Source organism: Papaver somniferum, chromosome 4 (genome assembly GCF_003573695.1).
Source record: "Papaver somniferum cultivar HN1 chromosome 4, ASM357369v1, whole genome shotgun sequence".
Lineage (NCBI taxonomy): Eukaryota > Viridiplantae > Streptophyta > Magnoliopsida > Ranunculales > Papaveraceae > Papaver > Papaver somniferum.
Genome location: NC_039361.1, coordinates 29241563 through 29307314, shown reverse-complemented (window position 1 = coordinate 29307314; position 65752 = coordinate 29241563). Strand labels below are relative to the sequence as shown.

Sequence of the window (65752 nt, the reverse complement as noted above, 5' to 3'; positions counted from 1 at the left end):
TGCAATGGAGAACAAATACAAGATTTCTGAGGCCAGTAACAAGAAGTTCCTGATTTGCAACTTTATGGATTGGAAAATGGTTGACAGTAAGTCTATCATTGCCCAGGTTAGTGATCTTTTGCTTATTGTAAAATCATCTTAAAGATGTTGGTATTGACCTTGTAAGTTCATTCGTTGTTGGGGTTATCATTTCTCGTCTTCCCCCTTCATGGAATAGTTACAAGAACAAACTTAAGCATGCTGAAACTGACTATGACTTAGAAGGCTTGCAGCGTCATCTTCGTATTGAAGAAGATGTTTGTAAGCGAGAGATTAAGGATAGTCAGCAAACTGAAAATCATTCTAAGATCAATAATGTGCAAGAACCGAAAACCTCGAATTCTTTGAAAGTTCAAAATAATTCTCAGTTTAAGAAGCAACATCCCAACAAGAATGAAAATAAGAAATGCCCTTGCTTCTTCTGTAAGAAAATCCGGCCATTTTGCTCGTGATTGTCGTCTAAAGAAGAAAAAATGAAAAACGAAGCAAATACGGTTGATGATAGCAAACTTGTCATTGTTGTGCAAGAGGCCAATACTGTTGCAGATCATGGAAGTGGATGGTGGTACGACACTAGTGCAACCATTCATGTCTGTAAAGAACGAAACCTTTACAAGACATATGAATCTGTTAGTGGAGAAGAAGTCACTTCCGCAAATCGCCTCCCTAGTAAAGTACATAACAAAGGCACTGTTGAACTCAAGTTTACTTCCGGAAAGATTGTTACTCTTACCAATGTATTACATGTCCCATACATTTGTAAGAATCTTGTTTATGGAGTCCTTGTTGGCAAGGCCGGTTTCAAGGTTATGTATGAGTCTGATAAGTTTGTACTCCAAAAACGGAATGTTTGTTGGACAAGGATATGCTTGTAACGGGATGATTAATCTTAATTTAATAAATAATGGTTCTGCTTATATTGTTGACTCTATTGATTTATGGCACGCTAGATTAGGATATGTGAATTATGGTTCTCTTAGAAACATGAACAAATTAGAACTGATTTCTGATTGCAATTTTGATAATGTTTATAAATGTGAAATATGTGTGCAAGCAAAGATAACTAGGATATCTTTTAAATCTGTAGTAAGAAATTCTTCCTTACTTGAATTAGTGCATAGTGATGTTGGTGATTTGAAAAGTCATGTGACTCGTGGTGGAAACAAATATTATGTCACTTTTATGGAAGATAACACTATATATGCCTATACTTACTTGATGAAATCTAAGGATGAAGTCTTTGATAAATTTGGGATTTACAAAGCAGAAGTAGAAACACAATTAGAACATAAAATTAAAATATTACGTTCTGATCATGGTGGTGAATATTATCCTTCTGAATTTATTGCATTTTGTCAAGATCATGGTTTAATACATGAATTTACTGCACCATATACACCTCAACAAAATGGTATTGCTTAAAGAAAGAAAGAAAGAATAGGACTTTGATTGACATGGTTAATGCTATGCTTATTAGTTCTGGTTTGCCTAATTCTTTGTGGGGTGAAGCCATGTTGCCTGCATGCTATATTTTGAATAGAGTACCTTCGAAAAAGAATAATGTTTCCCCTTATGAATTGTGGTTTAAGAGAAAACCTAATTTGAAAAGACTCAAAGCATGGGGTTGTCTAGCGTATGTTAGAAAGCCTGATCCTAAAATACCAAAGCTATGAAATAGGGCTTATAAATGTGTTTTTGTAGGATACTCTCTTAATAGTATTACCTACAGATGTTTAATCCTTGTCACTTTTGAGATTATAGAATCTGTAGATGTGTAATTTTTTGAAAGCATGACAAGGACTAGTTCTCAGACACTACTCATTGAAAACCCATTGTTACCAAGTCTAGAACCAATGGAGGCTGATAACAAGAACCTTCCTCCTCTACAAAAAACAATGATATTTCAGTTCCCACTGAAGATATTGAAACTAGAAGAAGTAAGAGAGGAAGAATATAGAAAAATCCTGACCCAGAATTAAAATATTACTTGTAGAGGGTGATAAGAATGAAATTCTTAACATCATCATGTATAATATGCATGACGCAGGTGATCCTAAAACCTATGCTAAGGCAATGAGTTCCAGAGATGCTAATTTATGGAAAGAGGCTATAAATGATGAAAAGCATTCACACTTGACAAATGGAACTTGGGTATACTGTGATTTACCTCCTGGTGCTAAGGCAATAGGATGTAAATGGATATTCAAGAGAAAGTTGAATGTAGATGGTACCATTGATAAGTTTAAAGCCAGATTGGTTGCTAAGGGTTATAAACAAATACATGGTATTGATTACTTTGATACATATGCTCCTGTTGCACGAATCACATCTATTCGTTGCTTAATCGCACTTGCTTCTATTCATAAGCTAGTTGTGCATCAAATGGATGTCAAAACCGCTTTTCTAAATGGTGATTTAGAATAAGAGATATATATAGAACAACCCGAAGGTTTCATAGTACCAGGCCAAGAGAAGAAAGTGTGTAAGTTAGTGAAATCCCTCTATGGCTTGAAGCAAGCTCCCATGCAATGGCATTAGAAGTTTGACAAAGTGGCTTTGTCATATGGTTTTGTTGTGAATGATGCTAATAAATGTATCTATAGTAAACAAGATAAATCTGGATGTGTAATTCTCTGTTTGTATGTTGATGACATGTTTATTTTTGGGTCTGACTTGTCTATTGTGGAAGATACTAAGAAGTTTCTTAGTTATAATTTTGACATGAGAGATCTGGGGGAGGCTGATGTGATATTAGTAATTAAAATCCTAAGAAAGGGAGATAAGTTGGTTTTAACCCAATCTCATTACATTGAGAAATTTCTCAAGAAATATGGTCATTTTGATGACAAACCATCCTCTAGCCCTCTATATCCTAGTGTAAAATTAATGAAGAACACTAAAAGAGCTCATAAACAACTTGAGTATTCTAGTGTTGTTGGTAGTCTTATGTATGCCTGTTGATGGTGGTTTTAGGACAAGGGGTAAAACCATAAAACCTCACGTATAGCATGACGTCACCGGTGACACTAGCACATTTATTAGAGCATTTAACGCGCTAATGTAAAAATCACCAGGGTACCCTTTTTCAAATACTAAATTAGGGTTTCGATGCGCGAAACCATAAATTCACACATACCGCGCAACCATTACGCAAAAATCATGGCAAACATGCCAAATGCACCCAACGTGCAATCATCCCGCGGAACATAGCAGTTGCACGTACCGTGCAATCACTGCGCAAAAGCATGGCAATCATGCGACTCACACATGTCATGCAACATGCCAAATGCACGTATCGTGCAAACATCGCGCAAAACATAGCAATTGCACGTACCGTGCAATCATTACGCAAAAGCATGGCAAACATGCCAAATGCACGCACCGTGCACTCATCACACAAAACATAGCAATTGCATGTACCATGCAATCATTGTCCAAAATATGGAAACCATGCCAAAACTACAAATAACGCGCAACCGTCGCGCTAAATATGGCAACCATGCCAAACCGCGAATAAATACGCAATCATTGCACTAGATGTAGCAACTGTTCCAAACCTCAAAGAAACGCGCAATCATCACGTTAACCATGCCAAAAATCCAAAACGCACCACCATTGCACAAAATGGCAACCATGCCAAAAGCGCGCGCCATTGGCACATGCCATGCAACCCTTGCAACCTGGCATGCCAAGCCGTGCAACCTAGGGCCAAATCCGCCACACGCTCCATTGGCACATGTCGTGCAACCCTTACAACCTGGCATGCCAAGCCGTGCAACCTAGGTCCAAAGCCACCACACGCGCCATTGGCACATGTCGTGCAACCCTTGCAGCCTGGCATGCCAAGCCGTGCAACCTAGGGCCAAAGCCGCCACACGCGCCATTGGCACATGTCGTGCAACCCTTGCAACCTGGCATGCCAAGCCGTGCAACCTAGGGCCAAAGCCGCCACACGCCATTGGCACATGCCGTGCAACCTGGCATACCAAGCCGTGCAACCTAGGGCCAAAGCCGCCACACGCGCTATTGGCACATGTCGTGCAACCCTTGCAACCTGGCATGCCAAGCCGTGCAACTTAGGGCCAAAGCCGCCACACGCGTCATTGGAACATGCCATGCAACCCTTGCAACCTGGCATGCCAAGTCGTGCAACCTAGGGCCAAAGACGCCACACGCGCCATTGGCACATGCCGTACAACACTTGCACTTTTGGATTTCCACTTGCACCCGACGTGCAACCTAGAGGCAAGGCATACCACACATGTCGTGCAACACTTGCACTTTAGCACTTCCACTTGCACCCGACGTTCAATCCAGGGCCGAGCATGCCACACATGCCATTGGCATATGCCGTGCAACCCTTGCACTTTGGCATGCCGTGCCTATATCAAAGGCCACGATTCCTCTTATACAAAACCTCGACCGTCGAAGGTCGCCACTGAGCCGACAAGTCTCTCAATCTCAACTTATCAAACACCAGCGACATGATACATGTTTTACACGAAAACACTCGAGAGATCAAAATGTATGTCACAAACTGGGGGATGCTCATTAGGGTTTTGGTTTGGCGGTCTACAGCGTGCGGCATACATAAATGCCCGTTTCAAGAAGGTGTAATAAGAATGAAACGGTTAGTAAATGCAGGAAGTAATGGTGAAACGCTCTTTCATTATGGAACATCAATTCTATCAAATTCCGTCAATACCAGGCGTTACCACCTCTTTCCATTTAAATCTTCTGTTTCTTTTCTTACGAGGCCAGAGTACGTTTCACTTGGACTTGTATAAATAGGTTTTACCTATTTCCACCGAAACACAAGTTTTTGGTCAGGGAGAAATACAACACTCAGAAAGGAAACTCTTGCTAGCTTTCTCAAAGATTTCATCTTCTGATACAATTCAAGTACTACTCTTTCAGAACTGCTCTGGTCTCAACACTCTCTTCGCTTCCCTCCCTAAACCAGCCCTTCTCCTCCTCTTTGTGACCGAAGCAAATCCGGAACGGCCATTTCTTGGTTTATGCCAGATTTGTATAGATTGATCTCTCGAATCTAAAATACTCTCGTGCAGTACATTTGTTTAGGGTTTAGATTTGTCATTCACTCACCGAAATTACTAAAATCAGCAGAAACGGTTTTCGCCTATAAACAATTGGCGACCACAGTGGGAGATTGATCTTTAGGTTAAAATGTATGTTTTCATACTCGATCTCATACTTCGATCCAGAAATCAGGACGGCAGAAGCGAGCGATCTGTTCAGGGATCCACAACTCGACTGCCAGACAACCTGGTTATCAGTCGCAAACCACAAGAGACGGCTGGGGACTTCACAGAAACCGAAAGCAAACGATTCATTCATCAAGTGACTCAAAACGACTAGGGACTTTCCACAATCGCGGCGGTGATTCCCACAAAACTCGATCTTACACACGGAGGATCCATTTTTCATCAGGAGATCCTGGATACCGAGTAAGTCTTGCCTAGACAGAATATATGGTTTACAATTTTAAGTTTTCACAATAATGATAAAACCAATAGCCATGTTATGTTTCATCCCATTTCATCTACCAACACGCAACGTTCACGGTTCCATATCTTCCCTGGGATGTCCGTATCACTTACAATCATAACCAAAAAACGGCATCATCCTAAAACGGTTCATCCCGAATAATAACCCAAAAACCTAATAGGTAACACTTGTCTATCAACCCATAAATCCAGAAAATCAAAACCATAAGCCAGGTGTTTCATTTGCCTTTCGGAAAAAAAAAACCCGAAGAATTTCAGAAGACATAAGTGCATCCAAAGGAAGCCATTCAACAGTGGTTTGCTCTTCTCGAAGAAGACGTCCTTCGTCATTTGGAGGACCGCCTGTTTCAGCTCCAACTCTTTGGACAACCTTCCAACCTCCGCCTCTTGTTGTTTGCCCACGTCCGCAGAAGGACCTTCGGTCACCTTGGCCTGCAACCTTGGATCTCAGAGAAACCCTGACGCCCAGTCTTCGTGGAATCAGTTGCATGCCCATGTGTACCTACTTTGCATCATAACGATTACCAGTCACTATTCAAGAGGTAGCTGACGCTACTACGGTAATATTCGAAAAGAAGGATAATATTTCTAAAGATTTATGGGAGGAATACCTACGGCTAGGGTTTGCACCAACACAAGAAACGCTGGAGTACATACCTGGAATATGTTGGCCCACTTTATTGCTAGCGCTCCACGCCAAGAAATCTCCCACGCCAGAACCAGCGCCGACGCCAAGCCAGCGCCGTACCAAGCCAGCGCCTTGCCAAGCTAACGTCCATGCCAAGCCGGCGCTCGTTTCAACAAGATCCAGCGCTAACAACTTGCGTCTTTCCAGGGCCAGCAGCTTGCATCTTTTCCAGCACACTGACAGCCTGCGTCCTTCCGATACCGGCATCTTACATCTTTCCAGCACCGGCAGCTTGCATCTTTTCCAAAACTTATGTCTTTCCAGCGTCACACTTGCACTTCCAGCTTGCATCTTTACAGCAGCTTGCATCTCTATAGCAGCTTGCATCTTCCCAGCGCTAGCAGCTTGGATCCTTCTAGCGTTGCACTTGAACGCCCCGTAGGGAATCAGCAATCCGATTTCATCACACGTAAATATCAGGAACGACTTCTCTAAAATCGAATAAAAGAAAATTAGCAAACCCCCTGAGTTCACGAAGACTCTCTTCCTGTAAAGAGACGCATGATTTATGGGGACTTCTCCCACAAAACTGTGCAGTCCATGATGAAACATTTATGTGAGTGTTTCCCCAAGGCACAACGTCAAGATATATTTGCATCCCTCAACCGCACCGCATCAGGGAAACAGCCTTTTCCAACCAGAGAAATCATTCCCAAATCCCAACCTCTCTTGGAGAGCACGATTGATAGATGGAACTGGGGACTCCTAACCACTGTCCGCTTGAAGGGAGCCCAGCCTTACAACACACTGATTGATGCAGCCTCTCCAGCGGCTCCGCTTGTTCGCTTCAGCAGCCGCTCCGCTTTAAACATTCGCTCCAACATCCGCTCTGCTTCAGCATTCTCTCCATAAGCTGATCTAGGATCCGAAGACGAAACTTCAGCGTCTTTACTCCATAAGTTTCAATGTCCTCTCCGAGAACCGAAGCCACTTCAACGCCCCTTTCCTGCAAAGGATCATGTCGTGGCCTCCACTCCTTCTTTCTAAGGATCTTGTCGTAGCCGCCGCTCATCCTTGCTGAGGATTGTGCTTTAAGCGCCACTCCTTCCTTCCAAGTCTCTTATGATCACATCTGCTGCCAAGAACTGTCGCCCCCCGTTTGTTGATACCGGCCAGAGCTTCACCATGGCAACAATCACTGTAAAGCCCAACGACCACACAAGATAGGAACACACAACCACAATCTCCAATATTAGCTCCAACTTGGTCGTTGCCGAGCGCATATTTCATCCATCTGTCGCATTCTGACGAAGTTCGGTAAATTTTGGAATCCATTGGAGAGACATTACAGATGAAGGCGCGGATTCGGACGAGCAATAGAAAATATTAGAAGGTCAATATCTCTTTTCATGCGGACGGAGTTTCTAGAGTTTGGACAAGATAAATGTCCCTTCTTGCTCCATGAAACGTATGACTGGGCGCGATTATGCCACCTCAGGCCCACAACATCCCTCTCGAATTCTTCTTGAATTTTATTGTCAGGCTGTTTTCGCCTCCCGGACGAGCTCGAAACCTAAATAGAGGGGCGGACCGTCGAAATCCGAGTTCGTACAAGAATTATACATCGATTCTACTAAAGGGCGTTAATTAAGGTTTCGGCATGCCAAACCCTAATTCAGACAAAGTTGCCATCATCCCACGGAACCGAAGCCAGTCGACATCCTTCCAAGGAACTCAAGCTATCTCCACTCCAAGCCGAGCAACGCAAGCAGCTCCGTTTCAAGACGACCAAGTGATAACGGCTCCAGGTCCAATCCCACCGATGCTGACGGCTAATCCCAAGCCGACTGAATGCAAGCGGCTTCCCTTCACGCCAAGTCTATACTAGCAGCTCCGCTCCACGTTCCAAATCCTATCCCAGAAGACGCGCGACCATTCCAGGTCGAGGCCTACAACTTTCATCTCAACCGACCTCTACCACTCCGCATCCTGACCTGCGGTACCACGAGAAAAATCCACGCAAGGCTGCCAAACACAAGGATCACAGATTCTCCTTGCTTCCCGAAAAAGACAAGATGGGCCTACATTACAGTCAGGGACTCAGCCTCAGCAAGATCTCCCGTCAAAATCTCTAATCAGGAGTAAGGAAGGTGAAGATATGTACCAGGAACGCGCTTACTAATGTTTCACCACCTGCATCGAGGGAGGAAAGCAAAACCGGCAACACGACGTGGAGGGAGGAGTGACGCCCCCTTTTCATAGACATGGCACTTTTAAGATTTTGGATAAGGAAAGGATTCCCTGTTGAAGTCGTGAATGAAGAAAGAGAACTGGACCCGCAAGGAAAAGCCTTACCACGCCCAAGCAGTACGCGCCTTTCCCGCGCCAGCATCATCCCAACGCTATGCTCAACCTGCACGTTTCCAACAGTCCGCGCTTTCCTTGCCAACGCCATGCTTTGCCAAGCGATCCCCACCTCTGCACTGGGAAGAGGAAGACGGTACAATTTCACCAACAATATATGTCGCACCAACCCTAAAAGAAAAAGGGTAAAAGAGAGAAGCAGATTTTAAGCAGACAAGACGGGCTTACGTTACAGTCAGAAGTTTAGCCTCGGTGAAAGTTTCTCTCGGATTCTAAACAGGAAATAAAGAAAAGAAACGTAAATCCTGGGAATGTACCTACTGGCGTTACTATTTCCTGTCCCTACCAGCATCAAGACCCGGACACAAATCCGTTGGCGCATCATGAAAAAAGAAGTAATCCCCTTTTTGGGTGTAACGCTTCCTGATTTTTGAATAAGGAAAGGAAATCGGGCACACAAGAGCAAGCTTTGCTGCGACCCCAGCAATCCACGCTTTCCTTTTGCGTCGGCGCCAAAGCAACCCGTACTTTCCTTCCTATGCCACGTCGTGCCTTGCCAAAGCGATCCGCGCTTTCCTTTCTGCGTCAACGTCATGCCTTGTCGAGCAGTCTGCCGACACCATGCTTTGCCAACGTCATGCTCTGCCAAACGGCCCACGCCCATTCTAAGCCCATTTGTGCTGACAAGCCCCATTCATGACCAGTCTATGCTAGCAGCTCCGCCTCGCGTTCCAAAGCCTGGCCCAAAGACACCTAGTCATACGGGGATTTGTGCAAAGCTACCGGATGCAAGGATTGCAGATTCCACTTACATCTCGAAAAAGGTCAGACAAATCTCTTTGGCCCTCTTTCACGACTTACTGTCTCAGTTCTATCCTCGTCTGTCACCATCTTATGCTTACCTCGCAACAAGTCCCATGTTCCAAGCTAAGCAGGGGACTTAATGTTGATGGTGGTTTTAGGACAAGGGGTAAAACCGTAAAACCTCACGTATAGCATGACGTCACCGGTGACACTAGCACATTTATTAGAGCATTTAACGCGTTTATGTAAAAATCACCAGGGTATCCTTTTTCAAATACTAAATTAGGGTTTCGATGCGCGAAACCCTAAATTCACACATACCGCGCAACTATTACGCAAAAAGCATGGCAAACATGCCAAATGCACCCACCGTGCAATCATCGCGCAGAACATAGCAATTGCACATACCGTGCAATCTCTGCGCAAAAGCATGGCAATCATGCCACTCACACATGTCATGCAACATGCCAAATGCATGTACCGTGCAAACATCGCGCAAAACATAGCAATTGCACGTACCGTGCAATCATTGCGCAAAAGCATGGCAAACATGCCAAATGCACGCACCGTGCACTCATCACACAAAACATAGCAATTGCATGTACCATGCAATCATTGTGCAAAATACGGCAACCACGAAACTACAAATAACGCGCAACCGTCGCGCTAAATATGGCAACATGCCAAAACGCAAATAAATACGCAATCATTGCACTAGATGTAGCAACCGTGCAAAACCGCAAAGCAATGCGCAATCATCACGTTAACCATGCCAAAAATCCAAAACCCACCACCATTGCACAAAATGGCAACCATGCCAAAAGCGCGCACCATTGGCACATGCCATGCAACCCTTGCAACCTGGCATGCCAAGTCGTGCAACCTAGGGGGAAAGCCGCCACACGCGCCATTGGCACATGTCGTGCAACCCTTGCAACCTGGCATGCCAAGCTGTGCAACCTAGGGCCAAAGCCGCCATACGCGCCATTGGCACATGCCGTGCAACCCTTGCAACCTGGAATGCCAAGCCGTGCAACCTAGGGACAAAGCCGCCACACGCGCCATTGGCAGATGCCGTGCAACCTGGCATGCCAACCTAGGGCCAAAGCCGCCACACGCGCCATTGGAACATCCCGTGCAACCCTTGCAACCTGGCATGCCAAGCCGTGCAACCTAGAGCCAAAGCCTCCATACGCGCCATTGGCACATGTCGTGCAACCCTTTCAACCTGGCATGCCAAGCCATACAACTTAGGGCCAAAGCCGTCACACGCGCCATTGGCACATGTCATGCAACCCATGCAACCTGGCATGCCAATCCGTGCAACCTAGGGCCAAAGCCGTCACATGCGCCATTGGCACATGCCGTGCAACCCTTGCAACCTGGCATGCAAAGCCGTGCAACCTAGGTCCAAAGCAGCCACACGCGCCATTGGAACATACCGTGCAACCCTTGCAACCTGGCATGACAAGTCGTGCAACCTAGGGCCAAAGCTGTCACACGCGTCATTGGCACATGTCGTGCAACCCTTGCAACCTAGCATGCCAAGCCGTGCAACTTAGGGCCAAAGCCGTCATACGCGCCATTGGCACATGCCATGCAACCCTTGCAACCTAGCATGCCAAGTCGTGCAACTTAGGGCCAAATCCGCCACACGCGCCATTCGCACATGTCGTACAACACTTGCACTTTGGCATTTCCACTTGCACCCGACGTGCAACCTAGGGCCAAGGCATACCAAACATGCCACTGGCACATGCCGTGCAACTCTTGCACTTTGGCACTTCCACTTGCACCCGACGTGTAACCCAGGGCCGAGGCATGCCACACATGCCGTGCAACCCTTGCACTTTGGCATGCCGCGCCTACATCAAAGGCCACGATTCCTCTTATACAAAACTTCGACCGTCGAAGGTCGCCACTGAGCCGGCAATTCTCTCAAGCTCAACTTATCAAACACCAGCGACATGCTACATGTTTTCCACGAAAACACTCGAGACATCAAAACGTATGTCACAAAATGGGGGATGCTCATTAGGGTTTTGGTTTGGAGGTCTACAGCGTGCGGCATACACAAATGCCCGTTTCAAGAAGGGTGTAATAGGAATAAAACGGTTAGTAAATGCAGGAAGTAATGGTGAAACGCTCTTTCATTATTGAACATCAATTCCATCAAATTCCATCAATACCATGTGTTACCACCTCTTCCCATTTAACTCATCTGTTTCTTTTCTTACGAGGCCAGAGTACGTTTCACTTGGACTTGTATAAATAGTTTTTACCTATTTCCACCAAAACACAAGTTTTTGGTCAGGGAGAAATACAACACTCAGAAAGGAAACTCTTGCTAGCCTTCTCAAAGATTTCATCTTCTGATACAAGTCAAGTACTACTCTTCCATTTGCTCTGGTCTCAACACTCTCTTCGCTTCCCTCCCTAAACCAGCCCTTCTCCTCCTCTTTGTGACCGAAGCAAATCCGGAACGGCCATTTCTTGGTTTAGGCCAGATTTGTATAGATTGATCTCTCGAATCTAAAGTACTCCCTGCAGTACATTTGTTTAGGGTTTAGATTTGTTTCTCATTCACTCACCGAAATTACCAAAATCAGCAGAAACGGTTTTTGCCTATAAACAATGCCATGCATTGCACAAGACCGGACATAGCCCAAGCAGTGGGAGTGTTATGTCGTTTCTCAAGTAACCCGAGAATTGAACATTGGAAAGCAGTTTCAAGAGTGTTGGCTTACTTGAATGGAACCATAGATTATGGTTTACATTTCCAGAGTTATCCCGCTGTATTAGAAGGACACGGTGATGCAAACTGGAACGATGTAGAATCCAAATCCAAGTCTACAAGTGGATGGATATTTACACTGGGAGGTGTTGTTGTGTCTTGGAGTTCCAAGAAGCAGACCTGCATTTCTGATTCAACAATGTTATTAGAATTAATTGCACTTACAGATGCATGTAAAGAGGCAGAGTGGCTTAGAAACTTACTAGTAGAAATCCCATTATGGAAGAAGCCAACACCATCGGTCATGATTAACTATGATAATCGGGCAACGATCTATAAGGTCTCAAATAAGACTTATAATGGAAAGTAAAGACATGCTAGTCTTAGACATCAGATTGTAAGACAATTACTCAAAAGGGGAGTAGTTGCAGTGAACTATATTGAATCGAAAAAGAACTTGGCAGATCCTGTGATAGCCCAGATTTTCGGACTTCCAGCGGACACGGATTCGACCTTGTGGGTCGGGTCTGATCCAGCTAGCAAGTCCAAATATCCAGACCGCCACTCGTATAAGACCAGATTTTTCATTCCAGAAGATTTTGATAAAATACAAAAGTCAACTCAAATGAAATTTATTAAATGAAATGTAATATTACTTTCAAAATCACAAAACTGTAAATAATAATTACAAAATCAAAAGTACCAAATTAAAACAAAACCAACATTCTGGATTAACTCAAAATACGCGAAGCCCAAATCCCCATAATATGTAGTAATTTCTTTTACGGCTAGTCTTTCTTCATTCTCTGTGGAAATGGAGTAAAAATGGGTGAGCAAACCACGGCCCAGTAAGAAGTCTCCAAAAATAATAGAGTGCATCGATAATCAAAAATATGCAGACGATACGATAATTAACATCATGCATACAAATTCAAAACAATACTTTTGCCATTCTCAATCAAAAATAATTAACCTTTTTCTTATTCATAAACTTCAACATTTAATTCTAGCTTCTTAATTTAAAATTTCCAAAGTTATTCCGGTAAAAAAAACAATTTTCTTATTCACAATCTTGAGACTTCAATTCTAGATCCTTAATCTAGTTGTCAGAGTTATTCCGGTAAACAAACCACTACTGTTTCCCGTACAGTCTTCCGGGATAGCCACCAATGGTGGGATGCCATAAAGGCCTGACATATTTTCTTACTCAAAATCTTCGATCTAAAATTCTAGGTTCTTAATCTAATTGTCAGAGTTATTCCGGTAAACAAACCATTATTGTTCCCCGAACAGTCTCCCCGGGGTAGCCACCAGTGGTGGGATGCCATAAAGGCCTGACATTTCAGCAGCAGACAGATACATATTTTCCTATAACTCATTTCAAATCAATGCATTTAATTCTACGCGCACCAAACCGAATCCCAAAAAACTAATCAAAGTAAACCCCATTCGCTAATGCATTAAACTCACTTTTGCAAATATAAATTCAATTTCATTCACTAATGTAATGCATCAAAGTGATTTTCACAAACCAAAACTCAATTTCATTCACTAGTAGTATAATGCATCAATTCAATTTTCAAAAACCAAAAACTCAATAAATATGCATTAATATATTTCCTATTTTGAGAAAAACATTACTACCTACATTAAATGTTAAAATAAAAATCTAGAAAATTTAAAAATAATGGTTAATAATCAATATATATAACTCACAAATAAATCAACTTATACAAAGATAATAACGTAATAAATTTAAAACAAACATCATGATTATTAGCTTTTAAATCAAAAAAAACCAATATAATTTTAATGCTAAAATAAGTTTTGATTTTGATATTAGGTAGAAACCCCTACCTCAAATAGTCTTCCAAAAATCTTTATGAAAGTAGAACACATTTTTCCAAAAATAGTAAATCATATGTCTTTATTTTGAAGGTACTGAAAGTGATGGGAAAAAGGGTTTGATTTTCTTTTTGTTATTTGAAAAGAAAAAAAAATAGAGAGAGAAAGATGAAAATGATGGGTAACTTTTGTTTTCTTTTGTTTTATGTAAGAGATAAAGAGAAAAAGTAGAAGGAGAGAGAGATGAAAGTGATGGCTAGAATTTTTGGGTTTCTGTGCTAGGAGGCAAAAGAGAAGAAGAAAAGTTGGAGAAGAAGAAAATGACATCTTTTTTTTTCTTTACTTCACAGGGTTTTGGGTAAATAAAACCCTAGCTAATTATTTGTCACTCAAGTTTTGATAAGGAACACACTATTTTATAAACACACCCCATTATCAAAATACATGCACCCCAAGCACATGATATATAATAGTGACACCAAATTTTGCAAAGACATATATATACACACCACACAATGTACATATTCACCACAACTAAAAATCATCTTTATAATTTTATATTATTTTGGCAACCATAAATATTTTTAAATCTAAATATTATTTTTTTATAAATTAGCTTTTATATCAAAAACCAAACAAAATAGTACGGACGTTGTTTTTATTTATTTATTTATTTTAGGCGTAAAAATCATATCAAAAAAATACAGGGTTTTACAATATTAATCTCTTAAAAAGAATTTTTCCCCGAAATTCAAAGACCAAAAATACCGGGTGTTACAGATCCTTTTACAAAGTGTCTACCAAAGGAAGTGTTTTCAATAAAGCATAAGGAGATGGGACTCAGGTCTGTGAAAGAAGTTCGATCACCAATAACGAAAACCCAACTTATGTCTTGAAAAGATAGACTAAGTTCAATGCGGTACTAACAAGTTATTGAAGTGGTTATGGTATACTAAACTAAAACTTCCCATTGTCCTTCTAGTGTAGTGATTCTGCATGATCTTAGGGATGGATGAAAATCCTTAATAACTTTTACCACAAGGTGTCTCGCAGAAACACCTTCGAGGCTTACCTATATGAGTATATGGAGTTTCCTATGAGAATAAGATCGTTCTCATAAAAGGACTCATGAATCCAGGAGAAAGCACAGGGCCATTAATGTGCGAGCTATAGAACACACTACTATCGGAAATCAATATGTGTGGAGGTTATGGTTTTATCACAAGCGGTACTTGGTTCAAGATTAAATTCACCATGGGACCTCGATAAAGCTTTGAATATCTTACACCAAGTGAAGGTTCAAACCCAAAAGGTACCTATCATTTATGTATTGGTTCCAACAATGATGCTTTGTCTCTACTTAGCTTGAACTACGTTGGCTTGATCCCACTCGGGTACGTAGGCAGTCACTTGAGTGATGCAGCCACTCCAATTTCAAAAACAATTTATGCTTTGTTTTGGTTTTTGAAAATAAGGGGAGAATGTTGGATATTTTCAACAAACCCTTAATTTCTAGACGCTATATAGAGTTTTCGGCAGCGCCCCCTAGCAGAGTGCGAGACAGCGTCTCGTAGGAATTTTTCTGTTTTAGGTTTCTAATGACAGTTAGAAAAACTGAACATATATATCGTTTTTCCAAAAACACACCATTGTTGGAAGATATGTCTATTCGCACTGAAAGGATGCTTGTTGGAGATGAAGAGTCATCTTCAACAGATGCTAAACTCTCTATAAATTGCGTATTTGTTTTCCATTCAAAATACATCAAAAACTCTCTTTGTTTTCTCTCTAACAAGCATCATCAGAATCAAAACCTGTGTTGTTCTTGGTTAGGTCAAGGTTGTACAAGCTTTGAATCTAACATTGTTGTAGGGCTTCAAGTATCCTGACGGCAATATTCATTGACCTATTTGTACTCGTCAATTCAGTTGGGAAGGGTCGAATAATTGTCGAAAAGAATCTAATTTTAGAGCCTTGAACCTAGAAGACAACATTCTTTTCTTCGTCCTGTTTTAGTGTCAATTTTCCAACAAATAATAACTCCTTTTCGGTTGTTGATTGGAAATAGGTTTCGGCCGCCGTATAACTGCTTAGGCCAAGCTAGCCAATGAAATTAGAGTTCTCGTCTAAGTAAGTTTTTATGAGGCGGCATAGTTTCCTCTATAAATATTGTGTCAGGGTTCCGTATAGAGAATAACACTAGCTACTCGTAAGGGTTCCGTGTAGAGTATTAATAACATTAGCTACTCATAAGTTTCCAGAGAGATCTTTCAAGAAAACAGAAGAGAAGAACTCTGAGAAAAACTCAAGAAAGTAAGATGGAAAAGCAGCAGAAATACCCTTTAGGAGCTGAGCATTATAATCTGTTTGAAGAAATAGGTAGCGGAGCTACTGCAACAATTTATTGTGCTGTTTGTATTCCGACACAAGAAACTGTTGCAATCAAAGTGTTGGATTTCGAAAAGGAGAACACTGAATTGTGTAAAATCGCTCATGAAGCACAGACCATGACTCTGATGGATCAGCCAAATCTCTTGAAGGCGCACTGTTCTTTCGTTACAGATCACTATCTGTGGGTTGTGATGCCATTCATGTCTGCTGGTTCATGTCTGCATATCATGAAGTCAGCTTTTCCAGATGGATTCGAAGAGGCTGTGATCGCTACGATTTTACGTGAAGTTTTGAAAGGATTAGTGAACATACACCAACATGGGGACATACATAGAGATGTGAAAGCAGGGAAATTTTAATGGATTCACGTGGTGCGATAAAGCTTTGCGATTTTGGTGCTTCTGCAAGCCTTTTTGATGAGGGGAAGAGGCTACATGGAAGAAAGACTTTTACGGGAACACCATGCTGGATAGCACCTGAGGTTCTGGAGGGAAAGGAATACGACTTTAAGGCTGACATCTGGTCTCTTGGTATAACAGCATTGGAACTTGCTCATGGGCATGCCCCTTTGTCTGAATTTCCTCCGATGAAGGTTCTTATGGAGATTTTAAGATGTAAACCGCCTGGTCTTGATTATGGAAGGGACAATAAATTCTCAAAGTCTTTCCGAAAAATGATCGAGAAGTGCTTGGTGAAAGACCTTCATAAGCGTCTATCAGCACAAGAGTTATTAAAGCATCCCTTCTTCAAGAAAGCTCGTTCCAGTGAGTACCTTACACGTACGCTGCTGAAGGAGCTACCTAGTCTGGCGAATTCCGCTAAAGAATCGAAGATAAAAGAATTCGTGGTTATACAAAAGAAACTGGCAGAAGTGGAAAGGGGAGAAACAGGACGATACAAAAAAGGGTTCAGCGGTTGGAATTTCGACGTTGAAGCAATAAAGACACAGGCTTCACAGCTTCCGGATGGTGAAGAAGAAGTTGAACACTTACTTCCTAGTTTGATTAGAAGTTCCTGTTGAATTATTTAAACACATACCACAAGTAATAAAAAAAAAAATTGTTGTTTGTTTACATGCTTTGAGTTGAGTGGTCTTTTGTTATTTACTCTCATGATTCGATGCATCTTAGTATAAATCAATCAATCTTTTGTTGTTTTCTTTTGATTCTGAAATTCGTTCACCTGTTAGGGTGCAATGAGTCATTAGCCGGTCCGGTCCTGTGGGAACAAACAGTCTTGGGCATTGGTGTGTGCTTTTGGTTGTGGTTCTTGGTCCGTATTTTTTTTTTTTTTTTTTTTTTTTTTAAGTTTCCTTTTTGTTTCCAGAAGAAGTTTATATATAGATTTTCTTACATGACAAAGAAATCAAGTTTCTGAGTATGACCAGTTATATGTTTCTTGGTTGAATATCAGGAGGGCTTTACAGTTGCAAATTCTTATCGCGCATTTAGAAAACAAAATTACGGTGCATGTAGATTTTACCATGGATCGTGCCAAAATCGAATTTTGCAGGCTCCAAAAAATGCACTCTGTATTAATTACCCTTATAGTTTTGGTTATTGTTAGCGTTTTTATTACTGCATGGGGATCAGAAAGACCATTTAGTTTTTTTATCAAAACACTTGGAGAGAAAAAGTGGAGAATTCGCTTTTAATCATGCAATGAAAACTTTTAAAGGGAAAATTCTTCCGGAAACACATCCAGAAAGTGTCAGGGTTAGATTAATAGCCAAAGATATAATTGAAGCTTCACAAAGGGAACTAAAATATGAGCATCACCACAGCGAAGTTCATGATGACGACAAAGGGGTTCAAGAAAGACGTAGTAGTAGTAAAGTTGCTACTTATCATTTGGAAGGATTAAATTGGGAGATTTTGGTTGTTGATGATCCAATTGTTGATGCATTTTTTTCGTCTGGTGGAAAAATAGTTGTTTTCACTGGTTTGCTTAATGTTCTTAGAACGGATGCTGAGATAGCTACAATAATTGGACATGAGGTATTGATTTTCTTCTTCTTAGAATTCTTAATATAGTTTGTATTTCAGCAAACTAGCTTCTTAGGGGAAAAAAAAAAGAACAGTATACGACATAGCATGCCGTTTTCGGTTGTGCAGCTTTTTTTCTTTTTCCATGATGTTTGCTAATATACGGGTGATATGATATTTGATATCAGGTTGGACATGTTGTGGCAAGACATGGAGTAGAAATCTACTCGATCAATATGTGTTTCAAATTCTGAAAATGACTCTTCGCATTCTGTTGGCTGACCTGATGACTAATCTAAATGAACTAGATAATTATCTCCTCGATCTGCCTTTCTCTCAAAGGTATTCCCTTTATGTTTACAAAAATAAGTTATCAATAGAGGTTTACATGCTGCTAGCTAGTTAGCGTTTCATTTACTTAAAGTCGGACACTGATCTTTTGCGAGTGCTTATGTTTCTTGCCGGTGGAGGTATTTAACTCATCGTGTGTTCTTTTTTAATTAGGATGGAAAAGGAGGCAGATTATATTGGACTACTCTTACTTGCCTCCGCTGGATACGATCTTCGGGGTGCACCCAAAGGGTATGAGAAGCTTTGGGAGCTTGGGAATAGTGGGGGATCATTGTTAGAAGATTATCTCTACACACATCCATCTGGAAAGAAGAGAGCACAATTGTGATCCCAAGACAAAGTTATGGAAGAAGCCCTTTGCATATACAAAGAATTAAATTCATGCAGGGGTATCGAAAGACAAGTTTGGTTTTACCGTGGCTTTTGGGATAGTGTTTCCTTGTGCATTACTATTGTATGTTGTGTTATGCTTTGTTGCGGAGAACGGGATTTGGAGGAAACATAAAGTGCCAACATTCACGTTTGATGCGCAAGTGATAATCATATGCATGGTTAACTGATTTCAGCTCCCATGTACAAAGAATTGCAATCTCTCGAGAGATCAAAAGACTGAGATTGGAATGGTAATGAAGACTCTTGTCTGTAGGACTTCACACAAAACAGGAGAATTTAGGCCTGATAGGCATGTGCTTCAACTCTCTAGCCCTTTGGGATTAAGGACATGCATTAGGCTGGAAGGAGAGAGGTTTAGTTTGGAAGTTATCAAGAAGAACTTCACACACGGTTATGGCATTTTCACTGTAACCATCGTCATGATTAGCTGATTATTACATGAGTAATCAGTTATGGCATTTTCACTTGGGGCCCATTAAATAAGGCCCAATATAGAATACTGCAAGAGTGCCAGTGCCAGCTATGAGCTATCTTGCAAGTAGCTGCATATTAACTTGTATGAGTAGTGCCTAAGAAAATATGATTAATCGGTATTACATATTTCAGATAAAAATCAAAATGGAAGTTCTAATGAATGACACCCTGAATGGCAGCTTTATTCTTCATCTGAATCATCATCAACTACAAGTCATGGATATGAAGTTCATTACAAGCTTTGCATCTGGAAGTGTATCAATGAGTTCAAAAATCACATAATCGACAATTTTCGGGTTGTTGTCTGGTGGCAAACTTTTTCAGGCCTTCACTGAAAATGTATTGACTTACATTTCCTAAGACACGAAGCTCCCAACTGCAGCCTTCCTCATTTTGTAGCAAGACAATGATTTTTTTCTTCCCCACTTTTTGGATATGTTACCTTAGCTGGAAGATGTTCTCTTGCAAATTTAATTGGTATAGTCTGTAAAGGAAAACGTAATGATTTGTTTACCAATAGTAGTTATTTTTATGTTCATAAATATATGGTCACAAAGCATTTATCGGCAAACAAATATTATCAACTCACCAGACGAATATCATTGAAGTGCTTCACACAGGTCCAAAAAAAAGGAAACGGAGAACTAAACGACATGACTTCCCTCGGAGATGCTCCTGCTGAAGAAAGCATCGATGGAAAATTTAACACAAATATAATCAATATGATATTAATATGAGGTGAATGCAACCAATCTTTCTTACCGTGATTATCAGAACCTCCCTTTTTTATCGTCGAATTTTCACATGGCCTTCCACGTCTCTTTCTTTCTTGTGCAAGCGGAGAAGACGGTACACGAGTGAAACATTCTTCTGGTGGTCCATTACTTTCTTTTGCAGGAACTGGCGAAGGAACAGAAACTGGAATTTGGTAGATATGAAAGTTCATTACAAATGTTGCCTCTGGAAGTCTATCAATGAGTTAAAATATCACATAGTCACCAATTTTCAGCTTGTTGTCGATGGCAAAGTCTTTCCAGCCTGCACCGAACACGTATGGATAAATATAATAGTTGCTTCCTAACCAGTCTGCGAAGACAGCATCATCTAATTTTTGTGGCTTATTGGTTGCACCTGCAAAAACATAAAGACACCTTAGATGGATTTTTGTTAAATCTGATTAACAGAATGTGAAATGATGAAATTGAGCACAAAAGAAGATCAGACAATGCATCTCTGGCTATGAACCAAAGTGAGACATGGAAGCATGTGAATGGTGTTTCTTTTACATCCTGGAAAAGAATATATGCTCCCAACCTTAATGGTGTAGTCAAACTCAAAGCCTAAGAATATTTGAAGTCCTAACCCAGTATATGTCATTATAAGAGGATTCTGAAAAACTTCTTGGTTGGGAGAGACGCTCAAGGAGACCGATATGTTGAAATTGACTGTAGTGTCAAAATCATGGAAAACAGAGCATTATCTATTTTGAACCATCACTTTTAAGTTTTGAGTATTAATTCAATGTTCCTCCAGATAAAATGAGGTTAAGGCCCCGTTTCTGAGCCCTCAACTAAGCATGGCTTCAAGGAGAGTTAAGCTGTAAACAGCAGTATGAGTACTACACTAGTAATGAAAAGTATCATATAGGCTAGCTTACCAATTACGATCACAAGATCATCAGAATTAGAGGTCACTCCATCAAACTGGATTAAGAATTCCAACTTTAACTTCTATTTGCATCATTCTCATTAGCCAATCTTGTTGACATAAAGCTATCAATCTGTAGCACAACATAATAAGAGAAGATCAATGATGTATTTGTGGAATCTGATTAGCCAATCTTGTTGAACAAAACCAAAAAAGATCATTGATGTATCTGTGGAAATAAAACGTATAGATGCAAGAGATGTTAAAAGTTCTCAGGAATGTAGATTTTCATCACTGCTGAATAGATGATTATGCTTTAGCGAATAAGCAAATAATACGAGCCTATGGAGTATATCTAAGGACAAAGACGCGGGACTTCAAAATATTTTACAGATTCAGCAACATGCCTCATCCATGAAGATACAGAAGGCTGCCTTGAAATCGCAACCTCGAAAAGAGTGCGAACAAGCTTTTCAGCTTCTCCAACCTGTTCCAGCAAAAGTGGACTTTTAAGATCACTTGCTGATTTACGTACTAAAGGAAATAAGATGACACCAGTTCTCACTGTTAAAGCTTAACAGAGAAGAGTTTGAAGTAAACACACACCCACTTCGATATTAGAGAGGATGCAGAAACATTAAAAAACGTAGCTGCGGACCCCGATGCAACAGCTTTATCAAGCATGGTCTTCCCATTACCAGGTGGACCAAAGAGAAGAAGACCTGGAAACCAAATATAGAAACATGAATAAAAATTAAACAAGATGAGGGTCACTAGACAAACTTACAGGAGATAGCAGGTAACAACCAATGGTGATAAACATGAGGCAATATATTCCATTAAAAAGTTACAATGCAGTAAACATAAATTGGGGATTAGGTTCTAAGTTGAGTCCAAGAAGCAATCATAGAGTCTTATAGATGTGAAATTTCTGGGTAAACGTGGAGGTGTTTGCCTCATGATCCATAACGGTAACTATCAGTTCTCACAAGTCTATTGGAATGTGTTTGACACTAATGCTTGCCTTAAACTGGGGTTAATATGTCTCAAGATTTAGAAAATAATCTGATTTATCCAACTTCTCACAGTAAATGTGCTCTAGCTCTTTTCAGGCCCAAAAATGGTTTGTTAAGCAGATTTTGCTAAGTGAAGCAAGCTAAGATTTTTATATCCATAAACCACAAATAAATTTTGACCACCAGAAAGACCTCTAGGCAATCACATGACCTTGAATAGTCGAAAATTTTTGCCATTGACAATGGTTAGTTTCTGGACCAAGCCCTTTACATAAAACAAATCCACATCCCCCCATTCTGTAAGCTGCAATCTGTCTAAAAAAAGCTATCAGTTTCCTCTCAAATGGTTTAAAAATCTTGTCATTGACAATGGTTAGTTTCTGGACCAAGCCCTTGATGAACAACAAATCCATATCCGCCCCTCTCTTAAGCTGCACTCTCTGTAAAACTGGTATCACTAACCCTCTCAAATCTCTCTAGTCTCCTACTCTCATAGTTCAATATTTATTTGATGCAATAGAAAATTAAAAACTTCGTGCACAACAAATCATAGTCTTTAAATTATTGGATGAAGAAATCAAACAAGATATGTTATACAGTCAACTAACAAACTGATCTTTATGTTCGCTAACAACCATCCAAGAAGCAATGGTACTAATATAATCAGTGTAAACATCAAGAGCAGAACACTAGCAACAAACTAACGAAAGTATCATTAGCTTTACTAACCACATATCTTACAGTTTATAAAGTTAAAAAATGCATCACTATGTGGGTCTCAAAAGGGTGTTGGTAACATATCTTCTAAGCAAGGATGAAGCAACACAAGATGATTAATGAAGCATGGAAAATCATCATCACAGAGAGAAATACATCATCCAACTTCATAGAACTAAGAACATATCAAACATTTAAGCTACATAAAAAGAAACTTAATAGAACATTTTTAGCCCCAGAAACAAAATGTGTCAAAGAAATCATACAAATCTACTATGAAATTCAAAAACCAGAAAATAAATGAAGGAAATGAGAATAGGATGATTATACTATACCAATCTTCTGTTTTCTTCTTCTTCATGTAGATCTTGAAGAAATGATGCTTTTCCTTTCAACTGCTGGTTCAACAAGTTTGTTCTCCATCTCATCAAACAAACAAAATCCCTAAACTTTCACTTCAAAAACCCTAGATAATTTTACCCTCCTCTTTCTCTCTGTGGTTGTCTCTCTGATAGATAGATAGCTAAAAAGAAACCCTGGTTTTTGAATTTAATCATGTTTTTCCTACCACCCTCAAAGACTTGAATGAACATTGTACAATTTATCCCAAACTCTTCACGCAATAATAAGCGGTTTGCCAAAATGGGCCGCCAGAGTTTGACTAAAGTCAAGGTTCAAAATTCGCACATCACTCATACAGTTTGTTCTTGAGGAACAGCAATGTGATATAGGAATTAATGTTCATCACACCAAGTTGATGCTACTAAATCATTCTGTGTTCTAATTTTACAAGCAAATTATTGAGCTCGAGTTTTTGGGATTTTGTCCTCCAACCTTTGGTTCTCATCGATTCCCCCTCCTTCCTGTTTTTTCTCCTTTGTTTATTTGTGTCCAATTGAGAAACACCAACCGCAACAACTACCCAACCAGAGACAGCCACCACATCCTCCTCCGCCATCATCACCTCTGCCACCCATGCAATCCACGCCTGAAAAGAAACACGGCTTCCTAGTTATTTCTCTTCTTACGAGAAAAGGTAATCATCACTCCTTTTATCACTCCTCTTCCCCATGCTTCCCCCATAAAAAACACCACCACTTCTTCGATCTCATAGACATCTTCTTTCCTAGCAGATACTTTACTCCCATCAACACCATTTTTACAGAAAGATATTAATCATCAACACCTTCTAGAACAGAATCTCCAAAAAGGGATTGATTCATCCACCCAGCATCAACATCAACCCATTCAACCATCATCATCTACTTTACAACGTCCACATCAATCCCAACACAAAGATACAGTCCTTTACCAGCTCATTGCGAGGATGCAAGACCTAATGCAAAACCACCAAAGTCGTTATCTGGCAGCTTTGGTACTATCTGGAAAGTTCAGCAAATCGGGATTGTGTCATGCCCTGAAACAGCAATGGCATTCCATCACCATCACCCAAGTGGATACGATTCCTAACTCGGAGGCGCTCAAGGTTATCATGACCCGTGAAAGTGACAAGAAAACCATCTTGGCCCATGAACCATGGATTATCACTGACCAGGTGGTATTATTTGAAGAATACAGAACTGTACTAGATGTTGATGTAAACTCTACACCCCCACGAGCTAAGATTAAGATGGACTTGAAGAAACCTTTTCTACCTGGAGTGTTACTGGATGCTAATGGTGCAACCTGGGTACAATATGCTTATGAGTTTCTACCAATGATCTGTTACAGATGCGGCTTTATTGGACATATTGCTAAAGAATGCACCAAGTTCTTGAGCATGGACCACGCTCTCCAAGACGAGGAGTTCCCAGAGTTTCCATATCAACGCCTAAACAGTAGAATGAAAGCCCAAAACCCTCATCCAAAAAACCCTAATACCCCCACCACTTCCTCCACCTCCCCTCAACCTATGGCTTCCTCCTCAACCAAACAATCCTGCTCAACAAACCAAGGGGTAAAGCAAAACCTCTCTCAACTTCCACCATCTCAGCTACCAATGCAACCACCACCACCTCATCCAAAAACACCAGTACAACCAATGGCACAACCGATACCGAGACGCCTAGCACATGAAATGACTCAGCAAGGACTCACCTGGACCCAGTTCTACAAAACCCGACGGCTAAGGGTACTGCATCTCTGACACCAAGCACAGGGGAAAATCTGACAAAGGAAAAGTTGTTGAGACTCTGGTACATGAACCTTTTATCCATGCAGCTCGCTCAGAGGAACCTGCAGGACGAAAGAATGTTCCTACTGACATTCTCATCACCAAATCCCAGAAAGGACAAACGACCCAGCACCCACCAACCCAAATCCATTTTAGAGGCCTGGTCAAGTTTGGAATACCTGTTTTCGACGCTGTTACTGAGGCGGCAAAAATGGGTCAGGAGACTTCGGATATGGGTCCAAGACCATACTACCACCTGAAGCCGAATTACCACTTCAGGAATGTGGGCCCAGTGACTACTCCACCGCCTAGTGGGCCAGAACCAGTTCAAGTCCCTCTCAGATCTAAGGAATGAATCTCACAAGCCACCAACACCACAGTTCGAGATACCTACACAGTGGAACAGGAAACCAAGATCCACCATGTATGTCGGCAGAGCTGCACACCAGAACCCCGTTGCAACAATCGTACCACAACATGAGTTTCAACAAGAAACTGCACCACCATCCATACCAAATTCCTCTACCACCCCGGCATGACATCTATATCATGATGACGAGACTGAAATCATAGCAAATGTACCCCTCTGCGAGTTGTTGGCCCGGACCAACACTCACCATCATTATGAATTACTTAGCATGGAATTGTCAAGGTTCTAGTAACACCTTGACAATTCAAAGATTGCGGGAGTATATTCGCAAGTTTAGTCCGAGTCTCATATTTATGTCAGAAACCTTATCTTCTGCATCTCATATTTATTTTTTGCAAACCTTGTTAGGATATGATAAGAGTTTCACTATTTCTTGTAATGGTAGTAATGGTGGATTATGTTTGTTCTGGAACTCCACCCTTACTGTGACGATCCTAGTGTCTAAACAAAGTTTAATTCATAGTTAAATTGTGCCAACAAGCTCATCACAACATTGTATGTTCACGGGTATCTACGGCCCACCTCAACCGCAAGCAAGATGGGATTTGTGGAAAGACTTTAACTCGATCATCCCTCAACATACCCTGCCATGGCTACTGATGGGAGACTTTAACGAAGTCCTTAACCAAATGGACAAAAAATGAGGGAGACCTATAGGAAACAACCAGGCACACCTATTCAAAGAGATCATTGACACAAATGGGCTTATCAACTTGGGATTTCAGGGAGATTCGTATACTTGGATCAACAACCAATTGGCTTAAAATAACATCATGGAGAGGCTAGACCGTGGACTAAGTAATCAGGTGTGTCTCGACCTATACCCTCGGATGACTATCCAACATCTTCCAAGAATTGCGTTAGACCAGGCACATATACTACTGAGAGAGAAACACTTCAAACAACCGCGGGCAAAGAATTTCAGGATAGAGCATCTTTGGTTCCTACACCCACAGATGAAAGAAGTGGTTCTTCAGGCTTGGAATCGGTCTTACTTTGCGTATCCACCTACCAATCTCCTCCAAAAGATGGATGATACGGCAAATGCCTTGATAGGATGGAGCAAAACTACTTTTGGGCATCTACCATCTCTCATCAAACAAGTAGAACATGGAATCCAGCAGGCCCAAGAAAATTGTGTCGCCTTAACCGGCCCAGAACAACATTTTTTGTTGCAACATCAACAAGATCTCCGACATACACACTTTATGCTATCCAACTGCTATGAGGTTTGTTGGAAGAAAAGATCAAGAATTTTGTGGCTACGGGAGGGTGACCTCAATACTACCTTTTTTCACACTAAGGCGACAATCCACCGACGTATCAACCATATCTCGCAGCTACGCAATGAACAAGGAGTGTGGATAACGGAGCCAACGGCAATTAGGAGGATGATTCTAGCTTCCTACACCAAACAATATGTTGGTCCTCCAATAACAATTGATCATACTTTGTTTCATTGTATCTCTAACAGATTATCCCCAACACAATGCCAAAGTCTGACTCAACCCGTTACGACAATGGAAATTGAAAAAGCACTCAAATCAATTGGATCGGAAAAAGTGTCGGGTCCAGATGGGTTTACAAGTAAGTTTTACACTGTCTATTGGCCATCAATCAAAACCCAAGTTATTACCATGATTCACCATTTCTTTACCCATAGCACCCTTGAACACCCCATTAATCATACACACATTACCTTGATCCCAAAAAACCAAAACCCTATTAAACCAAATGACTTTAGACCCATTGGACTTTGTGGTGTGACTTATAAGATCATAGCCAAAATTCTAGTCGATAGAATTAGACCTTTATTGCAATTCATGATTAGACCATACCAAGTGTATTTGTACCAAACCGGGTCATCCATGATAATATTGTGATTGCCACTGAGTTATTCCATCATATCAGAATAACACCACCATCGAAAAAACCAAAAATTGCACTGAAGTTGGATATTAGGAAAGCTTTTGTACATTTATATCAATAATTCGAGCTTGGCCCAGTGGTTAAGTATTTTGGGCCCGGAGGGTTAGGTCTCAGGATCGAATCCCTCACCCTACTTATTGTATATATATATTTATATATATTATATTATTCCGGGAGCGGGGTCTTGAGAGGTCTCTTGAATTTGGAAAGTATTTTTTGCTGTTTTTAAAAGATTTTTTCAAACTGTTTTTACTGCACTTAATTATGTTTTAATTGCATGAATTATGGCATGATTTATTTGCCCGTTTTTTGACTGTTTCGAATGGAATTTTAACTGTAGCAATTAATCCAATCTATTCTCCATTAATTTGCATTGACTGCCTGGTTATAAAAACAGTTTTGAGAACAGAAAGAAAACATAAGTTTTACACGATTGTTTTCTAAGAATCAAGAGACCAAAAATACTGAGCAAGAATAGAGAGAGTAGAAGTGATCGATATCTCATTGTGTGCATGAGAGATCGAAAGAGAGTTTTTCTCGGTTGTTTTATCCTGGGGGCGTTGTGACGGAGAAAGAACTGCTTGCACAAAATTCAAGGCAGAGCCACGAAACGTCCTAAAGAGAGCGACCTGGTCGTGACTCAGCCGTCACTTTGTTTTGTGTTCTAATCTTTGTTTTGCAGGTGTGAAATCAGCAACTGTTCCAACAATTTTAGGACGAATCCTGCTGCCATGGAATCTGAAAGAAAACCGTTGCTGATATCAACAAGTTGTTCAAGTTTGAAGGACTTCATTTCAGAAGATGGAAGCTAAAGTTGTTTTTCTACCTCAAACTGATGAAGTTACACATGATGGTGACCTCCATCAAACCAGCTAATCCACAAGATGAAGAAGCTGCGAAGAAAACAACTCCAGCCGCAACAAGTGCAACTCCTCAACCAACCGAAGAACCTGTTGTGACCCAAACTGCTGAAGAAAAACAAAAAGCCTATGAAAAATGGATTGATAATGATTTTGGTTGCAAAAACTATATTTTGAATGCTTTGTCTGGCGATCTATATGAATACAACTGCACATTTGATACTGCTAAAGATGTGTGGGATTCCTTACAGAAAAAATACGACACCGAAGAAGCCGGATCGAAGAAATATGTTGTAAGTCGCTACCTGAGATATCAAATGGTGGATGAAAAACCACTCGTTGCTCAGGCTCATGAACTTCAGAAAATAGCTCATGAAATTATGACTGAAGGTATGAAAACTGATGAACAATTTCAAGTATCTGTACTGATTGATAAATTACCCCCATCTTGGAAAGATTTTCGTAATGCTTTGCGTCATAAAACTAAGGAATTTTCTCTTGAAAGTTTGATTGTTAATCTCAGGGTTGAAGAGGAAGCACGGAAACAAGACAAAAAGGAAGAGATTCTTATCATTTCCAACAATAAGAATCAGACTCAACCGAGTTTGAAACCTAAGAAAAAACCGATGAAACCTGACCAGAACCAAAGGAAAGGAAAACCTAATCAAAACAAGAACCCACGCCCATCAAGGAAATTTCAGAATTCTGATTCTGAGTTCCTTTGTTATGCCTGCGGTAAACCAAACCACATGGCTAGTGATTGCAGGAATAACAATGGAAAGAATAACGCTCAAGATAATGCTGATGAAAGCGTTATAATTGCCATGGTTTCTGATCCAGAGATTCACATGGTTGGTGGAACCGATGGGTGGTGGATAGACAGTGGTGCTTCGCGCCATTGTTGTTTTGATAGGTCCCTATTTAAGAGCTATGCAGAAATCAAGGATAAGAAAGTGATGTTGGGAGACTCTCATACCACTATTGTGAAAGGTTCTGGTACGGTAGAACTGAAGTTTACTTCTGGGAAGACAATTATGCTAAAAGATGTCCTCCACACTCCAGAAATGAGAAAGAATCTTGTTTCCGGCTATCTTCTCAACAAGGTTGGGTTGTATCAAACTATTGGATCTGATGTTTACACAATTACTAAAAATAGAGTGTTTGTAGAAAAAGGTTATGCTGCTGATGGAATGTTTAAGCTTAATGTTGAAATGAATAAAATTGCATCTTCTTCTTATATGGTGTGTACTTTTAATGTTTGGCATGCTAGACTTTGTCATGTGAACAGTAGATTAGTAGATACCATGAGCAAGCAAGGTCTTATTCCAAAAATATCCATGCATGATTTTGGAAAGTGTGAATCTTGTAGTCAAGCAAAAATAACCAAGAGTTCCCATAAATCTGTTGTTATAGAATCCGAGCCTTTAGAGTTGGTGCATTCTGATTTGTGTGAATATGAAGGCATACTAACTAGAAATGGAAAAAGATATGTCATGACTTTTATTGATGATTATTCTAATTATACCTATGTTTACTTGCTAAGTCATAAGAATGAAGTTATTGAAAAATTTAAGGTTTTTATTGCTGAAGTTGAAAATCAATTTGGTAGGAAAATTAAGAGATTTCGTAGTGATAGAGGAACTGAATATGATTCTAAACCATTCACTGAAATATATGAATCTTCTGGAATTATACATGAAAAAACTGCTCCTTATAATCCTGAAATGAATGGAAAAGCTGAAAGAAAGAATCGTACTTTTACTACTCTTGTGACTGCATGTTACTGAGTTCTGGTGCTGCCCCTCATTGGTGGGGAGAAATTTTGTTGACTGTTTGTTATGTTTTGAATCGTGTTACAAATTCAAAAACTAAAATTTCACCGTATGAACTTTGGAAAAACAGAAACCCAAATATATCTTATTTTAAAGTATGGGGTTGTTTGGCTTATGCTCGTATTCCTGATCCTAAAAGATCAAAGCTATCTAATAAAGCTTATGAATGTGTTTTTGTTGGGTATGCTCAAAACAGTAAAGCTTATAGATTTTTTGATCTGAATAATAAAATTATTATTGAATCTATTGATGCTGATTTCTTTGAAGATAGATTTCCTTTTAAATCTAGAAATGGTGGGGGTTCTCTACCTAGTACAAGTTATGAACTTAGAATAGAAGAACCTAGAACTGCAGAAACTAGAGACGCGGAAATTGAACCTAGGTGTAGCAAAAGGTCTAGGATTGCGAAAGACTAGGGTTCTGACTTTGAAGTCTATACCCTAGAGGAAGACCTTTATAGTCATCAAGAGGCACTTAACTCTCCTGAATCCGGTTTTTGGCAAGAATCCATAGATAATGAAATGGACTCCCATAATCTAAATGGAACTTGGCACCTAGCAGATTTACCCCCTGGTTGCAAAGGAATAGGTTGTAAATGGGTACTTAAAAGGAAGTTGAACCCTGATGGTTCAGTAGACAAACACAAAGATAGGTTGGTAGCTAAAGGATTTAGACAAAGAGAAGATGTAGATTTCTTTGATGCTTATTCTCCTGTTACAAGATTGACTTCTATTCGTGCTTTGATTGTTGTTGATGATGTGCATAATCTTTTTGTTCATCAAATGGATGTTAAAACAGCTTTTTTGAATGGTGAATTAGAAGAAGAAATTTACATGGAACAACCTGAAGGTTTTGTTGTTCCTGGTCAAGAACATAAAGTGTGTAAGTTAGATAAGTCACTGTATGGTCTGAAACAAGCTCTTAAGCAATGGCATGAAAAATTTAATAACTTGATGATTTCACATGGTTTCAGAATTAATAAAATTGACAAACGCATATACTATAAGTTTGAAAACAATGCATGCATCATGATTTGTTTGTATGTGGATGATTTGCTGATTTTTGGTTCAAACTTGTCTGTGGTTGAAGAAACTAAGAATATGCTTAAGTCTAATTTTGAAATGAAAGATTTGGGTGAAGCTAGTGTAATTCTGGGAATTAAGATTACTAGAACTAATGATGGCATTTCTTTGGATCAGTCTCATTATATTGAAAAGATTTTAAAGAAGTACAACTATTTTTATTGTAAACTTGTGAGCACTCCTTTTGATGCTAGTGTTAAACTGTTTAAGAATACAGGTGATAGCGTTGGTATAATTGGTAGTCTTCGTTATGCAACTGATTGTACCAGACCAGGCATTGCGTATGCAGTGGGGGTTTTATGCAGGTTTACCAGTTGTCCTGGTTTGGAACACTGGAATGCAGTTGAGAGGGTAATGCGACCGTTAACCTAGGATTACACTATAAGAGGTTTCCTGCAGTCCTTGAAGGATATTGCGATGCTGATTGGAACTCTCTTTCAGATGACTCCAAAGCCACTGGTGGATATTTGTTTAATATTGCTGGTAGCGTTGTGTCTTGGAAGTCAAAGAAACAGACAATTATGGCTCAATCTATGATGGAGTCTGAATTGATAGAACTAGCAGCAGCTAGTGAAGAAGCGGGATGGTTGAGAAACTTACTTTCTCAAATTCTTGTATGGGATAGACCGATACCAGCTATTATGGTCCATTGTGATAGTAACGTGGCTATCGCAAAAGTACAGAACTGTTCTTATAACGGTAAGAATCGACAAATGCGTCGAAAGCACAGCACAGTCAGAGAGTTTCTCACAACTAGTGTTGTACGGGTGGGTCATGTTAGGTCGAAAGAGAACCTAGATGATTCTTTGACGAAAGGATTAGCTAGAGAAAAGGTATTATATACCTCTAAAGGCATGGGACTTTTCCCACTAGAAGTTGAGTCATTTTGTGATGGATACCCACCTAGAAATAGGTTCAAAGGGAATAACGATTCACAAATGATATGGAGATAGAATCATGCACCTTTCCCATGGCATGATATCCTGAAGCGGGTTAAGGTTGAGTTTTTTAACTCTTAATGAAGTCTATAGCTCTGTATAGAGTGGGGTACCAAGCTACAGGAGTACCTTTGATAGACTCACCTATGTGAATGAGAAAGTGTGGCCGCTTTCTATGAGAACATGGGCAGTTCTCTAGAACATTCATTGAAACTGGGATAAGCACAGGGCCGTAATGTGCTGGCATTTAAGACTTTACTCTTAGTATAGTTGTGTGTGTGTTAAGTAATGTTCTCTCCATAGAGTTCAAAGACTGTGTTCACTCTGTGACAGAGTTCAGAGAATTTAATACTATGTAAAGGTTCAAAATCGAAAGATACCTTTGCTTATGCACATAACTATACGATCTTGCTCAATGATTTTAAAAATATAAGTGGGGGATTGTTGGGATATATGTTTTAAAATAATTCTTTTGTACATTTATATCAACAATTCGAGCTTGGCCCAGTGGTTAAGCATTTTGGGCCTGGAGGGTTAGGTCTCAGGATCGAATCCCTCCCCTACTGATTGTGTATATATTTATATATTTATTATCCGGGAGCGGGGCCTTGGGGTCTTGGGAGGTCTCTTGAATTTGGAAAGTATTTTTGCTGTTTTTAAAAGATTTTTTCAAACCGTTTTTACTGCACTTAATTATGTTTTAATTGCGCTAATTATGGCATGATTTATTTGCCCTTTTTTTACTGTTTCGAATGGAATTTTAATTGCAGCAATTAATCCAATTTATTCTCCATTAATTGCATTGACTGCCTGGTTATAAAAACAGTTTTGAGAACAGAAAGAAAACATAAGTTTTACACGATTGTTTTCTAAGAATCAAGAGACCAAAAATACTGAGCAAGAATAGAGAGAGTAGAAGTGATCGATTTCTCATTGTGTGCATGAGAGATCGAAAGAGAGTTTTTCTCGGTTGTTTTATCCTGGGGGCGTTGTGACGGAGAAAGAACTTGCAAAAAATTCAAGGCAGAGCCACGAAACGTCCTAAAGAGAACGACCTGGTCGTGACTCAGCCGTCACTTTGTTTTGTGTTCTAATCTTTGTTTTGCAGGTGTGAAATCAGCAACTGTTCCAACAGGTTCTCATCAAGACGGCTCTAACTCCAATGACAAACCACGTCATGCAAGTTAAATAACTACCAGTGGAAATACATGACAAAATTGACAAAATCACAAGGAATGTTTTTGGGGGCCATGATAACCAGTCAAGGAAAATGCACCCTATTGGATGGGAAAGAATCACAACACCAATATCGTTGGGAGGTTTAGGAATAAGGAAAAGTAGAGTACATAATCAAGCACTCCTAACTAAAAGATTGTGGCATCTACAACAACAACCAAATTCAATCTGGACCTCTATTTGTACCCCAAAATACCTTGAAGATTCAATACCCTGTACACATATCCCAAAGCCTCAATCATCAGCCAGTCCCCTTTGGAAAAGTTTAGCTAACTTGTCTGTTGTTTTGCAGGAACATTGTTTCTCATAAATCGGAGATGGAAATGATACTACAATCAACCAAAAATGGATTCCACACCTCTCATCCACCAACATCTAAACCATAAACCATCAATTACCACCATCAACCAAGGTTGCTCATCTCATTGACCAACATACCCACAACTGGAATCACAACCTCATCTTCAATACCTTCACACCACATGTGGCTCAACACATCGTCAGTATCTACCTACCAAGATTCCACCAAAAAGACAAGATTATTTGGCCTTTCTCCAAAGACGGCAACTACACAACCAAGTCTGGCTATATCCAATTCAATACCCAAACAACAACCCCTCAACAAAACCAAAATCATACCCAGCATCTTGCGGATTACAAATCAATATGGAAGCTACAATGTCCACTAAAAATCAGACTTTTCTTGTGGAAAGTCACCAACCAAGGTTTATCAACCTTCAAAAAACTACACCGTTTTCAAATCACAACCATGAGCACTTGTCATGTTTGCAACACACAGGACAAAACAGAGGAACACTTAATCTTCGACTGCATCAACTCAAGAGCAATCTGGCAACTAATCATCACACATCTTGCTAGAAGCCCGAATCACAATCTACAAAATCAACAAAGCGGAAATGGTGGAAGACAAAATCAGAACAGGAAACAACAACAACAACAACAACCAACAAATTAGGTTATGCGTCCCACTAACTTTCAGGAGGTCATGTCATCTACAAACATACCTTTTACTAAGGAGCTGTTTGGTTTCACAATATGGCACATCTGGTTGGAAAGAATTGCAAAGGTCTACAAAAGCAACAACAAACACCTTGGCTTACGTACCAGATCATTATGGTCATGTTTGAGGAATATTAATGGGCACAGCAGCACCTCGTCACCGATTATGGCAAACGGACTAATGACACCTCGTCAGCAACGACCAAGTTCTACAACAACGACTATCTACATAGGATGGAAGGCACCGTCTATGCACTGGATAAAAATAAACACATATGGAGCTTCAAAAGGGAATCCAGGACCAGTAGCAGCCGGAATCATATGTAGAGACAGTGATGGAAATGTACTTAGAGCTATGGCGGCACCTTTAGAAATCACAACATCAATGTTAGCGGAAACTTGGGGATTACTGGTAGCAGTACAGATGGTGAATCAACACCAATGGCCACGAATCTGGTTTGGAGTAGACTCAAGAACTATTGCCTCTCCTTAAATTGCAGCAACCGCAACCATGGTATCTTACTCAACTGATACGGGAAATATAACAACTCCTATCTACTATTCCGAACTACAAGATCACACACACCTTAAGGGAAGCGAATCAAGCTGCAGATGCATTGGCCAACAAGGCAATTGAAGACCAACTACACCTTCAACAACAACTAGTTGGGAACACACTTGCCCAAACTTTCTACAGCAAATTGTATTCCTTGACAAAATAGGAGCTACGTTTCCTAGAATTGTAACCAATGCTTATACAAAATAAATAAATAAAACGTTGGTTACCCTTTAAAAAAAAATCTTCCCGCAATAACTCATACTAGGATTTGATTCAACGTTTCCCAGAGACATTCATGCAATACAAACTGACCAGCAGGGAGAGATTTTTCCATGAATTTATTGATGAGTTTGTATTGGATGAGACTTGAGAGCTCTCTAAAACCCCGTTCTGAGTTGGGTACTACTCTTCTCAGCGGTTCTTTGTGTGGTCTCAAAACTTCATTTTTACCCTTATCTTTTTTCAGTAAATAACTACTCGTATTTTAATACAGTTGAAAAGATGTACACGTGTTGCAGATCATGTAACCTAACACCTTGTGTGTTTTGAATCCGACTAGCGATCTAAATTTGACTCGAGCCGAGTTTTTTTTCTTTTCTGTTATCTGACTCGAGATCTGATTCAGCTCACACGTCTGACTCGAAGATATTTAAGTCAGGTATCATTTTATCGTTGGTTGAGCACAGATCCGATGAGATTCAAAATCTTATCATAATTTTATTATTTAATACTTTTTGAGTCAGATATAATGAATCAGATTCACATGTAAGAAATACGGTAATTTCTCTGTCAAAAGTACCTACAAATTGTTAACCTTCAATAACAGTGAGGTGCAAGTTAATGGGGTCACTGTTGAATTTAAAATCTGGAAAGTTTTATGGAACAGTCAAGATGCTCACAGAATCAAGCTTTTTACATGGAAGTGCATAAGAGGCATTAACTATACTAAAAGTAAAAGAGCTTTTTACAATTCAGAAGTTGAGACTCATTGCGCTATATGTGGTCATAATGTAGAAGATATGGAACATATTATTTTTGAATGCCGGCATGCTAGAGCAGTTTGGAGAGGTATCAACGTCAATATAGATGCAGTCGGAGAAAGTTACAACTCGGTGTCAGATTGGGTCATAAGCTGGTTTTCAACTTATGAAGATAATCAAAAATCTAGATGGTTACTCTCTCTTATGATAGGAATCTGGATATTATGGAAGGACAGATGCAATGCTGTCTTTCAGGGAGTATCTTTAAACCCTCACTCCACTGTGCATAAAATTCATTACCATCTAGCCTCTCATATGCACTGCATTGATCCATCACAGTTTGATTCAATTATTTCTAGCAATGTTATCTCTAAGTGGAAACCTCATGTTGATGGTGTTCTTAAATTTAATATAGATGGATCTTTTAATCTTGACACTAATCAGTTTGGTACTGGTATTGTGTTGCGTGATCATACAGGTATGTGTCTTGGAATCAAAGGGAGCAGTGGAGATGGAGAATTGAATGTAGAGTCTGTGGAGTGCATGGAAGTCAGAGAAGCCCTATCTTGGGCTAAGGAATTGAAGCAATCAAGTATTCAGATAGAAGTTGATGCTAAGACACCATTAATGGGAACATCTTACCCGTTCAGTGGGAGAATAAAAATTTAATAAAAGCGATAAAATACTTGATCTCCAGTTTTTTGTTTTGTGAGTTTATTCATGTAAGGCGAGATGAAAATCAAGTGGCAGATGTTATATCTAAGAATGTCAGGAAAATAGCTATGCCCCTTGAATTTTTTGGAAACTTTGAGCCAGGTATTTGTGGCCTTCTGGCAAAAGACCACAACTTCTCCTGATACTTAATAAAAAATTCTTTTATCAAAAAAAAAAAAAATCACATGTAAGAAGTTAGATTTAAGACGAGTCAATAAAGTCATAAAAAACAAACAATCTGTAACAGGTGAATTCAAAAGTCAAAACTCCAACATGTAACCGCAGCCTCCCGTAAAATCTCAAACTATAAAAACGTGTGCATGCAGAAAAATTCTCATTAATAAGAGAGTGTGTGGGATACTAGTTAAAAATAAACAATTTGGTGTTTCCCAAATCAAAAGTCTCCTTTGGAAGTCAGAAGCCAATAATTTTGTTTCCAGAAAGATTTTATTTTGTTGTTTCTGGAAATCATTTTAAAATTCTGTTCTTAACGTTATTTCTGATTTTTTTTATTTATAACAGTTAAACAATTACTTCTTTAGGTATAACCAAACACCTTAAGTTATTGTAGTTGCAGGAAATCCTACACTACACCCCTCATATGATTTCATTAATACTCAACTCATTTTTAGATTTACAATCTTAATTTTATTGATGAATCTTTGAATATTCTTACAAGAAAAGATAAAGGAATCAAGAATGACCTCTGCTCTAGACTTTCTCTCTCCTATTTACTTGTTTCTTTCTCAAAAAAGATCTCTCTCCTTTCTTCCCAGTTGAATGACTATTTACAGGGAAATACATAGTGGATGACATCTACTCTGTCCTTTATTTTCGGATATGGCTTGCGACATTCTCGCAACCTTACAAATGTTAATCTCGCAAACTCTCTAATTTTCGCAGGATCATCACATCTTTCTCATTATTTTAGCTGATGTCGTTTATTATATCATTTCTGAAATTGTTCCGCGACGCTGTTGTGTTATGTTGTTGATAATTTCGCTGAAATATCATTGCTGCGAGATTCTGATCCTACATCTTGCCTCTTCTTATATCTTCTCTGCAAAGTAGAGAATGATGTGAGAAATGCTGCAGCTGTTCCTCTCTTCATATTCTGCATTTATCACACGTATTCTTTCTTCCATCTGTTTCTTGACATGTCTTCTGTAACCGCTCATGTCTTTTCGTCTTAATGGTGTTTATTTCTTCGAGTAAAAAATCTTCCTTATATATTCTTCTTACTATTTTTTTCACTTTCTTTTTACTTTCTCTTCTCTTTTAATTCTCTCATCTCTGCAACTTTATTGTTCTTCCGTAAATTCCTCTACTGTAGTTCTTCCTTCTTCAATCTTCTTAATTTTTATTCATTCCCATACTCTATATTAAAATATGCCTCCAAGTGGCCGTAAACATGAGAAAAACTTAAAAGACATCCAAAAAGATTTTGCAGAGAAAGGTTTCACACTTTCTACCATTCCTGCTGAAAGTGCCAAATCAATTCTTTCTATCAAACTTTTTTCTGATCAATATTGTGATGATCAATCAATCATAATGTTGCTAGGTCAAATTCTCGCAGGTCTCCCCATTCCTCTTTACGACCCAGATATCCCTCTGTTCTATGAAATTCTCGCTCATTCGGGATTTTCGCGAGCTATTTTCCAGTTGAGTGGGGATTGCATCCGTCTGATGCTAGAGTTCGCTAATCGTGGTGCTGGTAAAGGATCTCTATACTCCAAAGAACTTAGGGATCCTAAATTCACAGACTTAGAAATAATTGCTGAGAAATATACAGTAGCGAGCTTCTTTGAAAATTATGAACTGATCTCCATGAAGAAAGAGAATACTCGCTGGGGTATTCGTTTGAAAAGGAAAGATAATATTGATGAAGCGATAAATACTTATACAAGATATTGATTGACATTCTGGTAAGAACACAACTCCACGCCAATCCAAAGATGATAAATGGTGTGTTTTTCCCTTGATGCTAAGAGGGCCTTATATTGCTGGATCAAATATTCTTCCTGAGAATCTCGCTACCTATCAACCTTGGGTATTCTCTTGGACCGAGAAGGAGAAAGAGGTATGTTTCTTCCAATTTCTCTCACTTTACATTTCTTTATTTGTCTTTATTCTTTTGTTCGCTGACACTTGCGATATTCTACAGATCCAAAAATTGAAAGATAGTTATAACAGAACTGGGAGGACTAGTACCTTGTTAGCTCTTCGCTCATACACAGATGAGGTAAGAAATTTTCTATTATGATTCTAAACAGTATACTGTTGCTTCCATTTCTTATTTCTATCTGTGTGTGAAGATTATTGCTGAAATAGAAGAACCTGCGGATGTTGCGAAGACTTGTGATAAAGGCAAAGGTGCTCTTCGCAGGGAAAAATCAACTGCCCCTCCTTCAAAGAAAAGAAAAGTACGTTCTTCTTTTCCTTCAAACATTCCTTCTCATGAAAATTCCGAAAGTGACAAGGATGATGAGGATAATGATAACCTTGCCGCAAGTGAAGATTCTCCACCTGAATCTTCTATGGCTAAACTCTCTGGAGTCTTTTCTGATTCTTTGCAAGAAATGGGAGATATCCAATTCGCTAATACCTGCAAAGCTCTCGCTACAATTTGCGATGTCCCTTTACTGGATGGTGATAGTTCTCTTCGCGGAGTTTCTAGATCAGTGACTCCCGACTTCTTGCATTCTCTTAATAATCTGGTATTCTTTCATCCTTTTACTTCTTCATTGTTGTAACTCAAAATCTTTTTTTGTATTAATATTTTTTATATTTTATCGCAGGCTGGAAAAGCTTCGTTCGTTGTTGCCGCAGATCTAGAGAGGAGACGCGAAAATCTTGAAAAGAAGAATCTTCAATTTCGCACAAAGAATGAAGAATTGGAAGCTGAAGTCAAATGTCTTCGCGAGAAAAACAGACAACTAGAAATTGATTATTCTTCATACAAGAACAAAATCTCTAGTCTTCAACAAGCTAATAATCAGCTCTATGGTATGTTACTTTTCTCCTTTCCCTTCATTCATTCATCCTGTTATTTTATCTTATTTAAATGATCCTTTTTGCAGACATTTATGGTCTTTCTGATGAAGCTACCCTTCTTCGTTCATTTCCTAATGCCTTGGATAATGATACCCTTCTTGAGCGTCTTAATAATTCTTTAAATAGTTTCTCAAATGATAGAATTTCATATCTTTCTCTAGATGAACTTAGATCCAAATTTTGCCTCTTAGAAATTGACCATAGATCTAGTTTAGGCTTGGCCAACCGATTTAAGCGTCTCCTTCTTCATTCTAAAGAGAAAATCAATGAGTTGAGAACCAAAATTAGTGGTCTTATAGATGATAAGGATCGTATCTTTGATCAAGGTGCTAAGGCTTTGGCGAAATTCCAAGAGGCTCTTTTTGAAGTTCAACTTGAACGAGATGAGGCTAACCGTAAGAACATCGAGCTCTGCGAAAGGGAAAACCAAATTTGTTCTCGTCTTCTTATAAGTAATGAGGATGAATTTTTTTGGGCTGCGAAAATCTTAGATGATGCCAGAAAAGATTTAGGTGTAAATGTTAGTCTCCAAGTTGAGCATACAACCTTGATTAGAGATATGATTTCTGACAGAGAAGGTTATTAACTGCTCTTCTTTACTAATCTTTTGCTTCTTATGAATTTTCATCAAGTTAATAATTGATTGTCTTTTGCTCGCAGATTCTGAAAGTAGATATCGTGAAAAGATTGAGGAACTCGAAGCTGAAAAGGAGGAACTCGCAAAGAATCTTTCTTCTCGCAACGACAAGTATTCTAGATTAAAGAATCAAATCAAGATCACTGTTGCGAATTTTAAGAATGATGCTATGCATTTTCGCAATCAAACTATCCAAATGGTTTGTGACGACCATAGTATCCCTCATTCTGATTATCCTTGTCTCTTGGAAGAGATCCCACAGAATACTCCCAGTCTGATTATTTCTGATAGCGAAGCTGATGATGAAGAATCTGATGGTGATGAAGGTTCTGATGGTGATGAAGATTCTGACGCAGACGAAGAAGGGAACAAGTCTGATGAAGATGATGAAGGATCAACTAAGAAGTAGTCTTTGTTTCTTTCTTTGATCTTGTAATACTTGTACATTTATTCCTTCTTTTGTATATTTGTTTTCTTTCATTTTGACCTGCATTCATTAAAACAATTCTTCCTTGCAATACAGTTAATCAATATAATCATTAATTTTTGAATTTTTGTAAATCTATCATATGGAGACAAATAACATTTTCTAATTTCATTCATTCCCATACTTGCCTCTGTTATTTGTATCCAAATGAGAGATTTTAAATTTTTCTTATTTTATGCCTCAATTTCGCAGTTAATTATGTATAATTTCGCAATCTTATGCGAAGTGAATTTTGATTCTTTTCAAAATCTCATTCCTGTGTCTTATTTTCCTTCCTAATTAAAGGTCTTATTATGCCACCTCTTGTCATTGCGACAAAATCGCAGGACGTCCTTGCACTTTCATGCAAAAACCCATTGATCTTGCCTTAACTTTTTCTTTTGTATTGTGGCCTCTTCAGGAATGTTGCGACAATATGACAGGCCTAAATATTCTTGCGAAAATAAAGCCCCATGACATTGCCGTTGCGACGAAATCGCAGGACGTCTTCGCACTTTCATGCGAAAACCCATTGATCTCGTCTTATCTTTTGTATTATTGCCTCTTCAGGATTGTTGCACAAATATGACAAGCCTTAATACCCTTGCGAATAAAAAGCCTCATGACATTTGCGTCTTAAGACACTTATCAGCTCCCTAATGGGGGTGCCGCCCTTATCTCCCCCTGGTTGCCCCTTCAAGGAGGCGTACTTCTACCATACAAGGTTAGCTCCTCCCATCCAGTCTTAACAACAACCAGTTGTTTTCGCAGCCTCTTATCCCTTTTACCTATAGGGCTTATGGTTACGAGACTGCACCCTAAGTGGGGTTTTCTTCAGGCCGAGTGCAGTATAAGCCAAGACTTGTCAAGAATGGCAAGTACGCTTCAAACGTCCCTGGCACTCTTGACTCAACCGTGTACCTCGGCGCCTTGATCAGATCTGCACTCCTTGGGAGAGTCCTTATTACCTTAGTCGCCCAACCTAAGTCATATGCTTAAGCTGAGAATCCAAGGTGCCTCTCCCGGATGGGCTTTATTGACCCCAAATCTCCATGACTCAGGTTCCGGTGGCGTGTGTAGCCTTTCCCTGAGCCATGCAACAGGTACCCCCTTATATGACGTACTTTAGGTCTTACATTTGCCTCTTGCGAAATTGTATTCGCGAACTAGGGTGTACGCCATAAAGGTTCGCCCCTTTCTCTTTTGTCATTTTCTCTGATTGTCTTCTGTAAAATTCATTATCTCTGCGAGAGTCTCGCAATCATCATATTGTATTTGCATTTCGCAATCTCAATTTTGTCATTCAATAAAATGTGTCGCAACAACTTAATCATTCATACATTTCTTGTTTTTATTACCTTTGCCATCCTCTGCTTCTTTATTATTTTCTGCTACTGCTTCCTTGGTAGTGGTATGTTCATCATTTTTATTCTGAGCTAGCATTAGTTTCGCAACATTCTTCTTCTTTTCTTTCGATTGCATCCACCATCAACCTCTCACTTCTTTGTGTCTCTTTGATTTTGTGTCGCCAATTTTCCTTCTTGTTTGCTCTTCCTTCGCAAGATTCTATCTCAGTTTCGTAACACCTCTTTCCTTCAACCCAATCTCCCTTTATGATTCCTACACCGCTGGGGTGAGGGAATTTGATGCACTGGTGGAAAGTTGAAGCTACACCTAGAATCCCATGTAGCCAAGGTCGACCAATTAATGCATTGTAGGGTGATTCTACATCAACGACACAGAATAAGATTTCAGAAGATATTCCCTTCAATGGAATTCGCATAGTAACCTCCCCTTTAGGCTTGTTAGCAGTACCATTAAAACCATATATCTTATATGTTGATGGTATAAGATCATCATCTCTTCCTCCCATATTTATAAGTATGATAAAATAAGATGTTCACAGAGCTTCCAGTATCGATTAGAATTCTATTAATTGCCCATGAATCTTCAGCTTCATCATCCTCATCTTCTTTCGGTTTTGGATTAATTTCTAATTTTACTACCAATGGATTATCATGACCTCTTCACCTTCGGGAATTTCTTCTGCGGGTAAAAGAAATGATTGTTTCTGCCATTCCTCTAGTGGCGAGATTTTCGCAATATTCATAATTCTCTTCCATCATTATCTCTTGCGAACACTCTACTAAAACATTGTCATGAAAATCTTCAATTGTCTTGTATGAATGTACGATAGAGTGACAGAATAGATTCTTTGCTTTTGCACCAACTTCTATGAAGAATGTTTCCTTTTTTTCATCGTGTTTACTTTGTGATGCTCTGGTGGTGGTGGCAATGGTTGAGATTGTGGGTGCCCTACCAAAAAGTGGTTTAGTTTTCCTTGATCATTCTCAAAATAATTCTTTTTGCATTTCTGCAATCATTTATTGTATGTCCATGAAAATGATGATAAGAACAAAACTCATGGCTTCTGTGGTTTGGAGGTGGTTCCGTTCCCATGTTCCATGGTGTTGGTATATTCTCCATCAAAATTATATCTTCCCATATTTTCTCCACACTTGCGTTTAGAGGTGGCATCTTGATTTCTTCCCATACTACCTTGTGACCTCCTTGTCCTCTCTTATAGTTTTGTCTTTGACCTCCATAAGTTTCTTGTGGTTGATCGAGTCTTTGAATCTTGTTATTTCCACCACGATTGTAGAAATTAATTTCTCTTTCATACTCCTCTTGATCTCGGTTTCCCATAGCCACCAGTTTATGTTGATTGTTACCCGTCACCTTCTCTTGTTGTACTTGCGAAGTATTCGCTACTGTGTTTATTAGCTTGGGTAATAAGCTTGCATTCGTTGTTTGTGAGCTGGTGTTCGCAATTGGATATGATTCCATTTCATTTTGCCTTTCCTATAGAGAGATGTATTCTTCTTGAAGTTCTCGCAATTCAGTCATTGTGATCGTATTCTTGACTCTGAAAATTTGGACATACAATAGGTTTGTTGCAAGCATAGCATTGATAAATGATAATATAAGATATCTCTCATCTACACGGCCAGCCATTTCGCTACACATAGTTCTCCATCTTTTAGTCAGGTGCTTCAAACTTTCTCCAATCCTTTGTTTTAATCCAAACACGTCTTCTATACCAGGTCGCGAAGAATTATTACTTATATATGCCCCTAGGAATGTAGTCTGCAAATGATTGAAGGATGTTATTGTATTCTTTGGTAGACCTTCGAACCATTTTAACGCCTCCCTGTTAAGCTGGATGCGAAATACTTGCATAACAACATCATGATTTTCCCATTGCAACATGCACCTCACGTAGGCTTTAATGTGTTGAATTGCACAAGTTGTTCCATCAAAAATGCTGGTTAATGCGGGAAATTGCATTTCGGTGGTATTCCTCCTAATTGTACTTCCCTTGTAAATGGAGTTTTCGCAGCTTCTTCTATAGCTTCATCCAATTGTCTTCTGCCTACTTCTCCTCTATTATTTAGCATTCCTCTCATTTCTTCTAACTCTTTCAAGATTTGTTTATTTACACCTGAATTTTGATCCATTGGTCTTTTTAATTTCGCCTCTCTTCTTCTGCGTTCATGTCTTTCTTCTCTCGCGAAATTTTGCATTTCTTCATTATCCTCATCTCGTCTTCTTCTGCGAGTTTCTTCTTCATCTCTATCTTGAATTCGCAATGATTATGTCTCTCATTTTCCCCTTCATGATTTTGTTCATTTCTTATTAATTCCATTCGCTGTCTTTCAGCCATCCTCTTATTCTATCATACTCTTCATTGATATTACCGTTATTCCGGTTTTGTGTACGCCTTCTTTCTCGATTGTCGTGATTGTTCTGGCGAATTGTCTCCTGAAGCTCTTGTTCTTCCATTTCCGCTCTCAATCTTTCACGTTCGCAAATTAAACGTGCTTGTTCAGCATAATGTCTTTCAATTTCTTCTTCAATCGTCTGTTGATTTCTTTGAGTTTCTCTTTCATGTAAAATTCTTCTTCCTTCCTATCGATTTCCTTCGCCATCTTGGTCATTTCGTCCCTGACGTTGTCCGTTCTCTTGATTTCTACCATTTTGCCCATCATCAAAAGTTTCATTTTGTGGAACGTAACGATCATCAGTTCTTTCTCTATTTTCGCGATATTCTTCATTAGGATTTGATATTTCTTCTTCAATATTGTTTCCAGCATTAATTGTGGGCGAGTTTCGCCTCATTTCTCTTCTAGTCGATCTTGAATATGATTTTGTAATACTTCTCGATCTTCTATTCTGTAGTCTCATATTTTCCATCCTCAATTCGTGATTTTGCCTTGTTAGATTTGCACGTTATTCTGCCTCAGCTCTTCTTTCTTCATGTATTCTTCGTCTCAACGTTTCTAACGCTCCAATTTTCTCATCTCCATGAATTATTCTTTCATTTGATTGTTGATTTCTCTCTACCTGTCCATGGTTTCTAGTTTGCTGCTCTTCTTCTACTTCTTTTGCGGAATTTGACTGCCAAGTGTGTATACTCGCCCTATCATAATCTATATCCCTTCCTTGTACTAGTGTTTGTTGAACTGGTGGTTGAATTTGATTTTCTCCATTATTTCTCATTCTAGTAGATTCTCCCATCTCACTTCTTTCTCTTCCAGCAATTCTCTTGCTTCTTCTCACAGTAGTTGGTTGTTCTGATGTATTTCTTCTCCTAGCCATTTCTTCAATGTAACAAATTGCAAGAAATTATGTAAAATTCTTAATCAATCACTCCAAATTTTCACAAATCTCAATATTAATCTTCAATTTTTCTAGAATAATCTTCGATGTGTCCCTGTTTCTAGCGCCATTATGTAGTTGCAGGAAATCCTACACTACACCCCTCATATGATTTCATTAATACTCAACTCATTTTTAGATTTACAATCTTAATTTTATTGATGAATCTTTGAATATTCTTACAAGAAAAGATAAAGGAATCAAGAATGACCTCTGCTCTAGACTTTCTCTCTCCTATTTACTTGTTTCTTTCTCAAAAAAGATCTCTCTCCTTTCTTCCCAGTTGAACGACTATTTATAGGGAAATACATAGTGGATGACAACTAATCTGTCCTTTATTTTCGGATATGGCTTGCGACATTCTCGCAACCTTACAAATGTTAATCTCGCAAACTCTCTAATTTTCGCAGGATCATCACATCTTTCTCATTATTTTAGCTGATGTCGTTTATTATATCATTTCTGAAATTGTTCTGCGACGCTGTTGTGTTATGTTGTTGATAATTTTGCTGAAATATTATTGTTGCGAGATTCTGATCCTACAGTGATAACTCTACGTTTACCGCGCTTAATTTAAGTTCAGAAACTACTAATCTGCGGACTATAACTATAGTCCAGTTCTTGTAGGTAGATGGATTTTGTGTGACACTTAATATTTTATACGGATTTTTAGATTGTGTACACCTGATGGTCTAATTTTGCCTTTATGTCCTAATAAGTTTACCCGCTATTTATGCCATCCAAGTTGATGTAATGTACAAATAAACCTAGTAATAAATTATAGCTTTCAACATCCAGAATTCTAATTTATTCCTATCAATTTTGACCCCTCTTGCAACAACAAAACTCTATGGAAATTATGGCCAGATCCAGAAATATATTATTGGACGGACCAGAGAAAGACCCCATCTGCTTCTCTACAGGTGTGGGTGGCTAATGGGTGTGCATTTATTTTGTGAGGGTAGTGTGAAATTTTATCTTAGTTTTATCTTTAATCAAAATCTATATCCGTGGGTGTGGGTGACTAATGGATATGCTTTCATTTTATGAGGGTCCTCTGGAGAAAAGTTATTTTTAATTAAAATCTATATACTAGTAGTAAATAATCAAAATTGCTAATAATCAAAAGTTAGTTCAGGTACCAGCCCTTTTGAATAATCGGGTATCATTATCAAAGTCTACCTGGGGACATGATCTGAGTACAAAACGACACATCGCCTTTAAAACTTCTCAAATATGTGGTGTTAGCATTTGCAGTTACATGTTTAAATTCGAATTGGGTACAAATGCACTCTTTTCGTAGCATTGACTACAGTATTAAGTAGGACTTTAACTCTATTAATGGGTCTGGATCGTCTGTGCCCGTAATTCAGTGTGCCCCTTGTGCTGCACCAATAGAATCCCGACACGTAAACCCTCTCAGTAAAATAACTAGTTAAAGATAATAACAGTGATAACATAATACATTACGCAGGTTATTGGCCTAAGGACAATATTGCAGCACAGTAGTGCATCAAGCTAGAACAGGTTAGCTGAGCCAATGCACATCCATCATGGATGGATATTGAAGTTGGCCTATGGGCCAAAGCTGGAAATACAACAATTATGACACTTCACGAGACTTGGACTAGACAGTGTACATCCATCACGGCGCTTCATTGCACCATAAACAAAAGTACAACCATCATGGCGTTTTATTGGAGTTGGCCGAGGAAGTGTACATCCATCATAGGCTCACGTGGTGATTTCATTTTTCACCCCGACTTTCAGTTGTAAAAATGTCCATAAGACATATATAGGGAGGGGTAGTTGGTTGAAGGTGCATATGCGGAATATGCATAAGTAAGCTTCATATCTTAGCCTGAAGAACATAAATGATGCTCAAGCCTCATTTATAACTGCGTAGACTTTCCAATGGGGCATATGATGCGAACGCATCATTATGCCATGCTACGGATCAAATAAATATACATTACTTTGATGCATTTTGACGGAACGACCTATACGGACTAGGCCATTATTATTATTGCTTGGCCACAGATTTGCAACATGAGTTGGCTTAAGTTGATGTCCCTTCGTGGATGAAGTACAGTCTGTGCTTGATCCTTTTAGAGTAGTGAAGGGTACGTAGGCAGCCGCAATGAGTTGCACCATTGCCGGTCCAGCACATTGTCGCTCATATCATCTAATTGAGAGATGATTGCGTCATATTAGCCTTCTCATATCATCTGGCTCGGTATTGCGATGCAAGAGAAGATTATGGATAAACTTAATGAGGCAAGTTGCACTCCATTTCATGGATGCTCATACTTCCTATCAAGGAGTTCGACGTATGCATGCACCAATGACACATTGGGCATGGCCAGAAGCAATATCGGTATGCAACTTAGTGGAGCTTGCATAAGCCTAAGGAAACTACAACATTAACCTGATTGATGCACCCTTCACACAATCAAGATAAGTTCATGCTTTCAGCAATGCCTAAGCTAAGTAAGAAAGCTAGAAATAGGCTCTAATGGCGTATGCGCAAGTCCAAGGCATGTCTTATTCCTGTACAAGGTTCGGTAGCTAGTGATGCATGCTCTGTATAGGTCGTAGACGTCAAGTATTTATACCCTTGTTTTGTGGTAAGTTGAGACGGCGTGGAAGCTAAGTTTAAGACATCATGCTTACCGAGTACGATTGCAAGGGCAAATGAACATTCATTTTCCTAGTTTTAAGGCCCGGGTTGTAGCATCAGAGTGTGGCATCAGGGAAGTTATGGCCAGCGCGCCCTGGCGCGCTCGCTAGGCGTAATTTTCCGGTCCGTCACACAATAAGTACGGAGAGTTTACATCATTTTTTTAGCACAAGAAAGAGAACGTTTTAGAGAAATGAGTTGGATAGAGAGAAGATCCTTTACTTGTCCTTGAAATTGAATCTTTATACTAATTACAAGGCGGTTATCTATAAAATTACACTTTTCTCCTTATCTTCCGCGTCTTGACTCGTGTTGATGACGTCATGGAGACTCTTACTTGCCGCCAAGCAACCTTTACCATATGGATTTGATCTTTGGCTTCTATCTCAATATAAATTCCAGGTCGAGTTTACGGGTAGAGGTCGAGCTCACAAATGGAGATTGAGATCAAGCGGAGCTTGAGCTTTCAGTTGTTGTTAGATGCTATATTTTTTTATCTAAATATTTTCCCCCAGTTTTATATAAACTAGTGGTTATGTGATACTTATTCGAGTTTAACCTTTTCAAGTCTTTGATATCCTAAGATGCATATTTTTGTCATCTACATATTTCCCCCAAGTTTTATATAAACTAGTAGTGTTAGGCTTTGTTTATATAGCATCTTATGCTTTTTTGAGCTTTAATAGCTCAGATGCACCATTTTGTTGAGGTATTGGTGCCTCTTCACACCTAAGGAAAATAATATTTTGTTTAAAATATTTTACTTTTTATGTTTAAGGTGGGCCCTCAGGTTCGCTACCCGAAACAAAAAAAAAATTATGAGTTATGACTGCGTAATCTAGGTGACTCCCTATAAATCTTTTTAGGGATCAAGCCACTATAGTTCTTTATTTTTTGGGTTTTTGGGTTTTGGTACTAAGGTTTTGACCAAAATCTGAGTTTGGTCTAAAGACCAACGTTGGCCCGCATTGACCTTTTATGACCAGAATTTAATTAATTTTTATAAAATGAAAATATTGTAAAATACTGAATTTACTTATGTACCCCTGAAGTCCATCTCCCATACCTCCATTAAAACGACATCACCATCAATTCCAACACATGATAATCATCATCTCCCAAATCTTTGAACATCGACATCACCTCCTCCTTGATTTCTTGATTCAACAGAAAGACAAACCCTAATTTCTTCTTTCCAAACCCATCTGACCTTCTTCAAATCAACAACATCATTCATATGCAGAATCATCCTAATAACAACAACATCATCACAAATTTTCAATTTTGTCTTCATTGCAACCATAACTACAACAAGTCTTCATATTATTTTAATCATTTGGAAAGACCCTTGGGTTGGAAATCAAACTTTCCAAGTAAGTTTCCCGGCTCTATTCAAACTGTCTAGGAAAAGATGCTTCTGTTTCTCAAATGACAAATTTTTCTAGGGGCTTGAGATTTAGATTTTATGAGAAATTTAAATGAATTTGAGTTGGGAGAGGTGGCTCAGTTACTTCAAATTATAGGTGAGCCACACTTGATTGCAGATAGTGATCAGTGGCAATGGAATCCAGAAAATACTTTTTCGATGACTAATTGTTATTATATTCTTGATTTAAAGGTTTCCTTTTTGGTTTGGACTTTATGTCATAAAGGAGCGCCAACATTGGATTTCCTCCATAGAACAGGAAAAGTTCAGGATCCAGTATGTTTATTTTGTGTTGATAACGTGGAGTCAAGAGACCACTTGTTTATTCATTGTAAAGAGACTGCCAAAATATGGAACTGTTTCCTTGATGGTTTTGAATTACAATTGACTTTTTCTGAAGGAGTGAAGTCGACGATTTGGGAATAGCGTAACAATAAAGGTAGAAAAATGGTAAAGAAAATTTGGGTTATGCTTCCTTTCGCTATTTGGTGGATGGTTTGGAATGAAAGAAATAGTCGATTATTTGACGACAAACGAAGACACTTGAATTAATTGATTGTTTCTGTTAAATACACTTTATACAAATGGGCACTTCATACTAAGTTGTTTGATGGAGTTCCTCTTTTTTCTCTAATCTGCAATTAAAAAGCTGTAATGGGTACAAGCTAGCCATGTTAGCTTGATTTCTACTCTTATTTCTCATTGCTTTAATGAGTATCACTTCTTAATTTGAATTTTCCTTTTCTTCAAAAAAACTCCATTATGGATATTCAATAGTAACCACCGGAACCAACCTCTACCTGCAATATCATCATACCATCAGTTCATCCACCAATTTTAGCTTCACAACAGCTTCATAAACACCTGTAGCAGACCCTTCTTCTTACCATCTCAATTTTTCTCCAATTATGCCCTAGAAAAGCTCGTACACAACTGCTTCATCTCTGTCAACAGCCAAATCAAGATAAACCCTAGTTTCTATTTCATCTTCCCGGTAGATTCAATGATCAGACAACATCATTCTCTTCGACTGAACCCAAATTTTTCATCTCAGAACACTAAAATTGGCAGAATAATCTTCATAATTGCTTAATCCCCATCAATTGAATCAAACCCCTCTCATTCTCTTCTTATCAGAAATCAATAGAAATATCAATCTCCCTCTCTTCTTACAGAACAAACCCTTGATTTTCTGTTCTTGATAGAAACCTACAGATCCTCAGATTCTCACAACCCATGACCACCAATCTTCTCTGTTTCTACTAAAATCATCCACACTACATTCTTAATTTCACTCAAATCTCAGAAAAGTTGCGCATCCAACTCATGTTTTCAGAGAAGATGTTTTAATGAGGGATAAAAGAAAGGGTTATTTGGTTTTTGGTACTCAAATTTTGACCACAACCTGGGTTTGGTCTAACATTTGTCCATCCTTTGTGTTTGGTCTAAAGACCATACTGGTACGCGGTTGTGGTCAAAACCTGAGTACCAAGAACCAAATAACCCAAAAGAAAATTGAGTTGTCTGAGAAACAACTCGACCTAAACTTAGGTCTTTCCATACGGTTTCGGATATTAACACCCATCAAAACAATACAGGCCATCGGTTATGTGTAAAGGATTAGGGTGTTGGAAATACATTTTTGGTGAAGTGAAAGGGTATAGCAGTAAATTAGAATATGAATAATATTTTATTTAACATTTTTAATAATTATTAAACTGAAGTCAACATCTAATAGAGTCAACGTTGGTCTTTAGACCAAATGCAAAGGCTTCACAAATGTTAGATCAAACCCAGGTTTTGGTCAAAACCTGAGTACCAAAAACCAAATAACTCTTACACATCTTTTAACTATTTTTTTATGCACTATTTTGTTTAGACGAGATTCGCAACCGTATATTTTTTGTACCCTCCTTTTTGCAAGAAATTTATCAGTTTTTTCAGCTTTTGAGAACTTTCCTGTTTTTGATCTTAGCTCTAGGAGAGCTGTTTTTTCTTAGATCGAGCTCTCGTGGAGCTATCTTTTCTGAGACGGTAGAACCTTTTGTCCTGAGAGCATATCAAATTTCGACAGTCTTAACGAAGACATTACCTGGCCAAAATTTTTACATTTTTTGTTGTCTTTTGTTATTATACAAGCTTGAGATAGCAACGCTTGCGAGTTCGACTGAGCAGTGCTATAACAATACTAACAAAACCCTTTGGGTTTAATATGAACTCATCTACTCTAGGATGCGTGCACGGTAATTATGACACCCAAAAGTTCCTCAAAAGTTTCCACTAAACATTGAATACATGAGTTTGTCAAATAAAAATCGACACAAGGTACTCAACTGTAATCTTTGTACAACTTTATTTCAGAAGTACGGTAGTTTACTCACTTGCTCAACATTAGATTCTATTAGAATTAACATGCATACACATTATTATTCAAATCTTCTCTTGATGGTACCTTATCATATTTAATTGGTTCCCGAATAAAAATTATTATTTTTTCTTCTAATGTTGTTCTTTCTTTATAATTTGATGAAGGATGGCTAATTTATTATTGATAATAACATTAACTATACATGTATTTAACCCCCAAGAGATATAAATAAAGGTCTTTATTTTATTTTTTGTGTCACATTTAATGTTTTTGTAATGATCATAATGATGAGGAAATCTAATCAATGTATATATTTATAATTGAAGGAGGTTGAAAAAGCGGGGGTCTAACAACCACACTCAATAATTCGTTTGGCAATCTGTATGGACTAACTCCAATATACTTTCAAGAGAATCAACTAGACAGTCAGACTCAATCTTAAGAAAAATATATCAAAGAGTTATATCTCAATTTCTCAATTCAATCCGCAATCAAACAAATAGGAATTTGCGAGCCCGATTGAATATAAGAAATAACTTGGACGGTATCAAAAACCAATATCCAAGTGTCAATCAATTTAATCAATAACCCAAAGGTCGGGTTCACAATAGATTGAACTTACGTAGAACTTTTGATATTTCAATTATATAAACAAATACAATGCGGAAAAGAAATAACACATACACCAGAAATTTTGTTAACGAGGAAACCGCAAATGCTGAAAAAACCCGGGACCTAGTCCAGAATAAACACGCACTGATTATAAGATGTTACACCAATTTCCTACTACCTATTCAGACTAGATGTAATACATCCTTCAGTTGTATTCAAGCACTTATAGAACTCCTAGCAGAACACCAATTCTCATTAGGAATTCTTCTCGTAAATCTTCTAGCAGAACACAAGGCTCTCTTTAGAAGATACAACAACACGGTTGATATTTTTCGATCTTTTGTTTTCATAAAATACCGAGTCGATTTCCCTTTAGATGTAAATCAAGGTTTTGGAAATCTTGTGTTTGTTTTGAGAAAAACAATTACTAGGTAAAAGTAATATCAAAACAAACTTGTAGATTAGGGTTTTAACTTACAATCAGTATGCGTACACACAAGGAGCCCGTGAACCTGATTTTCGTAAGTAAACTTGGGCGATTCCAAAGATCAATTTACAAGTTAAGAAAACCCTAATAATTCTACAACAAGAACAACTAGAATAAATCTATAGATATCTTGTTTAAAACTTCTTAAAGATTTTTACGAGATACCTTAATCGAAGTTTTTCTTTCTAGCTTCCGATTTCTACTAACAAGTGTTGGTATACGATCGGAAAGTGAAATCTATCCAAACCTAGGGTTTATGATAAACAACTCTTGAATGGTTTTGTATCAGAAGAGAAACCTTAGAATAGACAAGAGGTGAAAAACCTAGATTACAAGTTGTATAATCAATCACGGAGATTAAATCCAACTCGGCTTTGTGATCCTCAATACAATGACTTTTATCTCACTCTTGTTCACGAAGAAGAAGACATGGAAAACAACCTTATGAAGCTTACACAAATTTTCCAAAGGGGATAAAAACGTGTAGCACTCATGAACCCTTTATTTATAGTGAACAATAACTTGGAAGCTACGCAAAGCTATTTTTCTTTTTCAAGACTCTCCTAATTTTAGGAGTCTTTCCTAAGTTACAACTCTTGTCAAAATAATTAAATAAATAATTAATCAGCAAATATTGTATTTATGTGAGTGAATCACATTTTAACTTAGGAAGGAATCACAAACACTTAATATGGTAATCAAATATGTTTGGAGTAATAGCTATCTTGCCTAGATAAGGAAACATCAATTACATAACCAAAAATGGCTTCTAGTCACGTAATTGGGCTCAAGTCCGTGAACCGTTACAAACAGTTCATGGATTGTTTCCTACTAACGAACTGTAACAATTACAGCAACACTTATAATTGTTACTTTAATAAATCGCTCATAACTTCATCGTTATAACTCGGAATTGAGTGATTCTTGGCTCGTTGAATTAGTAAGCTCATTCACTACAATGTGACAACCTTTCCAGGGATAAAGGTTATTTTCACAAAAGTCGTGTATCAAATAACCTCGAGAATATATACATAAATGTACTTTTACCGTCATAGGAATTGTTCCATAGAGTGAGCATTTGTTTCGATAGATTTAGAAAGGTGGAATTGAACAAGAATCCAAATGAAATCAATTACCATGATATCTTTATTGATGAAGTCCTTGTTGATGTCTTCTTGTAGTCTTCAAACTTCATCCATCAAGGATAACTTCGATTCTACTTCTTAGACTTAATCTAGTCTGAAACTATCTTTAGTATACTAAAGAAAGAATGCATTTTGTCAACTAAAATTGACAACTAACTTGACATACCAACGCTAGTGGTTTCAACCGAGCAATGCTCTAACAATCTCCCCCTTTATCAACTTTAGTGACAAAACCATTTTACATATGGATTGAACTTGTTAAAAGCATTACAGCTCCAAAATCCGACATGCTTGATTTCCTTGGTTCTTAAACTATGCGTGTGTTCATCATGTACTTGTTGGAGATCCACAATAGTATTATTACGCAGCATCAAAGTTCAATTTATCACAACTTTGACAATAATACTACAGTGATATGTATCACTCCCCTTTAGTCAATACTTCATCTCACAATGAAAACCACTCCCCCTTACATAATGATCCGTAAACCATGTGTATTTGTAGTGTGAACTACACATTAATTCTCCCCCTTCTGGGCAAGTTTAAGCTTTATTGCCAATCGATTTGCTCTTCGTTGAAGTTTGTTGGCGTGCCTCACTTGATGCTTGTACTAGTAACATCTTGATAGTTCATGACCCTTCTGAGAACAAAACGAGCACGTCAAACTTGGATAATATTCAGGCATCTGTGGTGTGAACGCAGCTAGACACATAGTGGATCCTGAAACATTATAACCAGCGTTTCCAAAGGATGGGTCAATTGATTCATCCAGCTTGATTGGATTCTCCTCTTCACCGAAACCATCAAGGTTGATATATGTATTGCTACAGTTATCAAAATCAATGTTTTCACATAGAAGACCGACACTTGATTTCCTGTCTTCATCAGAATCATAGATCTCAGACATCTCATCAAGTGTTACAGCAAGACCTTTGTTCCCAGTGTATTTTCTACGATTTAGACACTCGTTTGAAAAATGACCAAAACCTTCACACTTAAAGCACCGTGGCATATCCTCGTTATCATCCTCTTCAGCATCCCTGTTTTTAGAAGGGACGCGATTGTGAGGTTTATCTGACGACCTAGGTTTGTCTTTTGAAAACCGTTTACTTCTCTTCAATAGAAGATCCCTAAACTGTCTTGTGATCAAGGAGACTGATTTGTCAATATCTTCATCCGAAAAATCATCCTCAGATTGATCATCCTCAGAGACATAAACATTTTTACTTTTATCAAGTAATTTAGTGTTCCCCTGTGCTTTAAAGGCAACATCCTTTCCCATTTTGGATGTATGCTCATGATCAAAGATCTTCATCTTTCCAACCAATGTATTTCTGGAAAGATTATCAAGGTTATTTCCCTCAACAATGGCATGCTTCTTAGACTCGTATCTAGATGGCAGTGATCTGAGAATTTTCATCACAATGTCCTTTTGAGGAATAGTCTTACCCAATGCAAACGATACATTAACAATCTCAGACACTTTGTGATTAAACTCATCAAACGTATCTTCATCTGCCATATGAAGGTTCTCCCAATCGGAATTAAGGTTTTGAAGCCTAGCTTCCTTTTCACTGGAGCTACCTTCGAATACGGTTTCTAAGATATCCCAAGCATCTTTAGACCGAGTGCAATTAGACACATGGTGCTGAAGATTTGGGGTAATGGCATGTATGATAGCATTCAATCCGTCGGAATTTTGCTTTGTAGCATTTATCTCAGCAGGTGTATTCACCAATAGGTTAGGGAACGTTTACATCTCCAACTTCCACAACGAGAGCATCATAGCCATTAACAACATATACCCATGATTTAAAATCATGTGCTTGAAGAAAAGCTCGCATAGTAATTTTCCACTATAAGTAATTAGAGCCATCGAAGACTGGTGGTACGTTAATAGAGATAGCACCTCTGTCCATAGATTCAGATCGCTACAAACACAGACTTGTAAGGTCTTAAACGTGTTTGCCTGCTCTGATACCAATTGAAAAAGTGGGGGTCTAACAACACCACCCAATATTTCGCTTACCAATCTGTATGGAAAGACTCTAATATACTTTTAAGAGAATCAACAAGACTCAATCAATTAAAAGTATATCAACGAGTTTATATCTCTCTCTTTATTTGATTTCCTCAAACAGAAACTGCGAGTACTAATCAAATACAAGGAATAACTTGGATGGTACCAAATACCAATATCCAAGTGTCAATCAATATCAATCAACAACCGTTAGGTCGGATTCTCCAATTGATTGATCTAACGCACAACCTGTATTATTTCAATTATAAAGATAAAACAATATAATGCGGAAATTGAAATAACACAGACACCAAAAAATTTGTTAACGAGGAAACTGCAAATACAGAAAAACCCTGGGACGTCCTAGTCCAGATTGAACACACACTGTATTAAGCCGCTACAGACACTAGCCTACTCCAAGATAACTTCGGACTGGATTGTAGTTGAACCCCAATCAGTCTCCCACTGATCCAAGGTACAGTTGTACTCCCTACGCCTCTGATTCCAGCAGGATACTATGCACTTGATTCCCTTAGCTGATCTCACCAACAACTAAGAGTTGCTACGACCTAAAATCGCAGGCTTTGACAATAAACAAATATGTCTCACACAGACAAGTCTATCAAAAGGATCAATCTGTCTCCCACAGAAAAATCCAAAAGTTTTTGTTCCGTCTTTTGATAATAATCAAGGTGAACAGGAACCAATTGATAATCCGGTCTTGTATTCCCGAAGAACGGCATAGATTAATCAATCACCTCACAACAATCTTAATCCTATGGTAGCGAAACAAGATGTTGTGGAATCACAAACAATGAGACGAAATGTTTGTGATTACTTTTTATATCTTGCCTATCATAGATATCAAATCTCAAGCCAATCAATCTGATTGTACTCGTATGATAGAAGATGCAAGATCAGATCACACAACTACGATAAAAGTAGTATCGGTCTGGCTTCACAATCCCAATGAAGTCTTTAAGTCGTTAACCTGGTTTTAGAAGAAGAAAACCAAAGGTTAAAGGAGAACCGACTCTAGTACGCAAACTAGTATCATACGTAAGGTGTGGGGATTAGTTTTGCACAATACTAGATGTCTCCTTTATATAGTCTTCCAAATCAGGGTTTTTTCTTGGTAACAAAGCAATCAATATTCACCGTTAGATGAAAACCTGATTTAGATTCAAGCTAATATTTCTCAACCGTTAGATCAAAAACTTAGCTTGTTATACACAAATGAACTGCACGCTTCTAGGTTTGTTAACCGTACCCAAATGTGTGCATTGTTGGTTTAACAATAGTTAACCAAAAGGTTATCCATATGATAATTTCATATCAACCATGTTCTTATTCACCATAACTAGTTCAAATGACTCAAATGAACTAGTTAGAGAGTTGTTCAATTGCAAGGAAATCTTATGTAACTACACAAGACACAATTGAAGCAAAGATGATTTGATTCACTTGAATCGGTTCATGAACTTTTATAGCAACGGTTTGCAAACTGCATTCCTTGGTCTTTTTAAGTTTAAGTTCAGAAATCATCTTCAGATATATAACCTTCTCAAGTTCGCAGACTAGGTCCGATGACTTAAGACACCGGACAGAGTTTACAAACTCCAGTAGAAATTCTCGGGATGAGAACTTCTCCGGTTCGCGGACTTAGCTCACACAAGTAGTTTGTCAACTCCAGCAGCAATTCTCGGGTTTGAGAACTTCGACAGTTCGCGGACTGAGTTTGCGTACTTGGCACTTGCCATTCTTCCGGTTCTCTTGATCAACAAAGTTCGAAAACTTTGGTTCAAGGAATAAGACTTATACATAAATTTGTTTCCACAACAACGCTTATGTCCATCATTGGTTATGTAATCTAAACTCTCATTCCAATCATTGAAACATTCTTATAGAACGTTATATAGTTGTTACACCATTTCTCGTCAAAGCAATTTTCAAAGTGATTGAAACATATCATGACTTTCGTCACTAGGTAAAGATAAACTTGATCGAAGCGAAAATCTTACCAACACATATTTCGAGATATAGACAGGCGAGGTATACTCTGCTCGAAATACCAAATGTGTATAATCTAAGTCTATATATAGCATACGACTTTTTGTCTAAAGAAGTAGGAGATAGAGTAGATAGACTTTTGAGTGACAGATAAGTTCAAGTATTCACATACCTTTTTTGTCGAAAAGTTCCACCGGTTCCTTGAGTAGTTCTTCTACTTGTATGATGAGTCGCCATGAAATCCTTGAGCTCAACTACACTTTCTATCCTAGTCCGAGAATTAGCTATAGTAGACTATAAATCAAGACTTATAGTTTTGATCACTAACATTGACAAACATGCTTGAGATAGCAACGCATGCCAGTTCGACCGATCAATGCTCTAACAATCTCCCCCTTTGTCAATTTTAGTGACAAAACTATCAATACGTATGGAATATAAAAAAGATAAAGAAACTTAAGTAGCTCCTATTCCACATGTTTAATCTTCAACATTCCTCGAAATCTTCGTCACTTCCAAGTACTTCAATGATCCCAAAGGTTGTAAGTTTAACATCACCGTTGTTGAAGATCCGTAGCTATAACAATGAGAAAGCATCGGTCTCGATCATTGTTATATAGTGTCATAGTATTATTACACAGCGTTAAAGTTCAATTGTATCACAACTTCAACAATAATACTATGGTGATATGTATCTCTCCCCCTTAGTCAATACTCTATCTCACATGGAAACCACTCCCCCTTACATAATGACCCGAAGACCATATGTATTTGTAGTGTGAACTACATATTAATTCTCCCCTTTTTTGTCAATAAAATTGGCAAAGGTACAAGAACGGGATCATAATGAAATTTCCGTAAGAGACATTTCATGACTAAAAAGAAAAAAATACACATCATCTTATTTAGATGCAATCATATAGCCGAAGCTAATAGCATTCATCAAGGAGTTTAAAGATACAAGATGACCCCTCTAAAATTCCACAACCACACACCCCTCAAGATATGACCATTAAGCACAAGTTCAAAAGAACTCTCCCCCATTTGATGTCATTCCCGAAAGAACAACAAGAGAGACCTTACTTTCAAAATAAAATAAGGATTTTATTGGACACCAAAAAACCATAAGAATGATTTTTTATATCCAAAAACTCAATCAAATTAATCACAAGTCAAAGTCGTGACTAATTTAATCGGTATACGCAATCAAATTAAACACAAAAAGTGATCAATTCAATTGTTTGTGCTCAACATAAGTAAACTTACTGAGACACAAAAATACGTAATGTAGATGGGGAAACACGATTTGCTGGTTTTCACGAGATTGAGGAGACGAACGTACGAAGAAGACTCCTTGAACCGAGCGAAATTTTCAACCTCACACAGATGCACCGCAAGAAGGGAGTGCTTTGAATTCGAGAGATCAATCTGTAATACTCCGGCCTAAACCAAGACAATGGACGTTCCAGAGTAAATTCGGTCACAAGAGATGATGGGTTGATCTGTAGGAGGGAAGCTGAGAAATGTGTGGAATCAATGGTAATCAAAGATTGTGGGTGTGTTGTGAATTCTGAATAAGATAAGTTCTGAATGATTGGATCTCCGTTGAGAGTAATTACTCAGATGTTGAGTTAATCTTGTGTTGTCTATGAGACTTGAGATCGTTGTTCTATCCTCAATCATGATTCAGAGACTTATTTATATTGCTGGAATTGTAAACACCATGATCCCATGAAGTGTGACAGTTGATGGAATCAAAGAGTGGTTAGGTGGAAATCGTGTTTGAAACCAGTTGCTCATCGTGCGGAGACTTGGTCGATTTTCCATCCACTACTTTGTTAACTCCTTCAACTGATTGCACGACTTGCTCACATTCCATCGTGTGTATGAACACATGTTCCGTAGACCGCCAGACCAAAACCCTAGTTAATATCCCCCATGTGACACGATTGACGTCTCGTGGTTAATTAGTCAGTTGACTTCATGACTTTATGGGACGATGAGTCCATGTATATGCTGAGTTGAACATGATTCTGTAAAATTTTCTGAGACTCATGAATTGAACGTGCCTGTTGAGACAGAGGTATAATTCTCACGTTGAGTTGAGAAAGTATTTCTCATCTGATGAATCGTTGAATATTGATAGTTGAACCAATATTCCTTGGTTTGAGCAAATATTGCTCATCTGAGCAAGTGTTGCTCGTCTGATAAATTATTGGTAGCGTGACCAAAATAAAACATTAATTAGTATACTGGTAGTTGAACCGAGCATAATAAATAAGAATACTGATCATGAGATCGTCATACAGTTATTAGTGTTCGAGTCGAGAATTATGATCCTTGGACTCAGAAACCCTAATTTGATCAATTGATGACCAATTGATGGTTTATTTGAGAATTAACCATGGAATAAAGGAGGACCGGCTACATGAGACTGTGGGTCGATTATGTAGCGTCCATATGCCCGCGTGAGAAAAATACCAAGATCTCTTGAAGAGTTGGTAATTTGTTTATGAAAGAATGATTAAATGCTGGTTTAATCATTTATTCGAAAAATGCTCGTCCGAGCCTTAGGTGATAAAACCTAATTAATTATGGAGAAGTGAGAGACCGACCAAGGGGTCATGAAACCGACCCTAGATGGTCTTGGGATCGAATTATGATCACTTCATGAAATTCCAAAATTATTTGGAAGAGTTTTGGACCTAATATGTGCAATTGCGCAAATTAGGTCAAATCATGAAAATATGCGGGACTGGCTCATTACGAGCCAAAGAATCAACCTTGGTCGGTCAAGGTAACATGCTTGCATCATCAACATGTCCGTGTCTCAGTCCTGAGAATTTTGATATTTTATGGCGTGCCTTTGAGCAACCATTTGAGAGAATATGACAAAATAAGGGTTTTGCTGAAACTGAGGAAACTTCATGAGATGAAGGAAAATAATTATAAAATAAAGGAATGATGAAGCGTGGGACCGCTGAGGCCAAAGGCATGGCCGGCCGGCCAGTGACCACGGTCCCGTGGTGCTTTTCTTAATTTTATATTATTTTTCATGAATTCATGAAAATATCATGAAATTAAGGAATTTTGTTGAAATTAAGGAGTTTCCTTGAAGTGAAAGAGTTTCCATGGGATCAAGGAAGCAAATAATATTAAAATAATAAAATAAGGGCGTGTGGGGCCGACTAGGGCATGGCCGGCCGGTTTGGGCCCGGTCGCACAAGTTTCACTAATTTTATGTAATTTTTGTGTATTATTTTCCATGATTTGAAGGAATTTTCATAATTTGAAAGAAATACCATGAAATCAAGGAATTTCATGGGATCAAGGAAATCTTAAAATAATAATAATAATAAAATAAAGGCCGTGTGGGACCGGTTGAGGCATGGCCGGCCGGCTGGGGCCCGGTCCCACGAGTTTTCCTAATTTTATATTATATTTTCATGGTTTTGTGAAAATACCGTGATTAAGGAGTTTTCATGAGATTAGGGAAATAATAATAAAATAATGAGGAACCATGAGGTGTGGGGCCGGCCAGGATCAAGGCATGGCCGGTTGGCCAATAATCACGGCCCCACAATGTTTTTCCCAATTTTATATTATTTCCTTGGTGCGAAGGGAACACCATGAAACTGAGGAGTTTCCTCAAAACGAAGGATATTTGTTCAAATGAAAGGATTTTCATAAGATCAAGGAAAATAACAAAAAATATGATAAAATATAAAACTGGCGTGGGATTGGCCACGGCACGGCTGGCCGGTCGGTGAGCCCAATCCCTTGGCACCTTGGTCAATATTTTAATTATTTATTATTTTCTTTCCTATTTTGCATAGGTTCATCGTTTCGTCGTATTTTGAAGTACACATTCGTGCGGTGATTGTTAGTGTATCATTGTTGAGTACACTTGCACCTTTTGAGCTGGGGCTTACTCAGAGGTAGTTCAGATGCCCGTGCGTTGAATATTTATTACTAACCCATGAATTTCTGCTGGGAAGAACCATAGATTGAAGTAACGAAATATTGCGAATATATTTGAATATTTTCGGAAATTCAGTGGATGAATCCAAGAATTTAGGAATAATTAACTTATGGATCTAAACTAGCAGAGCAAGCTATCTAGGAGCATTAATTATTCTGACATGAGCTTGCTGGAGCTTCATATCCTTTATATAGTCAGGGAAACTCGTTGTTTGTATCCTGAAGACGTTATCACTCTATACTAGCAGAGCAAGCTGTCTAGGAGCCGTCAATCTCGTGATTTTATATAGAAATAATTGCTGAAGTGTTCAGTATTCATGAGATATGCCGTTGTCCATCCGAGAGACTACATATCTGCATGTACTCTGAGAGAAAGTATTCTCAGTCAGAGAATTCGATAAGAGACCCGTGTCTCAATACTCACATCTGATTGCTGGATCAGGAGTTCGTATAATTATGGGTTTACGATTTTAGCCTTTGTCGAAAATCCACCATCTACACTCAACTAGATTAATTACAAGAGAACCCATAATTAATCTACTTGGAATACACAACCAAACTAATTACGAAAGTAATCAATTTAATTGTCAATAGTTTTGCTCGACATAAGAAAACTTACCGAACAATAACTAAATAACCAAACAAGATGATTAGTTTAGTTCAAAATGCTCAACATAAAGTACCTTACGGAACAACCAACAAAGCTAATTAAAAATAATCAACTTGGTTGTATCGTGCTCAACATAAGACACATTATAGAGCCTCACATTAATACATACGAATATGGATCAGGGATGATCAATACTGCGGAAAGTATTCATTCTGTCTTCAATCATTATTTTCATAACAAAAATAATAGACATAATCCTTGAAAACAAAAGATTTTAACCTATCTTCCATCAACATAATTGACAATATAGGCTTAACTTTTGTATTTGTCAAAAGTCCATTCATCCTTTTACCAGTACGTGAATACCGAACACGAATGACTTTACTTTTGACAAAGTATTCAAGTTCACGGACGCAAACATACATATCCCATAACAAGTTGCAATATCCCAAATCATACTGCAAAAACATCATCCTCCAAATATTTTTAGAATTTAAAACCAATAAACCTAAAAAATAATACAAGAAGATGAAAAATAATAACTATGTGTAGTCACAATCATTGTTATTCAAGCACTAGTTATTCTTCCAACTAAACCAAAAAGAGGACATACTAGGAAACAATGTCTTTGAGAAATTCTTTATCATTCCCGAACTCATTGTCGTCAACAGCCATTGGAATATAAGGTTCATGGAGGAAGGAGTCAATACCAACAAACCGTCTTGGCTGATGATGTTGAACCAGGGCTTTCTGAATTTCCAAAGATCTTAAAACACAAGTCTTTATTTCACTAATATCCTTTCTTACTTCCTTCAACTCATCAAGAACATCGGAAAACTTCTGAGAGTTAGAAGGGACAGCCCTTGGCTTTCTTGTATTTCTCCTTTTTCTTTTCAGGGAAGGAGTTACTGGAGATTTCTCTTTTTCCTTGATTGATGGATTAACAATCATTTTGACATCTTTTCCATCCAAAGACATGATGCTTGGAGAACAGTTATAAACAACTGGTTTTTGTGAGTGGAATTCACAATCTCAACAAGCGGTCTTGAGATATAAAGGATATCAAAGAGGAAAAAGGAATGTAGGGTTCGCAACCTTTTACACAGGTTCGAAGACGCCCAATTCTAAACCCTATAAAGAGTAGAATTGTCGATAATAACCATTTACTTTATTTAATAGACAATAAACACAAACCTAAGAAAAAAACTTTTTCTGAAGCCTGAGAAGTACACAATCTCATCTCTTTTGATCAGGCACATGAGACAAGATTTACCAAACAACACTATTAATTTGTGTTGTGGTGAACAACAATTTGTCCACCATTTTCCTCTTGAGAGGAATCCTCTGACTTCTGTCTATCAAAACGATTTGACCATACCTTCTTCTCTAATGGTCTAGTTTTGTCTTTGGAAACCAACTTCTTAGACGAAGATAAAATCCTACATACCTCAGCAGTCTTCTGGGCAAGTTTAAGCTTTCTTGCCAATCGATTTGCTTTTCGTTGAAGTTTTTTGGCGTGCCTCACTTGATGCTTGTACTTGTAACATCTTGATAGTTCATGACCCTTATGAGAACAAAACGAGCACTTCAAACTTGGATAGTATTCAGGCATCTGTGGTGTGAATGCATCTAGACACATAGTGGATCCTGAAACATTATAACCAGCGTTTTCAAATGATAGGTCAATTGATTCTTCCAGCTTGATTGGATTTTCCTCTTCACTGAAACCATCAAGGTTGATATATGTATTGCTACAGTTATCGAAATCAATATTTTCACATAGAAGACCGACACTTGATTTCCTGTCTTCATCAGAATCATAGATCTCAGACATCTCATCAAGTGTTACAGCAAGACCTTTGTTCTTAGTGTATTTTCTACGATTTGGACACTCGTTTGCAAAATGACCAAAACCTTTACACTTAAAGCACTGTGGCATATCCTCGTCATCAGCCTCGTCGGCATTCATGTTTTTAGGAGGGACGTGATTGTGAGGTTTATCTGACGACCTACACTAGTGGAAAAAAGGATATTTAAGACATTATGAAACGACAAAGAACATGTATTGAGATACAGAAAAATGAAATAACATATGGAACGTGTCCTTGACCAAAGTCGATCTGTCGTTATGACAAGATTTTAGTTGACTTGTACAACGACGTTTGAGAAGTCTAGTTTCTATGGTCCCACACAAAAATCTCACAAACACCCATCTCTACACTGAAGCAGGTAGAGAGACACTTTTTTCGTTTTCTCCTCTCTCTCTTCCGCAACTCTCTTCTCTTCTGCAGTTTTTCTGAGAGAAAAAAAACTCTCTACTTCTCTTCTCTTATCGCATCTTCATCTTCATCTCACTGCATCTTCATCTCTAAAAAGTTAAAAGGTGGTGAACTTTAACCTTAATTTTTCGTTTACACTCACAATTATAGCCGAAAGCTTAGTCTCTGTAAAAAAAAAAACCTAGACTTTCTTTTTCTTCGCTGATATTTAGGGGTTTGGTGTTTACAAATCTTTGTTGGTGATTAAAGGTGTTTCTTACCCAGATAATAAACCATTCTTTTTAGATTTACAGGGGGTTAGTCGTGGGAGAGTTCGAGAGATTTTAATGTATTTGGGTTTTCTCCTGTTAGTCCCGAGGGAGTTTGAGGGAGTCTCTTCAAATCCCCGTTAGTCGTGGGGGAGTTTAGAGGAGTCTCCTAAACTCCCTAGAAAACACCTGTTAGTCGCTGGGGAGTTTAAAAAAAGCTCTTGAACTCCCTGTTAGTCATAAAACTCTACAATATTAGGGAGTTGGTTTCTTTGGGGAGTTTGAAGGAGTTTTTAGTGTATTTTGGTCTCACAACAAATCTCTCAAAAGAGTAGAGATTT

The 65752-nt window shown here is 38.5% G+C and overlaps 2 protein-coding genes, 1 long non-coding RNA gene and 1 pseudogene across 5 annotated transcripts; 2 read left to right on the top strand and 2 right to left on the bottom strand.

Moving 5' to 3' along the window:
* Positions 1-16260: 16260 nt before the first annotated feature.
* Positions 16261-17354, top strand: LOC113272254 (annotated as a pseudogene).
* Positions 17355-17994: 640 nt separating this feature from the next.
* LOC113272253 (mitochondrial metalloendopeptidase OMA1-like) lies at positions 17995-18997 on the top strand. Its single transcript, XM_026522124.1, has 3 exons — positions 17995-18330; positions 18527-18660; positions 18823-18997. Exons 1-3 carry the CDS (start codon positions 17995-17997, stop codon positions 18995-18997), a joined length of 645 nt encoding a protein of 214 aa, XP_026377909.1.
* A 684-nt stretch (positions 18998-19681) lies between these two features.
* LOC113273670 lies at positions 19682-21318 on the bottom strand. 3 transcript variants are annotated; one of them, XR_003322541.1, is made up of 5 exons: positions 21194-21318; positions 20536-20667; positions 20299-20454; positions 20126-20214; positions 19682-20020 (listed from the first exon to the last, which is right to left on the bottom strand). XR_003322541.1 is itself a non-coding variant. In XM_026523314.1 (4 exons), exons 2-4 carry the CDS (start codon positions 20480-20482, stop codon positions 19925-19927), a joined length of 369 nt encoding a protein of 122 aa, XP_026379099.1. In that variant the 5' UTR covers positions 20483-20667; positions 21194-21318; the 3' UTR covers positions 19682-19924. The 3 variants fall into 3 exon arrangements, 2 of the variants coding, with proteins under 2 accessions (XP_026379099.1, XP_026379100.1); XM_026523314.1 differs by having other exon boundaries at positions 20299-20667; XM_026523315.1 differs by having other exon boundaries at positions 20126-20211; positions 20299-20667.
* Positions 21319-21590: 272 nt separating this feature from the next.
* Positions 21591-23766, bottom strand: LOC113273671. Its single transcript, XR_003322542.1, has 3 exons — positions 23252-23766; positions 21790-21905; positions 21591-21670 (listed from the first exon to the last, which is right to left on the bottom strand). It is a non-coding gene; the product is annotated as an uncharacterized LOC113273671 (long non-coding RNA).
* Between the last annotated feature and the right edge of the window lie 41986 nt (positions 23767-65752).

What these genes read in the sequence shown, in the direction of transcription:
- LOC113272253 (XM_026522124.1), top strand. Translation starts at nt 17,995, where the DNA reads ATGAAAACTTTTAAAGGGAAAATTCTTCCGGAAACACATCCAGAAAGT. An exon ending in CTACAATAATTGGACATGAG is followed by an intron (nt 18,331 to 18,526) that starts GTATTGATTTTC and finishes TGTTGTGGCAAG; the next exon opens with ACATGGAGTAGAAATCTACT. An exon ending in GATCTGCCTTTCTCTCAAAG is followed by an intron (nt 18,661 to 18,822) that starts GTATTCCCTTTA and finishes TTTTTTAATTAG; the next exon opens with GATGGAAAAGGAGGCAGATT.
- LOC113273670 (XM_026523314.1), bottom strand. Translation starts at nt 20,482, where the DNA reads ATGAACTTTCATATCTACCAAATTCCAGTTTCTGTTCCTTCGCCAGTT. An exon ending in GGGAGGTTCTGATAATCACG is followed by an intron (nt 20,215 to 20,298) that starts GTAAGAAAGATT and finishes TGCTTTCTTCAG; the next exon opens with CAGGAGCATCTCCGAGGGAA. An exon ending in ACTTCAATGATATTCGTCTG is followed by an intron (nt 20,021 to 20,125) that starts GTGAGTTGATAA and finishes TTTCCTTTACAG; the next exon opens with ACTATACCAATTAAATTTGC.